At 44.1% G+C, this 67,474-nt stretch overlaps 2 protein-coding genes across 2 annotated transcripts in view; one reads left to right on the top strand and one right to left on the bottom strand.

The window, feature by feature from the left end:
* Positions 1 to 933, bottom strand: part of caly (calcyon neuron-specific vesicular protein) — a 6,384-nt gene extending 5,451 nt beyond the window's left edge. The window contains exon 1 of the mRNA XM_084162863.1: positions 845 to 933. The gene's annotated coding sequence lies outside the window, so the exon portion shown is untranslated. The remainder of the gene's footprint in view (positions 1 to 844) is intronic.
* Positions 934 to 27,011: 26,078 nt separating this feature from the next.
* LOC311130666 (C-X-C motif chemokine 11-like) lies at positions 27,012 to 28,720 on the top strand. The gene is made up of 4 exons (XM_084163452.1): positions 27,012 to 27,188; positions 27,504 to 27,621; positions 27,916 to 27,999; positions 28,325 to 28,720. Exons 1-4 carry the CDS (start codon positions 27,116 to 27,118, stop codon positions 28,377 to 28,379), a joined length of 330 nt encoding a protein of 109 aa, XP_084019578.1. The 5' UTR covers positions 27,012 to 27,115; the 3' UTR covers positions 28,380 to 28,720.
* Positions 28,721 to 67,474: the final 38,754 nt, after the last annotated feature.

Below are 67,474 nucleotides of genomic sequence, written 5' to 3'. Positions count from 1 at the left end.
AATATTTTTGGTCAATATTCTCTGAATATTCTGATTGGGAAGTACAATATGGAGGTGATGTGTATAAATGCTTTACAAATCTAAAAAAATATAATGATTCTATAAACTAATAGTATCTAGGCCTGTTAACTTTTTTCTTCAGGGTTCACTAATAATGCATCTGATCTCAACTTGCTGCATTGAAAAGAGTGCGTTTGCTGCGGCAGAGATTCTACTGATAAGAACAACCGCCAGGTAGCAAACATCCCGAAAACCAACAAGACAGAGAAATTACATGGACATGACTGGTGAAACTCATCTCACGTCACACGTCAGGTCGTAACATACGTTTCGATAAGCACCATACATAACCTATAACCTCATGTCATAGCACATACTGCTCGAGATGCTCTTTGCATAGGCTACAAGGGCAATGGATTTCAAGAAGAAATTGACATTCAAGAATTCGATATGAAAGCTAATTTGAACACCAATACATTGTCCCAAATGACAATGTAATCTTTGAAATTGTTTAGACCTTTATGAATTTTAGCTTACTCCTTTCACGCATTCGATTAATATCGAGGGGCTCTCAGCCGTATCAATAAGCTTGAAATATCCAGCCATTATTGATACTCAAATAGATACAAAGACATAAGCAACCAATGTCGTTTTTACATCTGGCAATGCATTTTTTTTGTGACAATCGAATCATGTCATTTGCAATGTAGACTATAGGCTACCGTAGACTACGGATATATTCACGCAAGCGCAAGCAGACATAAAGCCTTATCAATAAGATGCCCACATAAACGATAACAATATATTCCACATAGGCTATAACAAAGGGGGAAAAATTACTTACTGCGTGCGAGGATGATGATAGGTAGGTTTGCGTCGCGGATGTTTACGGGAAAAGCAGAGAATGGTGAATACCGTGCTGTTACCGTGGTGATGTCTGATTCACGGCAGGATTGCGCATGTAAATCCGTACTGGTTGCATCCTCCAGAGGAAATTGGAGCCTCTACACGATGCGCAACAGATTAAACGTGTCTGGGTGATGCTGGGAATAATAAAGCAAAGGGAATGAATATTTTACACATGAACTCTGATATGTTATTGTAAAGGTGAACGTTTTTAGATGGGTAGGCCTATAATACAAATAAAAGGGTAGGCAGTAGGGTCACCACATAACCTTGTCTATAGGCCTACTGTATGCCACACACAGTCAGATCAACAGTTTTACACATGTTGACGAAGTTTATTTACTTCTGACATGGGAAAAATGTATTAGCCTACTATATTGAATTCCACTAAATGTCTTAGCACATTTAGTAACTAAAAATATTGGATAGTGACTGTGAGACCGAAATGGTGTGGTATACCCTAAATCAGTTTGTGATATTCATATAGACATTTCATGAAATATTTGTTGAAAACCAATTACTAGGCCTACAGATGAAATAAAACCAGTAATCTGTATGCTTGGTTAAATCATTCAACCATTCAATCATTGGCAAAAATGTTTTAATGAAATGTTGAATGAAAATGAATAAGATATTTTAATCCAACCAAACACTACCTGCACCAAACTTGCTCATATTTAAATGACATAGCCCCTAGTTCCTCAAAGACTGACATAAATGAAAGTGACTTGTTGTGAACCACAATGGCCACAATGTGACATGCAGCAGCTGCTGCAGCTGATGGGCCCTGTCTATGGGATGGCTCTGTGATTCATCAGTGCCTCTAATTATGCCTTTCAATAGAGGTGAAGAGGTGATGCAGATGCCAAACAAGTGAAAGAGTGAAAACATGTTTTGTGTGTGTGTGTGCCAGTGTTTGTAAGAGAGAGAGTGAGAGAGAATGTGTGTGTATCCGAGAGTGTGTGTGTATCAGAGAGAGTGTGTGTGTATCAGAGAGAGTGTGTCTGTTGTGTGCATGTGTGTGTGTGTGTGTGTGTGAAAGAGAGAGCGAATTTGTGTGTGTTTGTGTCAGTGTGTGTGTTCTGTGTGTGAGTGTATACGTCTGTGTGTTTGTTTGTGTGTGTGTGTGTGTGTGTGTGTGAGAGAGAGAGAATGTCTGTGTGTTTGTGTCAGAGAGTGTGTGTGTGTGAGAGAGTATGTGTGTTCTGTGTGTGTGTGTGCGTTTGTGTGTGTGTGTGTGAGAGTGTGTCTCTGAGAGGTTAAGCGAGCAAAGGAGAAACAGACAGAGAGCGAGAGAAAGAAAGACTGATGGCCTACAAAAAGAGTAGGATGCAGGAGCCAGGCCTGTCTGCCGAGTAAAAAACCCTATTCTCTCCGCGAGGACCCCTGCTACTCCGTCTTTGGTTATGCCTGATTCTATGAATTCATCATGCCTTTAGTACACTGTGAGGGACTGCCCGACCAAAATACACCATTCGCCCCCCTTTTGGAGCCTTTTGTCCCCCCCTGCATACCCTTCAATTGGACCTACATTTATTATTTTGACCTTTGCTTTGCGGGGGTGTGACTTCAAAGCGGACCCTCTATTTCTGCCTCTTTAGGGGGAGGGTCATGTCAACCTCACAGTGTGAGAGGCAGACTGTTCTGTTCTGTCTCCTCTGGTTTTGTTGTTCGCTGGGAGACAGAGAGAGAGAGAGAGAGAGAGAGAGAGAGAGAGAGAGAGAGAGAGAGAGAGAGAGAGAGAGAGAGAGAGAGAGAGAGAGAGAGAGAGAGAGAGAGAGAGAGACCCTGGGAGAAGATAATGAAAATGAGAATCAATTAGGTTATGGTCTTTAGAGTTAGAAGGGAAGGAGGGAGAGGGGGAGTGTGTGTGTGTGTGTGTGTGTGTTTGTGTGAGATAGAACGCAAGAGTGAATGAGATTCAGTTTGTGTGTGTGTATAGAAGGGTGTTCTGCATTAAGAACTACACATGAAGTACAGACGGAGAGCATCACTAGGGAAGTACTGGTGGGAAAATATAGCATTGAAGTGGAATGGTGAATTCTACACATTCTATGGACGTTTACATTGTATCAGTATCAATAGAATACATCATGTGTTTAGTACTGCAATAAGAAACATGACAAATGTAAGAGATTCAGCTATTAGATTAAAATATCTTCTTGCATTCTACTTTAGGTGACCTTATGCATTAATGAAGCCTTTATAAAAGTGATACAACATAAGATGGCTAAGTACTCCATAAGCTTGTGTTATAACCTGTTATGTCGTTTTTATAATACATTCAAAAAGGTAACCTGATTAGTGTTACCTGTTAAGTGATTAGTGTTAGTGATTATTCAACAGTTATGTCACATAATGATGTCAAAAGCATTTTATTTGTATACTGTATATACCATTCTTAGACATGCAGTGTTTATATTGAATCAAGTCATGCTTTCTGATGGATGGACGTTGAATACTGACTTGTATCACGGGTGACCGACCTGCTTGGCTTTATTCTTGGTTGTGGTAACTGAATGGGTTATCCGAAATTACTGTTGATGAGAAATGATTAACAATACTGCCATCTAGTGACACATCTCTTCAAATCCCTTCAATAGTATTACAGTAGTGCACCAGTTACTGTACCTACTATAGCATATTATTACAAGGTGTATGCTGTAGCTCACTAAGCAATTTAAACATACTAGGTAAGAATGCACTTCTGTGAATGCGGTCTGTTTTATTAACTCAAAGAGCTTTCATGATGTTTGTTATTTACCAATCAAGTCTTGGAACCACTGAATTAACTTTGCTTCAGCATTGGAATAGAAATTACAATGCAAAAATGGCAATACAAAGCCCCTTTCTAATCTTGCACTGGAATCTCAATTAATCTAACGATTTGACTGCATTGAAATGACCGTGAAATATGACTAACTCTCTGATTTATCTAGACTCCCTTCACAATTCACAGTGTTATTATCCTGGTTACCAACAGATGGCAGCACAGTGACAGTCAGTGGATCCATGCTTCAATTCAGTTCTGTATGTTCACCAACTTAGAAATAATACATTAAATGGTGATTAACTATTCAATAGATCATGATGATAATGTCAAACAAATGTTATGTCCTGTATGAGCCTGTTTATTAGGAAACCTACCTTTAGCCTGGTCTCAGATCTGTGTGTGCCTAATTCACCTGCCACCTGACTTTAGATAGGCCTTCAACATGACTCGGTTAAATCACGTACACAGCATGATGACTTGGCTGGCATCAGTACATACTGTCCAGTACAGGGACCAGGTTTATAGAACTAGGCTACTTACCGGTGACTGTTTCTCTAGACTACAAGTGGAAGTCAGGAGGAACTCTGAGCACCACCCTCCCTCTCTCTGGGCAATTAGATTATTTCACTTCAGACTGTGTTATCCTGTCTTGCTATTACCTATGTGATCAACACCTAGCCTGTTAGCCTATATTAGCCATTAGGAGTCACTATTCCTGACCTGGCCTTAATCCACATGTCTATATCTGGCCCTGGTAATAAGGAAATGGGCCTTTAAAATAGGACCACAATAGGATGCTATTGCTAGTACACATGTTAAGTATAACCCTTTTTAGAGAGGGGTTACCAAAGTGTCACTGTCACCCTATGCTGTAAGGAGATTGATTGGAAAACATAAACAGTCTAGCAAAATGCAGCAAATTCAGGTACATGACAGATGCTAAATTACAATGCTACTTCTTCTTGTTTATAGTAGCCTAGCTAGTTACATTAGATTTCCTGTTAATTAATTAATTTTTAGGTTTAAAATATTTGTTTGATTCCAGAGGATAGCACATTATATGACCAATAAAAACACTTGTGGTCCTTGTCTTTAGGGCAGCATGTTACAATTGAGCTCTGAGGTTAGATTACGAGTGTGTTCAATGGGACAGAGTCATTTGATGAATTTAGATTAAGGCCACAGTCTGTTTTTTAATTCATTAATCTGTCTTGATCACCAGGAGCTCATTAGCCCTGTTAGTCAGTTAGGGAGCTGTCGTTGTAAACTGTGACAATGGGGGTGTTGAAGGGTTTGCAATTAAAGGGCAATTGAAGGGTGAACTGTAACAGTGTTTTCAATTGAATTATTACTATATAATGACTATAGGGTCATATGTTTTTCCTGACCACATGACCTGACCAGGAAAACCTCTAGGACTTTTTCTGGTCAGGAAAAAACTCCTGACCGTAATCATGGCATTCAACACGTGCATGGAGTTTGAAAATGAACACAAGAAGATGTCTAATGAATTGAGTACATTTGGGGGCGGTTTCCCAGACACAGATTAAGCCTAGTCCTGGACTAAAAAACTAGTTCAATGGAACATTTCTAAGGGCAAAAGAGGGTGCAACTCAATATTAGGAAGGTGTTACTAATGTTTTGTACACTCAGTCTATTTCAAATAAACAAACATTGCAGTAGAACAGAGTGCAATGCATCACTTTTAACCCTGCAAAATATTTTGTCCATGAGTCTTGATGATTCCCAGAATGTTATCCCAGTTTGCAGATTTGGTTCCTTGGAAGTTATGGGAACATACGTTTTTGGTTTTCCATTGGTTCTAAGAACGAAGCCATAAGTTTCCTGACTGGTAAAACGACATGTTTTTAAAATGTTCTGAGAATGGAAGTGAACATTTTGCCTGATCTGGGAACATTCATTTTTAGGTTGTAGGGAGGTTCTGAGAACATTTTACTATGGTTCAATGGGAGGTTTTATTAACGTTCTGAGAACATGTTTAGATAAGACTGCTAGCTTAGGTTAACTGTTTTGAACTCCAAGCACATATAGGACACATGGAAATTCATTTGGTTAGGCATTAATCATGCAAATACATTTATTTTGTTATTGTGGCACAGCATCAGGGAGATTCTAACCTATTAGTCCACTGCGCCACCAGGATGGAGCTAGCATGCCATGTTTTTTTTTTACTTATACAAAGCTGTTGTCATGACGTGACTTTCATTATTGTGATGACTATTATTTATTGAATAATTACCTACTATGTTTAATTGTTACTAGATTAAATTAATCATGTAACAATTAACTCATTAGGAATTTGGGGCACCACGGGAAAAGTTGTTTAACGAGTTACCGTTTCCCGAATTAACTCTAAAGATATCTAGATATCTCTTGTCATTTAACAGTCATTTATTAATAATTTACCTCATATCAGTCTCATTCTGAAAGTCGTAGACTCTTTAAGTCTGCATGAACCCGGGTCTTACTGATCATTCCGTACCACACAAATTGATTTAATTGTTTATTTACTAACTAATTAAAATGATAACACAAGATACAAACACGTACATGGTATAGGTAGGGATTAGACACTTACTACAATGAAAACGGGTCCCTAGCGGACGAACACAATATGACACTTGTTACAAAAGATGGCAAGATAAAGAGAGAGAAAGAGAGAAAACACTTGGATACACATGGGCCTACGCTCACAGTAATCCTAATACCTTGCCCTGAACTGCCGCCCGTTTGGTAAGAAGTAATGCATGTATTTACATGTTGGAGGTCTTTGTCGTGTATCTCTGTTGGACCCAGGCCTTCGTTGGAAGGGGTCGATTGGGCCTTCTCTTTCGGATGGCCTTTTATATGAAGGCCTGATTCACACAGTCTCCTCTGCACAGTTGATGTTGAGATGTGTCTGTTACTTGAACTCTGTGAAGCATTTATTTGGGCTGCAATCTGAGGTGCAGTTAACTCTAATGAACTTATCCTCTGCAGCAGGGGAAACTCTTGGTCTTCCTTTCCTGTGGCGGTCCTCATGAGAGCCAGTTTCATCATAGCGCCTGATGGTTTTTGCGACTGCACTTGAAGAAACGTTCAAAGATGTTGAAATGTTCCGTATTGACTGACCTTCATGTCTTAAAGTAATGATGGACTGTCGTTTCTCTTTGCTTATTTGAGCTGTTTTTGCCATAATATGGACTTGGTGTTTTACCAAATAGGGCTATCTTCTGTATACCCCCACTCCCTTGTCACAACACAACTGATAGGCTCAAATGCATTAAGAAGGAAAGAAATGCCACAACTTTTAACATGGGCAATGTAGAAAATATTAAAATAAAGAAAAACCCTGGAATGAGTTTGTGTGTCCAAACTTTTGACTGGTACTGTATATAGATAAAGATATCTCCTGATGTTGACCCTTTCGCCCAGTGAGGGGGAGGTTGACTTCCAGAAATGTTATTACAATGTGTTATGTGTTAAACCCTATACCCCAACCTGAGCACTCTGTTCTGCCGCATCTGGTCTCTTGGCCTTCTCAGACCGTCAGCTTGCACTCGCACTCGCACTCATCCCAGTCAAATCTTTTCTCTGTCCTGGCACCCCAATGGTCGGAACCAGCTTCCCCCTGTAGCTAGGACAGCAAAGCCCCTGCCCATCTTCCGAAAACGACTGAAATCCTACCTCTTCAAAGAGTATCTTAAATGAATCCTTTACTTATTGAGTGAAAATGAACTTGCTACGACTGTGATATGGGATTGTCTCACCCAGCTATCTTAAGATGAATGCACTAATTATAAGGCGCTCTGGATAAGAGCGTCTGCTAAATAACTAAAATGTAAATGTTACTAGAGTAATTACAGCGTTACTACACCGGTATTAGAGCAAAGTGTTACTGAAGTGTAAAGTGTTACCAAACAACACATATTGCAGATAGACTATTTTCACATGGGGACCTACAGGTTGTATACTGCAGTGTACTCAATAAAGCTCCCATTTGACCTTGAAGGCTATAAATAGAGCACTAGGAGATGGGCTAATACAATACATTACGATCAGGCAGGACGAGCCTAGAGCCTCCACCCCTAGGTCTGTTTCTACTGTCTATTAACAAAACGTAAGTCTGAAAAATTAAAAAGTGATACATCGTCAAAACTCCATAGAATCGCACATTGGCTCCTATCACAAAGTCACCTAAAATGGATAAATCTGCTGTTAAGTAACAGTGACCCTCAACTGAGGAGGATTTGAGCAATATACAGTAAAACAACATTGAGATAAGTTCACACTAAAACAAGGATGTTATTCACCACTTTCTGAGCCAGTTTCTGAGGAACAGTGCTACTGAAGTCAGACAGTTGCCTGAGTCAAGGTTTGCGGGAAGGACAGTAGCCTGGCCTTCCATTGCAGTGTGACCGCAGCACTCTCTGCATATTTCGGCTCACCCATCATCACCGGGTCTAGTAATTCAACACTTCTAAAGGAAGGTTAGTGTTGAGAGCTGTGTGTTGTGTGTAACAGCCTCTTTGGAGGTTAAAAGGAACACAGTGAACCAATTAAACTCAATTTGCTTCAACATTAAAGGCGTCAACGATGATTTTAGCTATAGTTTTTTCTTTAATCCGGCTGCTGATTAACTTCGATATTGTGGCTTGACTCATACTCTATAGCACCAAAGGAAGCTAAAATGATTAAAATAATTATTAATGTTATGATGAATGATATCACCCTGACTCCATCTTTACATGGGATATGTCATGTTTTCAGGCTTTGTCTTCTCTAGAGACACCATTCAAAGTGCAGTTTGGCAGACACAAACTTTCCACCCAAAATGTTGCCCTAAAAGTATTTTATACATACAGAATCAGCAGTAGTTTGTTTGTGATGTTCATGCATGACCATGAGCTCTGAAATGACCCAGTTCAGATGTACAGTAAGTTACATGTCACGAGTTATGAGTCACAGTTAAAGTAAAGATACATGGTCAGTCAATATTAGAGAAAGGCAGACATATCCGGTGGATCGGAACACAATGTATGGTTAGTCTCTCTCTCTCTGTGGGGTCGCTTTGCAGTTTTAATGGACGACTGTCATTATTTGTTGACAGTTGTTCATCATTTAGATGTTTTATTGTCCTCACTTAGTCTCCCTCCCCCCCTCTCGCTCTCTCTCTCTCTCTCTCTCTCTCTCTCTCTCTCTCTCTCTCTCTCTCTCTCTCTCTCTCTCTCTCTTTCAATTCAATGTCAATTTAAGGGCTTTATTGGCATGGGAAACATGCTTACATTGCCAAAGCAAGTGAAATAGATAATAAACAAAAGTGAATTAAACAATAAAAAATGAACAGTAAGCATTACACTCACTAAAGTTCCAAAAGAATAAAGACATTTCAAATGTCATATTCAAATAGAAAATAAATAAACATAAATATGGGTTTTATTTACAATGGTGTTTGTTCTTCACTGGTTGCCCTTTTCTTGTTGCAACAGGTCACAAATCTTGCTTCTGTGATGGCACACTTGTATTTCACCAAATAGATATCGGAGTTGATCAAAATTGTGTTTGTTTTCGAATTCTTTGTGGGTCTGTGTAATCTGAGGGAAATATGTGTCTCTAATATGGTCATACATTTGGCAGGAGGTTAGGAAGTGCAGCTCAGTTTCCACCTCATTTTGTGGACAGTGTGCACGAAGCCTGTCTTCTCTTGAGAGCCAGGTCTGCCCACGGCAGCCTTTCTCTATAGCAGGGCTATGCTCACTGAGTCTGTACATAGTCAAAGCTTTCCTTAAGTTTGGGTCAGTCACAGTGGTCAGTTATTCTGCCACTGTGTATTCTCTGTTTAGGGCCAAATAGCATTCTGGTTTGCTCAGTTTTTTTGTTGATTCTTTCCAATGTGTCAAGTAATTATCTTTTAGTTTTCTCATGATTTGGGTGGGTCTAATTGTGTTGCTCGCCTGGGGCTCTGTGGAGTCTGTTTGTGTTTGTGAACAGAGCCCCAGGACCAGCTTGCTTTGGGGACTCTTCTCCAGGTTAATCACTCTGTAGGTGATAGCTTTGTAATGTAATGTTTGGGAATCGCTTCCTTTTAGGTGATTGTGGAATTTAACGGCTCTTTTCTGGATTTTGATAATTAGCGGGTATCGGCCTGATTCTGCTCTGCATGCATTATTTGGTGTTTTACGTTGTACACTGAAGATATTTTTGCTCAATTTGGTGTTTGTCCCATTTTGTTAATTCTTGGTTGGTGAGCGGACCCCAGACCTCACAACCATAAAGGGCAATGGGTTCTATAACTGATTCAAGTATTTTTAGCCAGATCCTAATTGGTACGTCGAATTCTATGTTCCTTTTGATGGCATAGAAGGCCCTTATTGCCTTGTCTCTCAGATTGTTCACAGCTTTGTGGAAGTTACCTGTGGTGCTAATGTTTAAGCCGAGGTATGTAGCGTTTTTTTTGTGCTCTGGCAACTGGACCTTTTTTGGAACACCATTATTTTTGTCTGACTGAGATTTACTGTCAATTTTGATTTGTTTAACACTTTTTGGGTTACTACATGATTCCATATGTGCTATTTCATAGTTTTGATGTCTTCACTATTATTCAAGCCATGTAGAAAATAGTAAAAATAAAGAAAAACCCTTGAATGAGTAGGTGTGTCCAAACTTGTGACTGGTACTGTATATGTTTTGATCATGTATATGTCTCTCTCTTTCTCTCTCTCTCAATTCAATTCAAAGGGCTTTATTGGCATGGGAGACATGTTTACAAAGCAAATGAAATAGATAAACAAAAAATGGAGGAGGCAGGTGGACCTGGTCTGTTTGCCAAATATAAAGGATCAAAACTGTCGGAGGAACAAAAATAGCATAAATAGGGACGTATACCAGTTTCATTTGAGGACCAGGATGATTTTTTAAGTACCAATTCCATGGCACAGGGTGTATGAGTTGATATATAAAACGACTCAAGATTCAAGACTTCGTGCTTTTCAGCTAAAATTATTGTACAGAATGTTGAATATTTGGGGCGTACAATCATCGCAGCTCTGTAGATTTTTTTGCGAGGACACCGAATCAATAGACCATTTGTTCTGGTATTGCCCTCAGGTAGCCTGTTTCTGGTGTCAGGTTCAGGTATGGCTGAAAAAGCATAACATTCATGTAAAATTGACCCTAAAAATAGCATTGCTGGGAGATTAGGAGAGACCTGGTCAGTCAATTACTAATATAAAATCAAATCAAATGTTATTTGTCACATGCGCCGAACACAACAGGTGTAGACCTTACCGTGAAATGCTTACTTACAAGCTCTTAACCAACAATGCAGTTTTAAGAAAATAAGAGTTAAGAAAATATTTACTAAATAAACTAAAGTAAATATACTAATACTGATAAATATACTATACTAATAATATACCAATACTCTTAGTAAAAGTATTTACAGTATCTTCAACTTGCAATCTGTGTATTCTATTCGATTAGATAGATTCAAATGGTTATGTTAAACATCACCACATAGTTGAACGATTACGAAGATGGCATCGACGAAGATGGCGGCCTCGCGACTAGCTCTTAGGAAACTTTGCGGTATTTTGTTTTTCTATGTATTATTTTTGACATTATTAGCTCAGAAAGTGTTTTTGTATCATTACATACAGCTGGGAAAAACTATTGGATACCAGAGCGGCGGTAACTCACCAGCATAACGACCAGGAATATGACTTTCCCAAAGCAGATCCTTTGTTTGCTCTCCCCAGGGCAATTAAACTGATTCCAGCGGCTGACACAAAACATCGCCGGCGGAGGAGAGGCACTCGGAGTGGCCTGCTGGTTCGACTTAGGAGGCGCGTACACCACCCACCGCTTTCAAGTATACTACTCGCTAATGTTCAGTCTTTGGATAACAAAGTCGACGAGCTCAGGGCAAGGATTTATTTCCAGAGAGACATCAAGGCCTGTAACATACTTTGTTTCACGGAAACATGGCTCTCTGGGGATATTCTATCGAAATCAGTCCAGCCAGATGGGTTCTCAGTTCATCGCGCAGACAGAAATAAATATCTCTCCGGGAAGCAGAAGGGCGGAGGTGTGTGTTTCATGATTAACGACTCATGGTGTAATTGTAGTAACATACAGGAACTCAAGCCTTTTGCTCACCCGACCTAGAATACCTCACAATCAAATGCCGACCGTATTATCGCCCAAGAGAATTTTCTTTGGTTATAGTCACGGCCGTGTATATCCCCCTCAAGCCGATACCATGACGGCCCTCAAAGAACTTCACTGGACTTTATGCAAACTGGAAACCACATATCTTGAGGACTAGGCTGCCGAAGTTCAAACAACATATCGACTGTTGTACTCAGGCTGCTAAAATCCTCGACCATTGCTATTCGAACTTCCGGGATGGTTATAAGGCCCTCCCCCGCCCTCCTTTCGGCAAATCTGACCACGACTCCATTTTGCTCCTCCCTTCCTATAGGCAGAAACTCAGACAGGAAGTACCTGTGCTAAGGACTATTCAACGCTGGTCTGACCAATTGGAATCCACGTTTCAAGATTGTTTTGATCACACGGACTGGGAAATGTTCCGGGTAGCTTGCGAAAATAATTTTGACGAATACACTGAAACGGTGACTGAGTTTATCAGGAAGTGTATAGGTGATGTTGTGCCCACTGTGACAATTAAAACTTACCCTAACCAGAAACCGTGGATAGATGGCAGCATTCACACAAAACTGAAAGCGCGAACCACCGCATTCAACCATGGCAAGGTGACTGGGAATATGACAGAATACAAACAGTGTAGCTACTCACTCCGCAAGGCAATTAAACTGGCAAAACATCAGTACAGAGACAAAGTGGAGTCGCAATTTAATGGCTCAGACACGAGACGTATGTGGCAGGGTCTACAGACAATCACGGACTACAAAAGGAAAACCAGCCACGTTGCCGACACCGTCGCCAGACAAGTTAAACACCTTCTTCGACCGCTTTGAGGATAACCCAGTGCCACCGACGAGGCCCACTACCAAGGACTGTGGCCTCTCCTTCTCCATGGCCGACGTTAGTAAGACATTTAAGCATGTTAACCCCCGCAAGGCTGCCGGCCCAGACAGCATGCCTAGCCGCGTCCTCAGAGCATGCGCAGACCAGCTGGCTGGTGTGTTTACGGACATATTCAAGCTCTCCCTTTCCCAGTCCGCTGTCCCCACATGCTTCAAGATGGCCACCATTGTTCCTGTACCCAAGAAAGCAAAGGTAACTGAACTAAATGACTATCGCCCCGTAGCACTTACCTCTGTCATCATGAAGTGCTTTGAGAGACTAGTCAAGGATCATATCACCTCTACCTTACCTGTCACCCTAGACCCACTTCAATTTACTTACCGACCCAATAGATCCACAGACGATGCAATCACCATCACACTGCACACTGCCCTATCCCATCTGGACAAGAGGAATACCTATGTAAGAATGCTGTTCATTGACTATAGCTCAGCTTTCAACACCATAGTACACTCCAAGCTCATCATTAAGCTTGAGCTGGGTCTGAATCCTGCCCTGTGCAACTGGGTCCTGGACTTCCTGACGGGCTGTCCCCAGGTGGTGAAGGTAGTAAACAACATCTCCACTTTGCTGATCCTTAACACTGGGGCCCCACAAGGGTGCGTGCCAGGAAAATAACCTCTCACTCAATGTCAACAAAACAAAGGAGATGATCGTGGACTTCAGGAAACAGCAGAGGGTGCACCCCCCTATCCACATCGACGGGACTGCAGTGGAGAAGGTGGAAAGCTTCAAGTTCCTTGGCGTACACATCACTGACAAACTGAAATGGTCCACACACACAGACAGTGTGGTGAAGGAGACGCAACAGAGCCTCTTCAACCTCAGGATGCTGAAGAAATGTAAAACCCTCACAAACTTTTACAGATGCACAATTGAGAGCATCCTGTCGGGCTGTATCACCGCCTGGTACGGCAACTGCACCGCCCGCAACCGCAGGGCTCTCCAGAGGGTGGTGCGGTCTGCAGAACGCATTACTGGGGGTAAACTACCCGCCCTCCAAGACACCTACAGCATCCGATGTCACAGGAAGGCCAAAAAGATCATCAAGGACATCAACCACCCGAGCCACTACCTGTTCACCCCGCTATCATCCAGAAGGTGAGGTCAGTACAGGTGCATCAAAGCTGGGAACAAGAGAATGAAAAACAGCTTCTATCTCAAGGCCATCAGACTGTTAAATAGCCATCACTAACACATTAGAGGCTGCTGCTGCCTCTTTAAGAAATGGAACACTACATTTACATTTACATTTTGGTCAGTTAGCAGACGCTCTTATCCAGAGCGACTTACAGTTAGTGAGTGCATACATTTTCATACTTCTTTCATACTAGTCACTTTAATAATATTTACATATCTTGCACTACTCATCTCATATGTATATACTGTATTCTATAATATTCTACTGTATCTTAGTCCATGCCGCTCTGTCATTGGACTTAGTAGGAGATCTGTCAACGTGCCCTTGGACAGGGCGCTTGACCCTGGTTGCTCCTGTGGGTCGCTCTGGATGGGATTGTCCGCTAGATAACCGAATGTCATGTAACTGTTGAGCGGCTTCACTGCAGGTAAATTGTATTGTCGTGGAAATTCTACACAGGGACACTCAAAGTCAATCTTAAATGAATCATTGTTTATTATCAGCGTGCTGGAGAGCTTCCAACCAACTCAATGCGCCAAGTACACATGTCGATCAGGAGCTCTGTCGGGGCAGTCCCGTTAGATCTCTTATATACTGGATACGGACACGTTACATAGGCATAGTTCATAGGGTTGTGTCTGGCACCGTCTCCTATCTTAATTTATAGAACATATTCTGGGCATTCTGCCAAATGGTCCTAAGGAGGAGGTAATGTCCCCCCCCCCCCTCATTTCTTTACCAAGCACAGGCAGGAACCAAGGATTATTTATGACACAAAGACAAGATGAACATTTTCAAGGCTGTCTCTTCACAAGATAACATTTTCCATCACAGTATGTTTTGAGAAAAAATAAGAAACCCGCACACTGCTCTTGCTAGTATCACTGATCTTTATTAAGCTTTACGTATCGGCCTCAAGGCCTTCATCAGCGCTTTTGTGAGTGTTTATCATTTGCACCGTTATGTAGACATTGCTCCACCCACATCTGTTCAATGCAAGTGTTACCAAATAGAACAATGTGCATTTCATAAGTATTCTAATAAAGTGTGTACATAAAATGCATTAAACAAGTCTGTAAAACCACAATGAGGACATCGACCTATCAAGTACGTTTTCATAATTCATTGGGTACAGTGCAGGAAGAAACATCTGAGTAATAATATAATATTCCATTTAGCAGACACTTTTATCCAAAGTGACTTACAGTCATGTGTGCATACATTTTTACGTACGGGTGGTCCCGGGGATCGAACCCACTACCCTGGCGTTACAAGCACCATGCTCTACCAATTGAGCTACAGATGTGGTGGTGTTAATTCATGTTCACATTTACAACATAACATGCATTGGCATTTCATCATTAAGACCTTTTGGGAATAATTTCTGGAGGGTGAAAATTCTAAAACATTCTCTTTCGCTCAGAGTATTATTTTATATCACCTCCCCTGTCTGATATCTTGACTTTCTCTATGCCACAAAATCTAAAGGTAGAAATGTCATGTTTTTGGTCATTAAAATGTACTGCGACTGGATGATCCCTATTTTGTTTCTCCTGATTGAACTTTTATGTTAACTAATTCTCTGTTTAAGTGAAAGAGAGGTTTTACCTACATACCACAGCCCACATGGACATTTAATCATGTAGATGTGGTGGAGCACGTAATAATGTCATTTATTTGGAATCGTTTTCCTGGATGTGGGTGGCAGAAATATTCACACCATCATATTTTTGCACTGTGCGCAACCTCTGCATTTATAGCTACCATTCGGAAGAGGGTGTAAAAGAGCCTGGCTAATTTTCTTTTGTGGCTGGCAGTTGGCATGGACCAATTTGGGGGGGTCCCGGATGGTTGAGGGGCAGCTCTCGGTGAACTGTTGATGGTTGGTGGCCTGGCTGGTTGGGAGCTGGTTTTTGTCCCAGATTTGACTTTGTGGGAGATCTGTCGACGTGCCCTTGACTCGCTTGACCCTGGTTGCTCCTGTGGGTCGCTCTGGATGGGAGTGTCTGAATGTAATGTAAATGTTGAGCGGCTTCACTGCAGGTAAATTGTATGTTTTAAAATTCAATAAAAAAAAGTGAAATAAACAATCAGAAATTAATAGTAAACATTACACTCACAAAAGTTTCAAAGGAATAGAGACATTTCAAGTGTCATATTATGGCTATATACAGTGTTGTAATGATGTGCAAATAGTTGAAGTACAAAAGGGAAAATACATTTGGATTGTATTTACAATGGTGTTGGTTCTTCACTGGTTGCCCTTTTCTTATTGCAACAGGTCACAATTCTTGCTGCTGTGATGGCACACTGTGGTATTTAAACTAATAGATATGTGAGTTTATCAAAACTGGATTTGTTTCGCGCGCTCTCTCTCTCTCTCTCTCTCTCTCTCTCTCTCTCTCTCTCTCTCTCTCTCTCTCTCTCTCTCTCTCTGATCAGTAACCTAGTGAGCTACCTGGTGTCTGCTCTCTGCTCCCAGGTGTGATGAGCCTCCCATAAGGTTTAGCAACAAAAGGCCATGGGAACAGAACAGTATGTGTGTCTCATCTCTACTCCTTGTTCCTCTGATTATTTTACTCTAACCCCAATATGACAGAGAAATCATTTTTTATGACACAGCAACATTATGTTCTAAATCAGGGGTGTCAAACTCCTTTCCTTGAGGGCTGAGTGTGTAAACGCACATGCCCCCTGAGTTCTCACCCACACATTTCAACATTACACTTAGCCAAAACCCCACCTGACACTCATTGTTTACAAACAAGTCACACTCTGAGCCAAGTTACAGTAAACAACAGCACTTCTGTGCCCAGTGCTATCCTTAGCATGACCATTAGCTCTGAAATAACCCAATTCAGATGTACAATAACTTACGTCATGAGTTATCAGTCACAGTTCACACATGGTCAGTCAATATTAGAGACAATTATACATTAGGGATGCAATGTATGGTTAGTCTATCTCTCACTCTCACACTCACACTCACACTCACTCTCACACTCACACTCACACTCACACTCACACTCACACTCACACTCACACTCACACTCACACTCACACTCACACTCACACTCACACTCACACTCACACTCACACTCACACACACACACACACACAACAATAATAATCCAGAGTCTGTTTCATCTCTACTTCCTGTTCCTCTGATTACTATACTGTAACCCTGATAAGACAGAGAAAACAAGTTTATGTCATAGCAATATGTTCTGAACACACAGGCGGAGTTTCACATACTGTATCGTAGTTAATATACAGGTTGGGAGAAAATACTAACAGGTAAACTAAAATGTAACAGAGAAACTGTATGTTATATATTTGTTGTAGAAACTATGGCATTAAATTATGTCAACTACATAAAGTATGTTTTTCTACAATAAAGTAATTTATGCATATACCTAAAGATGTCCAGTTCATGCCCCATGAGTTCTCTTCTCACCCACACATATCAATATTACACCTAGCCGAAGACCCACCTGGCATTCACCTCTTTACACACACAGACACACTCTGAGCCAAGTTAGAGTGAACGACAGCACTTCCATGCCCATGGCTATAATGGGATAATGAGATATAAAAGCTCCACCTGATTCACTGATCCCAGTATAGCACTACAGACCTCAGACCTGCTAGTTACCTCTCTGTTAGCCATAGCACTGAGAGACAGTGGTATACAGGACACAGAGAGAGAGTTTGCGATACACAGAGGAATACCAACAAGAGAGGGATACAGTCTAGACAATACAGGTAAGACAATGTTAGTATTGTTTGGGGGTGGTGATGGTGGTGGCGGGGCTGGGGGGCTAAAACTCGTTGTAAGGATCCAGTATCTTTAAAAAAACAAATATTTCAGATTCTCTTTAAACCCTGTAGGATTGTTTGCTATTTTATGATGTTATGCTATTCTAAAGAATAAGGTATTTTCTACATGGTCCATAAGATAATGAGCAATATTCTTACAGTTAGTGGATATGTACTGTACATAAAAAATGAGCATAGCAATCAAATCATAGCTAGTGTATCAACAGGAAACACATCTCATTAGTTTGGATGGAAAATCTTCACATAAAAATATCATTTAAAAAATGGAAAATATTAAAACATTTTCTATGTATTTCCACGCTGTTTTTACAGGATGAAGCCCAGACGCCTGCTTTCCTCTGTGGAGCTGCTGCCCACCATCAGTGAGATGCAGGAAGGAGATCTGGAGGACGGGGAAGACGATTACCCCACTATGGAGGAGTATGTGGACTCCATCAAGGAACTCTCTCAGCCCGCCCCGTACCCCCTCCACAGCCTGCCCCGGGGGCACCGACGATGGATGACCAGCTCGGCCACCCAGCCCGTCGGAAGATGCCCCACTGTAGCCCAATTGGCGCCCTATAACAAATCCATGGCATATTCTCCTCGGATCCCCAGTGGTCTATCGGATGTGTCACTCATGGTCACCCACCCTTTGGACGGTGTAACCCGGGTATGTTCCGGCCGAGACCCCCTGGATTGGTTGTTTGCGCAGGCCCAGTTTTCCGGGTTGACGTGACTAAGAAAGTCCCAGGCTTCTGTTTGTGACGGTGCTCTGGAGATGGCTGCAGGGCTTTACGGAACTCTTTGATGAACAGGAAGCATAGTCTGGATTACATTACTGGATTAACCCAGCGTGGGATTTGAGGTCGAGGTAGTCAGGGATGATTTGTGAACGTTGTCTTAACTCTCCCATGTATTCTACAGTATGGACTGAGTCCCTCCAGGCATGACCAGAGTTGAAGGGTGTCCTAATATGGACAAAGTGAGTGGTGAACAAGGAGGGGGCAGAGGGATTCAGCCCAATTAATTTACACTTTAGCTGCTTTATCTCTCTGGATATCCTCGTAATGATAATATTTTTGTAAGGAACTCTTTCGTAAATACTGTACATGATTGTCTGTAAATCTCTTTGTTTGACCAACACAATTAAAACAACATGGTATTCAAAAACATTGTTATCACAGTCATTGACTCTGTCACTCACAATCAAAGCAATTATTTTCTCTTTTTCTTAAAGAACAGACATGTCTCTTTCTTTATGGGCTAGAAAATTGTATCTATTGTCTTTGTTAAGCACTGCTGTGTGCTCTGGTTCTGGTCTGTTAGGCTCCTTAAGTTTCTGTTTCTTCTAAATGTCGCACGCGTGTGGTGAGCCAAGACAGCTGGCCCTACAGTGCATGAGCAATAAAGCTACCTTGGCTGAGGTCCATCCCCCTATCATTGCAAAGACGAAGGGAGGAAACAGGGAGGCCTGCTCTTTCCAGTGATACATTTTCACTGAAATGTAAAGCAAAATTAATGTTTACAATACCCAGAATATAGCTGACTAATACTGTACGTATTCTACTGAAGCGTCATTAGGTCCTGTTCCAAAGAAACACTCCACTCATTTTAAGACGTTGAGTAACAATGTTTTTCAGTGGTCCATGCAATTACACTTTATGAGAAAGTATTTGCAAAAAAAACCAAGTTGTGAACTATGGCCTAGTTTGCATCAGTCATGATCTTGGACGGCTCATTAATTGGAAGCGGTAGTCAGAGTACAGTATTGGTCAAACAATGATAAATCGTGTATGGACCAAAAATTCAAATCAGGTCATTACCACTCAACTTGCTGAGCAAGGTCCCACTTGGTTAATTAATTTGAGCAGAATTGGTCAAATATCCTGCAACCACAGGAGGTTGGTTGCACCTTAATTGGGGAGGACGGGCTCTTGGTAATGGCTGGAGTGGAATAGGTGGAATGGTATCAAATACATAAAACACATGGTTTCCATGTGTTTGATGCTATTCTATTCGCTCTGTTCCAGACATTATTATGAGCCATCCTCCCCTCAGCAGCCTCCACTGCATACAACTAGATAATACACAAACATGAAAAAAATTACTTTGCAGATGTAGTGTAATTACAATTAAATACATGTTTTAGCATCACTTAAAACGGGATATCTAACGCCACAGAATAGGAGACATTTAGTACAACCGTCTTCCATATTTTCTTCAAGAAAGACATGGGGACAGAAGCCCAAAAACTAATCTCTGACAAGACACAACACACATGACTGAAAACTGGTAGTCCCGTGTAGCTCAGTTGTACAGTGAGAGAAAAAAGTATTTGATACCCTGCTGATTTTGTACGTTTGCCCACTGACAAAGACATGATCAGTCTATAATAATAAGACAGAATAACAACAAAAAAATCCAGAAAAACGCATGTCAAAAATTTTATAAATTGATTTGCATTTTAATGAGGGAAATAAGTATTTGACCCCTCTGAAAATCATGACTTAGAACTTGGTGGCAAAACCCTTGTTGGCAATCACAGAGGTCAGATGTTTCTTGTAGTTGGCCACCAGGTTTGCACACATCTCAGGAGGGATTTTGTCCCACTCCTCTTTGCAGATCTTCTCCAAGTCATTAAGGTTTCGGGGCTGACGTTTGGCAACTCGAACCTTCAGCTCCCTCCACAGATTTTCTATGGGATTAAGGTCTGGAGACTGGCTAGGCCACTCCAGGACCTTAATGTGCTTCTTCTTGAGCCACTCCTTTGTTGCCTTGGCCGTGTGTTTGGGTCATTGTCATGCTGGAATACCCATCCACGACCCATTTTCAATGCCCTGGCTGAGGGAAGGAGGTTCTCACCCAAGATTTGACGGTACATGGCCCCGTCCATCGTCCCTTTGATGCTGTGAAGTTGTCCTGTCTCCTTGGCAGAAACCCCCCCCCCCCCAAAGCATAATGTTTCCACCTCCATGTTTGACGGTGGGGATGGTGTTCTTGGGGTCATAGGCAGCATTCCTCCGCTTCCAAACACGGCGAGTTGAGTTGATGCCAAAGAGCTCGATTTTGGTCTCATCTGACCACAACACTTTCACCCAGTTCTCCTCTGAATCATTCAGATGTTCATTGGCAAAATTCAGATCAAATCAAATCAAATCAAATTTTATTGGCCACATGCGCCGAATACAACAGGTGCAGATATTACACTGATTCTAAGGAACAGCGCCGGAGAAGATGGCTGCCGTTTTACAGCCCTCTAACCAATTGTACTATTATGTGTGTTTTTCCGCGTTATTTGTAATTTATTTTGTACATAATGTTTCTGCCATCGTCTCTTATAACCAAAAAGAGCTTCTGGATATCAGGACAGCGATTACTCACCTCGTATTGGACGAAGATTTTTTCTTCAACGAGGCGGCCGCGAAGGATATCATACAGACACCCGAAAAGGCCCAAATCCCCGTCATTCGCGTGAGGAAGAGACGGAGATATCGTGGACGTAGATCGGGGTGCCTTGTAAGGATCCGACGGCGAGCGAGTAAACTGCCTCTTCCATCAATCCTATTAGCCAACGTTCAATCATTTGAAAATAAATTGGATGACTTAAGATTACGGTTATCCTACCAACGGGACATTAAAAACTGTAATATTTTATGTTTCACCGAGTCGTGGCTGAACGACGACATGGATATCATACAGCTAGCGTGCTATACGCTACATCGGCAGGATAGAACGGCTGACTCCGGTAAGACAAGGGGTGGCGGTCTGTGTATATTTGTAAACAACAGCTGGTGCACAAAATCAAATACTAAGGAAGTCTCAAGGTTTTGCTCGCCTGAGGTAGAGTATCTTATGATAAGCTGTAGAACACACTATTTACCAAGAGAGTTTTCATCTATATTTTTCATAGCTGTCTATTTACCACCACAAACCAATGCTGGCATTAAGATTGCACTGAATGAGTTGTACAAGGCCATAAATCAACAGGAAAACGCTCATCCAGATGCAGCGCTCCTAGTGGCCGGGGACTTTAATGCAGGGAAACTAAAATCGATTCTACCTAATTTCTACCAGCATGTTAAATGTGCAACCAGAGGAAAAAAAACTCTAGACCACCTTTACTCCACACACAGAGACGTATACAAAGCTCTCCCTCGCCCTCCATTTGGCAAATCTGACCATAACTCTATCCTCCTGATTCCCGCTTATAAGCAAAAACTAAAGCAGGAAGCACCAGTGACTTGGTTAATGAAAAAGTGGTCAGATGACGCAGATGCTAAGCTACAGGACTGTTTTGCTAGCACAGACTGGAACATGTTCCGGGATTCTTCAGACAGCATTGAGGAGTACACCACATCAGTCACTGGCTTCAACAATAAGTGCATCGATGATGTCGTCCCCACAGTGACCGTACGTACATACCCCAACCAGAAGCCATGGATTACAGGAAACATCCGCACTGAGCTAAAGGGTAGAGCTGCCGCTTTCAAGGAACGGGACTCTAACCCGGACGCTTATAAGAAATCCCGCTATGACCTCCGACGAACCATCAAACAGGCAAAGAGTCAATACAGGACTAAGATTGAATCGTACTACACTGGCTCTGACGCTCGTCGGATGTGGCAGGGCTTGAAAACTATTACAGACTACAAAGGGAAGCACAGCCGCGAGCTGCCCAGTGACACAAGCCTACCAGACAAGCTAAACCACTTCTATGCTCACTTCGAGGCAAGCAACACTGAAGCATGCAAGAGAGCACCAGCTGTTCCGGATGACTATGTGATCACGCTCTCCGTAGCCGATGTGAGTAAGACTTTTAAGCAGGTCAACATTCACAAGGATTACCAGGACGTGTACTCCGAGCATTTGCTGACCAACTGGCAAGTGTCTTCACTGACATTTTCAACATGTCCCTGACTGAGTCTGTAATACCAACATGTTTCAAGCAGACCACCATAGTCCCCGTGCCCAAGGACTCTAAGATAACCTGCCTAAATGACTACCGACCCGTAGCACTGACGTCTGTAGCCATGAAGTGCTTTGAAAGGCTGGTCATGGCTCACATCAACACCATTATCCCAGAAACCCTAGACCCACTCCAATTTGTATACCGCCCCAACAGATCCACAGATGATGCAATCTCTATTGCACTCCACACTGCCCTTTCCCACCTGGACAAGAGGAACACCTACGTGAGAATGCTATTCATTGACTACAGCTGAGCATTCAACACCATAGTGCCCTCTAAGCTCATCACTAAGCTAAGGATCATGGGACTAAACACCTCCCTCTGCAACTGGATCCTGGACTTCCTGACGGGCCGCCCCCAGGTGGTAAGGGTAGGTAACAACACATCTGCCACACTGATCCTCAACACGGGGGCCCCTCAGGGGTGCGTGCTCAGTCCCCTCCTGTACTCTCTGTTCACCCATGACTGCATGGCCAGGCACGACTCCAACACCATCATTAAGTTTGCCGACGACACAACAGTGTTAGGCCTGATCACAGACAACGATGAGACAGCCTATAGGGAGGAGGTCAGAGACCTGGCCGTGTGGTGCCAGGACAACAACCTCTCCCTCAACGTGACCAAGACAAAGGAGATGATTGTGGACTACAGGAAATAAAAGAGGACTGAGCACGCCCCCATTCTCATCGACAGGGCTGTAGTGGAACAGGTTGAGAGCTTCAAGTTCCTTGGTGTCCACATCACCAACGAACTATCATGGTCCAAACACACCAAGACAGTCGTGAAGAGGGCACGACAAAGCCTATTCCCCCTCAGGAGACTGAAAAGATTTGGCATGGGTCCTCAGATCCTCAAAAAATTCTACAGCTGCACCATCGAGAGCATCCTGACTGGTTGCATCACCGCCTGGTATGGCAACTGCTTGGCCTCCGACCGCAAGGCACTACAGAGGGTAGTGTGTACGGCCCAGTACATCACTGGGGCCAAGCTTCCTGCCATCCAGGACCTCTATACCAGGCGGTGTCAGAGGAAGGCCCTCAAAATTGTCAAAGACTCCAGCAACCCTAGTCATAGACTGTTCTCTCTGCTACCGCACGGCAAGCGGTACCGGAGTGCCAAGTCTAGGTCCAAAAGACTTCTCAACAGCTTCTACCCCCAAGCCATAAGACTCCTGAACAGCTAATCATGGCTACCCGGACTATTTGCACTGCCCCCCCACCCCATCCTTTTTACGCTGCTGCTACTCTGTTAATTATTTATGCATAGTCACTTTAACTCTACCCACATGTACATATTACCTCAACTACCTCAACTAGCCGGTGCCCCCGCACATTGACTCTGCAACGGTACCCCCCCTGTATATATAGCCTCCCTACTGTCACTTTATTTTACTTCTGCTCTTTTTTTTCTCAACACTTTTTCTGTTGTTGTTTTATTTTTAAGCTGTAAGTAAGCATTTCACTGTAATGTCTGCACCTGTTGTATTCGGCGCATGTGACCAATAAAATGTGATTTGATTTGATTTGATTTGAAATGCTTACTTACAGCCCTTAACCAACAGTGCATTTATTTTTTATAAAAAAGTAAAATAAAACAACAACAAAAAAGTGTTGAGAAAAAAAGAGCAGAAGTAAAATAAAATAACAGTAGGGAGGCTATATATACAGGGGGGTACTGGTGCAGAGTCAATGTGCGGGGGCACCAGCTAGTTGAGGTAATATGTACATGTGGGTAGAGTTAAAGTGACTATGCATAAATAATTAACAGAGTAGCAGCAGCGTAAAAAGATGGGGTGGGGGGGCAAAATGTTTGACCATGTAAATTGATGTTTATAACTCTCATTACAGCTCAATACGTTCAAGTTGCCAGGTGCAAATGCCCAGGAACCATCATGAACACTGCCGAAACGATTGTTGACTTTGAAATCATTGAAAACACACATTACTACGACACTACTGAAATCATGTAAGTACTATATTTATTTAAGCAGAAAGTGGTTTCTCTCTGTTTGTTAGTTTTTTTGTTTGTTTGTTTGTTTGTTTGTTTGTTTCTTTCTTTCTTTCTTTCTTTCTTTCTTTCTTTCTTTCTTTCTTTCTTTCTTTCTTTCTTTCTTTCTTTCTTTCTTTCTTTCTTTCTTTCTTTCTTTCTTTCTTTCTTTCTTTCTTTCTTTCTTTCTTTCTTTCTTTCTTTCTTTCTTTCTTTCTTTTCTTTCTTTCTTTCTTTCTTTCTTTCTTTCTTTCTGACATTAACTTATGACATGACAATCACCTCTATCAGCCTTATATCAGTTGTGTGACTATGCATAAATAATTAACAGAGTAGCAGCAGCGTAAAAAGATGGGGTGGGGGGGCAGTGCAAATAGTCCGGGTAGCCATGATTAGCTGTTCAGGAGTCTTATGGCTTGGGGGTAGAAGCTGTTGAGAAGTATTTTGGACCTAGACTTGGCACTCCGGTACCGCTTGCCGTGCGGTAGCAGAGAGAACAGTCTATGACTAGGGTGGCTGGAGTCTTTGACAATTTTGAGGGCCTTCCTCTGACACCGCCTGGTATAGAGGTCCTGGATGGCAGGAAGCTTGGCCCCAGTGGGCCTGTATATGTGCTTTCTTGAGCAGTGGGACCTTGCGGACGCTGCAGGATTTCAGTCCTTCACGGCGTAGTGTGTTACCAATTGTTTTCTTGGTGACTATGGTCCCAGCTGCCTTGAGATCATTGACAAGATCCTCCCGTGTAGTTCTGGGCTGATTCCTCACCGTTCTCATGATCATTGCAACTCCACGAGGTGAGATCTTGCATGGAGCCCCAGGCCGAGGGACATTGACATTTCTTTTGTGTTTCTTCCATTTGCGAATAATCGCACCAACTGTTGTCACCTTCTCACTAAACTGCTTGGCGATGGTCTTGTAGCCCATTCCAGCCTTGTGTAGGTCTACAATCTTGTCCCTGACATCCTTGGAGAGCTCTTTGGTCTTGGCCATGGTGGAGAGTTTGGAATCTGATTGATTGATTGCTTCTGTGGACAGGTGTCTTTTATACAGGTAACAAACGGAGATTAGGAGCACTCCCTTTAAGAGTGTGCTCCTAATCTCAGCTCGTTACCTGTATAAAAGACACCTGGGAGCCAGAAATCTTTCTGATTGAGAGGGGGTCAAATACTTATTTCCCTCATTAAAAAGAAAAATTAATTTGTAAAAAATTTTTGACATGCGTTTTTATGGATTTTTTTGTTGTTATTCTGTCTCTCACTGTTCAAATAAACCTACCATTAAAATTAGACTGATCATTTCTTTGTCAGTGGGCAAACGTACAAAATCAGCAGGGGGTCAAATACTTTTTTCCCTCACTGTATGTATGTATGCACTCACTAAACTGTAAGTTGCTCTGGATAAGAGCGTCTGCTAAATGACTAAAATGTAAATGTGGTTTTTAGTCCCGTGTAGCTCAGTTGGTTGAGCATGGCGCTCGCAACGCCAGGGTTGTGGGTTCGATTCCCATGGGGGACCAGTGTGAAAAAATGTATGCACTCACTAACTGTAAGTTGCTCTGGATAAGAGCGTCTGCTAAAATCTAATTCTCACCAGACACATCCTGGGTGTTAGGCCCAGTCATTATTCATCACCATGATAACCGTTCACTTCTGGTAAAACAGGTGTCGGTCTACAGACATGTTCTAGTGTTGATTAGTATGACATGGTAGATTTAGGTTGGGGGTTCACAGAATAGAGATGACTGGTCATTGCGTCATCATGATGTTGCTGTTGCTACTTGCCCCAAACAGCATATCTGATCTGGGCATGTAGGTGGAGAAGGGAAAAACATCAACATTATAAGCAGTTTATACACTTTTGTTATTTCTATCCAAGAAAGTTTGGGGTGAAATTTGTCTTAATACGAGACCCTCTTCCGAAGTACCCCCAGATCTGTGATGTCATAAAGAGCAGTTTTCAGAAGGAGGAAGTAATCGGAAGGAGACTTCGGATCTGTCCAACTAATGAAGACGAGACAGCCTAATCTACATTATTTAAAATAACAGGTTTGCAGACAGCTCTGCCTGCAAATAGGCCACTTCAACATTAATCACCGTGACTTGCAACGCTGACTCACCCTGGCATTCCCTCAATCACAGTTAGGAAGTTTGGAGTTAAGACTCCCGCGGCCGCCCCTGCATCTGCAGATGTCCAGCTTCCCTCCGCCCCTTCCATCCTCCCCTCTGTAGTACAACATTCCTTCATTTCTCCCTAGTGAGCTGGGAAATTCCAGGGAGAGGTCTGCTGTTTCTTGAACGTTTGCCGGGAAAGAACATGGGATGCCGGCAGCTTATAAAAAGGACAATGGATCCCACTAGTTCTTCACTTTTCACTTTCACTTCAAGTGGATCTTACTGTCTCTTGACTCCTCACCTCCCAATCTTCTCACCTCTCGCTACTTATATTCACGATGGCCTTCGCACCAAAAGCCTGCAGTCTTTTCCTGGTGGTTTTGCTGGGAGTTTGTATTCAGCTCTACGGAGGTAAGATTTCAAAGTAATTTCTAGCAATGTCAGCTACAATATATGGAATGTACAGTGCAGTATGCATGCTTTACTAGTTACCTGACTGACTAGGGATTTTGCAGTGACTATGCTACTGTATATATAGTGGCTGTCATATAGCGTCAAATGAGTATAGACTAGTATAGATATTGCAGTTATGTACAGTTTATTCTCAGAACAAGCATTGTGCAAAAATGCATTCATGTGAATTTTTATCCAAAATCCAATTTTAAAAACAACTTTTCCATCAAAATGTTTGACCATGTAAATTGATGTTTATAACTCTCATTACAGCTCAATACGTTCCAGGTGCCAGGTGCAAATGCCCAGGAACCATCATGAACACTCCGGAAACTATTGTTGACTTTGAAATAATTGAAAAGACACATTACTGCGACACTACTGAAATCATGTAAGTACTGTATTTATTTAAGCAGAAAGTGGTTTCTCTCTGTTTGTTTGTTTGTTTTTGTTTGTTTGTTTGTTTGTTTGTTTGTTTGTTTGTTTGTTTGTTTGTTTGTTTCTTTCTTTCTTTCTTTCTTTCTTTCTTTCTTTCTTTCTTTCTTTCTTTCTTTCTTTCTTTCTTTCTTTCTTTCTTTCTTTCTTTCTGACATTAACTTATGACATGACAATCACCTCTATCAGCCTTATATCAGTTGTGTGACACAAGCATTAATTGTGTGTATATGTGGTTTGTCCATTTCAGTGTTACACTGGCGGAAGATGGAGCCAGACGGTGCCTGAACCCTGTTGGAAAAAAGGCCATGCTTTTCGTCAAATGCTGGAACAAGTAAGATAGATCAAATCATTATACTCATCACCACCATAATAAAGTATTGGTAGAACTATACTGCAGTTATTAATGTGTAATAACTTATAGATCCACATTTATCACAATCTAATGACATATATATCTAATGTTAAAAAAGAAAAATGCCGTAATACTGTAATTATAGTTGTATCACACCATTAAGTAGCAGACATGAGGCTAAAGCATGTCAACGCAAAATACCTTAGCACATACTTTAGAAACATCCTACAGCACTTGATTTAATATAATCCATGTAACATTAGTCCTTTGTGAACCTAACACTCTTCTCCCTCCTTCCAAATAGAATAAACAAGGACGACAAGCAAAAGCTGAGGTGTCTGAAGAGAAAAGCAGAGTGAACATAATGGAGGAGGGAAGAAGGGCCATGGAAAACTCACCGGCTGGATTTTCCCAGAAGTCATGTGACCAAACTCACACAAGAAGAATGTTTGGGACTGACACTGCACTTTAGAGAGAGAGAGAGAGAGAGAGAGAGAGAGAGAGAGAGAGAGAGAGAGAGAGAGAGAGAGAGAGAGAGAGAGAGAGAGAGAGAGAGAGAGAGAGAGAGAGCGAAGAGGAGCTTTCTATTTCATGAGTTTCCTTTTTGATTTTGTGTCCATACTGTTACAGTACTACAAGAATACAACATTAATTGTGAGACATTTACAGATATCATAAATAAAACTCTTTATTTATTTTTCAATTTATTATTTAAATAAGTGTATATTTAATGAACAGATAAATATGATTTTGATACAACTGAAATCTGAAGTAAACATGTTTTTGAAACAACTTAAAGATTCAACGTTCTCTTCATCATAGCACTCCATTTGTTATGAATGCTTATACCAAGTCTTATAATGCAAAATGGGGTGACACAAGCATTATTACTGTCACAATTAATGCATAGGGCTTAATACTCATGGTTTATAGAGAGTGCCACGGGAACAGCTCCTTTAACATTTGGTTACAGAGTGTGATACACTCTGGAGGGAGAGAGGGTCCCATGTATGGCATCACTGAAATAAGGCCAATGATCATAACTTAAACACAGCTGGTCTCAACAAATGCAGGGGTTGGCTGAGAGACTTCCAGGTCAGGAACAAGATGTAGTGACGCCATGGCGACCTGGGGTGAACCTCGACGCACATGACGTTTCTCAACTACTGGAATACATGCAATGAACACACTAGGGTTAGATATATTACAGTCACTTGTAATAATCCTATATAAACTGATTTATTAACGCAAAAGAAATGATTTGCAGCCATTACAATACTGTCAATGTGCACCATCTACTGGAGGTCCTTAGTACCTAAACCCAGATAATCATTGACTTGTGTAATTACAGTGTTACCACACAAACATAAAGCAACTTCATGTAAAGGTATAAAATCAACTTAATGTAAACGTATAAGATCAACTGAATGTAAAGGTATAAGATCAACTTAATGTAAAGGTATAAGAGAAACTTAATGTAAAGGTATAAGATCAACTGAATGTAAAGGTATAAGATCAACTTAATGTAAAGGTATAAGAGAAACTTAATGTAAAAGTATAAGAGAAACTTAATGTAAAGTTTGACCTAATAGTCAACTCCACAGGTATAAGAGCAACTTAATGTCAAGTGTTACCAAGTAGTCAATGATAAAACTAGAAAATTATTTAGATGCCAATATTTACCTTCTAAATAAATCAAGATAACGTAGCTTTCTAAATGCGTCATTGAAAACAACAAAAGGCTCTAGGATAGGTCTTGAATATAGACATGTTTCTGTAACACTTACTGGTATACTGATTTGCTGCAGCGGCCGAGTTTCTTCCCTTTTAGAAACACCATGGATACATCCCAAATGGCACCCTATTCCCTATATGGTGCACTACTTTTGACCAGAGTGCCAGTTGGGACAGACATCCATTCTCCAGCATGATGAGCTCTAAGGCAGCATGTCTTGCGTTTTGACCATTACTTTGCTGTGGAGATAAACTTTGCTGGAGGATATCAGAACTGGCCTTCTCACTCGGGGGAAATCAAAGGGCTGCTGGTGGTCAGAGGGAGCCAAGGAGTGTGGGAGAGAATAGATCCTCCATAAACGTTCTCATTCCCAGACCAGAGTCCTGAGGCTGCTGCACTTCCTTTTGTGTGAGCGCGCGCGCACACACACACACACACACACACACACACACACACACACACACACACACACACACACACACACACACACACACACACACACACACACACACACACACACACACACACACACACACACACACACTATAATAAAATCTGCCGCATGAGCTCACAAACCAAAAACAAAGCCTAGAAACATAGCAGATGAAGGGGTGCTTAGTCATATCTGCCTGTGGCGTACCCTGCAGTATATACAGTATCTCCCTGAATTAAATCATCTGTTGAGACAGACAATATCTCAGTGAAGTTGTTGGGAGAAGACGAGGCTAATGTTACATTACTATGGCTACATCCCAAATGGCACCCTATTCCCTATTTAGTGCACTAGTTTTGACCAGGGCCTATTAGGCTCTTGTCAAAAGTAAGCACTATGTAGGGAATAGGGTGCCATTTGGGATGCTACCTATATGAACTGTTGTCAGCATACTATTTGGAACACAAGATGGAAATGGACGTTTACTAAAATGATCATTGATTGATCATTGATCATCCCCACCTGAGGACCGTTCAACATGGTTAGGTAAGTGTGTGTGTGTCCCATATCCTCGGTGCTGAGTGGAAAACACTGTACTTGATGTTAGAAAGGCATCCAATCTGGTTGCATGCTGTTTCATTTGTTGCCTGTTGTTCCTCTCTCTAGCTGTCAAAACAGCAGAACCTCAGCATAAGAGAACCTTTCCTTAAGAAACTAAATCAACAAATACATCATCAATTAATCATCTGCATGTTATCAACAAAGCAGTTGGATTTTTAATGGGTGACGTTTCATGTTTCAGCAAAATTGCTACTAATAATTTGTCTGGCACTTTTGCAGAAGCCTCCCACCGATGCGTGTGTTTAATTTTTAAACATTCTGCGGCAAAGGCACAAATCCTGAGAGAAATATTTTTCATTTTATTTCCATGATATGTGTTGTTCCCGCCTGCTTTAAAGCTTATGTATAGCTTTTTAAAAAGGACTGGGCTGTCTCCCACAGTGTAATACTTTCTCGTTTAGATGAACAGCAGCAGCTGTTAAAATCAGAGATGTGTGAGAGCTGCCACTGCCTGGCTTCTGTTGGAATCCAAGAAACCCATGCTGTTCGTCAGATGTAGGAGAGAAAAAACTTTTTCAAAAAACAAAAATGGCAACCCAATATTTTATTTATACATGTGAACCATGCCCAATCGCTTGTTGATGTAGCTGTCAGACAAAGGGAAGATTGTAAATTGCCCCTATCCCCATGCAATATTCATACAGCTACTGCTATAACAAGGCTTTCATACGCTCTCATTGTTGCTCTACCGGCCGTGAAGAGAGTGGGCATCAATTATATGAAAATAGTCAAGAGGGAATGCTGTGTAGAACGGAACGGCACACGAACAAATAAACAACTGTGCCAAACGACTGTAGAAAAGCCCTGCTTTGGCTATGTTGGCTATGGGTCTCTTCAAAGAGTGTGTGTGTGTGTGTCTGTGTGTGTGTGTATGGATACACTGTGTACATCCATATGTGTGTGCACTGGCAAGTGCGTGTGTGTGTGTGTGGATACATTGTATACATCCATGTGTGTGTGTGTGTTTTATGCGTCACCATGGGTATATGACTGTCTTGTCAATCACCCAGCTTCAACCCATAAATAAAGAATGACACATGCACCCAGCTGCTCTCTCTCATTGTCTAGTGGGCCTGACTGCCTACCCAAGTCCCACTGCTCCCCAGATGCAGAGATGCAGACCACATGTCATTTTAAGTGTAGAGAGAGGTTACTATACAGGCAGTCAGGGAGAGAGGACACATCACAGAGTAACTTGCATAAAAAGAACAGGAGACCCACCAGGAGGTAACGTGGAAGGCAGCACACACCACAGGGAAACTCCATCTTAAATAAATCAAGCTGTTGTCCCATCAATCTAAACACTGAACTCTATGTGAAATCTAGATTAATCGAGGTGAATGACGTGCACATGGCATGGTATGAAATGTCACCTGATACTTCGCCTTTGTTAGGCTTGAATAGGTGATTTGAGGAAAATACGTCAATACATGACTTTTCTCTAGCTGGTTTGGACAGAAATTAATTTGAACTATTGTTTTATTCATCGTGGTAATGGATCTTGGTAATGGATCGTGGTTATGGATCTTTGATTGAGATATTGCACAATAATAGCTCAATCAAATAAATGGGATTTTCTTCCACCTGCTAACATTGAAGTCCAAAGCGAATGGTAGGGTCATTTGCAGGGGAGAGGGAGAGACAAGCACACGGAAAACAGAAATACAAAGCCTGTTTGGGGGATTGTTTCTGGACACTGGTTCAGGTCTCTGACTACTGAACTCCTCTGTCTGTCAAGAGTTGAGATGCAATGTCAGGAGCTTATACACACACAAACATGGACACACACACACACACACCTCTCTTACAGAGGGTAAGGCCGCTTGCAAATTTGCATGTGCTGCTCACTGACAAGATTACAGGAGGCTGAGAATGGAGTGTGATGTGATCTCACCACACAATACTGTAGTATATTCACACTTTGTTTGTATGTTAATCTTCTTCATATGGCCATAGAGCTGGGGTTGCACTGTGCCATCTAATTATCACAAAGTCACTGGAACATGCAGCCGAGAGACACTCTGCAAGGAATGAGACAAACATCATATTGAAATGTATTCAGGCCCATAGCTCCAACGGTAGTTGTAATAGGTAAATCCACATTTCCATGAGACACAGCAGTTAGAATCAATCAGGCAAGTTTAATTCCCATGTCACAACAAGGGAACAAGCAATCAGCTGAAAAGAGCTCCAACCTCCACCAATACCTTAAAAGGAACACAGACGTTGCTTAGTCTGTTTTGCTTGTTTCTTGGAAATAAAGTAGATGGTTGTAGTTACAAATCTAAGCCTACAGGGGGCAGCATATACACTCTGTTCTACTAGTCCCCCTTATCAGCATGTTGGAACAATCTTCTGTACCAACTGACTCCTGTTGTGCCTACTGTTAAGGAGGAGACAGGTCTTACAACAGTATTGAATTCATTAACCTTTTCTCCACTCTGGTCCAAAATGGGAGCAGGACCGCAATTGTTGGAAATAACCCCCTCAGCACTTTAAACTGTTTATTGTAAGGGTCACGGATGGAAGAAGAGGGGCTGAAGAGGGGGCTCGCCCCTATTTGTTACTTATCCGAAAAGTGTCATCTTGCATCAGGCGGTTAGTTATTCAGAAACTCACCGTGCGATAATAGGCGTGACTACGTCGCCCATTACCGTCCCCTTAACCTGCGCTTGACGTGCTACTTTCGGACAAGTGACAAATTTGAACGAAAACTTGGTGATTGTCTCACTGGAGACTGTCTGATGGGGAGCTGGAGTTGAGAGGGAGCGTTCAGCTAGCGTCTGTGTCAGGTTAGTCAGTGTAGCGTGGCATCATAAGGAGTAAGAGGCTTCGGCTCGGAGAGAGACATGTCTTTTATGTCCTAAAAGCAAACTGCTTCAACACTTGGTTCATCTCACTCGAGTTTGGGCGATTGCTATTGGCAGTATCACTTTGGCATGGTGACTTCTAAACAACAGGATGTTGTTGAACCATGATGCGGCATGAAGTCTTTGAAGAGCATTATATTTGTATAAGATCATTAGATTGTATGTCATATTCTGTCATCACTGACAGTTTCATACTGCATGTGAAAAAGCTCAGAGTATCATATTCAAGGTAGTTCCTCAGTAATTCCCTACTAAGGGAAAGAAAGATGGAGTTAGAGATCGCTTCATCTTTAAATTGAGTAGAAAATCATAGAATCTGAATCTTTTAAATATTATGTGAATTGTAAATTAAAGGTTTCCAAAAGTTAAAGCAAGGAGGCGTTAACTTTTTTTGGCTACCAATAACGAGTGCCAACACGGCAGGAGAACAACACGGCTGGAGACTATAATTTATGCAATATCTGATCAACATTTTCAAGATAACGCTGACATCTTCCAGTTCCAAATGCCAAATGTGATGTTCAACGGCACAAAGCAGACCACTTCGGTTGCCTGAGGGACATCTAAACACTTGTAGAGCTCGGCGCTCTGATGAGCAAGGAAGAGCACAGTGGCACAACTATTACATTACAAGAGCCAAAAAAGCCAACTATGTTTAGTTTCTACAGTGAACTGTGGTAACCAAGTCAAAATGACCCCAGACATTTCAACCAGTGGCGGTTGGTACTGTTTAAGATGAGGGAGGATGATTTTTGTTTTTATGAACATGGCCTTATTTCTATTACAGCATATTGGATGACTGTCATTCATATTCCATTCATCCAGCTCAATATAACATCAATAGGTTTAGGCTACTATATGATACTCACATTTTCCCTTTACCCATCATGAGGTTGCTACAACCTAGCCAACGTAGGTGCACAGGTCGAGAGAATTTTGAGTAATCAAGGTGACAGACAGTGACACATTCAATACCGCCTTGCACACTCTTGCCTGCATCTAGCTGATCTAGAGTGTAATCTCCTGAGTGGCGCAGTGGTCTAAGGCACTGCATCGCAGTGCTAACTGTGTCACTAGAGATCCTGGTTCGAATCCAGGCTCTGCCGCGACCGGGAGACTCATGGGCGGCGCACAATTCGTCCAGGGTAGGGGAGGGAATGGCCGGCCGGGATGTAGCTCAGTTGATAGAGCATGGCGTTTGCAACGCCAGGGTTGTGGGTTCGATTCCCATGGGGGGCCAGTATAAAAAAAGATGTATTCACTAACTGTAAGTCGCTCTGGATAAGAGCGTCTGCTAAATGACTAAAATGTAAATGTAAATGTAATCATTAGTCCAACAGTTGCAAACAGGAGTTTCTATTGGAGAAATTCAGGTATGTCTATCCTCGTTTTGTTCTGCTTGCTTCCGTTTATTTCTTTTTTCTCCAACAAAATCGGTGCAATGAATACACCCCTGATCACATCGCAAACACAGTTCACTTTCATAGCAGCCACATACAAACAGCTCGTTGTATATATATCATTCCTTCTCACATCTATCTACGTGCTCTTCTCCTCTCACCTTTTCCCTTCGCTTGTGGACTTCAGTGCACAACACATCAGCTGTCTGTGACCATGCAAAAAAATATTTCCAAGCCAAACCTTCTTATCATGACCGTTAACCGCTACACACAGCCTACATTGTTGTCAGGTCATAGTCAACATAGCTACGAGAACTAACGCGTTAGTAAACCCTCTACAATCATGCAGTACAGTGTACAGTCAGCAGCAAGCAGTTTAGCAGTTACACCTGCAGTAAATTAATAAAACCAAAAGCTTACCTTGACTTGGAAGAGTTCCAGTGTTGGCTAGTCATAGCCAGCTAGCTAACATAGCATCCCTCTCTGTTTGAGCCGGGTGTTTGAGTAGGCTAAACTAGCTAGCTGCATTCGATGCTAGCTAAGTAAGTGAAAGTGAAAAGAAATATACTACGAAATATAGCTAGCTCTCTCTCTCTCTCTCTCTCTCTCTCTCTCTCTTCTCCTTTATTCTGGAATACATTAATTTGTTCAAAACTGTTCAGCTATTGTCTTTCTCTCTCTTTGAGTCAACTACTCACCACATTTTATGAACTGCAGTGCTAGATAGCTTATGCTTTCTGGTCTAGATTCATTCTCTGATCCTTTAACTGGGTGGATAGTATGTCAGTTCATGCTGCAAGAGCTCTGATAGGTTGGAGGACATCATTACTGTGTTAGTCTATGGAAAGGGGTGAGAACCACGAGCCTCCTAGGTTTTGTATTGAAGTCAATGTAGCCAGAGTAGGACAGAAGCTAGCTGTCCTCCGGCTACACCATGGTGCTCCCTACAGAGTGCTGCTGAGGCTACTGTAGACCATTGCAAAACAGTGTGTTTCAATCAATTATTTGGTGGCATGTGACTATATTTAGTATAGTTTTATCTAAAAAGGTTATATTTTTTAAAGTTTCACTATTTTTATTTTTATGAAATTCACTGAGGAGGACGGTCCTTCCCTTCCTCCTCTGAGGAGCCTCCACTGATTTCAACGCCCATCACAGAGTGACAGAGAGAGGGAAAGCATGGGAGATCAAGAAGAATTACAACCAGAGCGGAGGAGGAGAGGAACCTCTGGTGAATGAGGGACATGGAGAAGAGAGTAGGAAGAGGGGGATCAAAAATGGAGTGCTGAGAGAATGAGAACAGAGTAGAAGAGAGAGATGAACTGAAGTTACAGAGGCCAGCTCCAGAGTTAATAGGTAGGAACCTGTGAGAGAGAAAATGATTTAATGAGCGAGGAGGAGGAGAGGAGTGAGAGATCAAGGAGGAGAAGACTCTAGGAAGCACCAGAATAGAAACTGTCCCTTGTAAAGTGAAACTTTTGATTGGAATCGAGGGACTACTGTAGCTCAGGTGTGGCAGATAGTCAACCAGATAGTTATATTCTATTATTATACTCAACTGTTAACAAACTTAACTTCACAAAAGAGTCTTCATAAAACAATCAAAGCCAATCTCAAAGGGAAAATATTGATTGGCTACCTGACTGCGTTGCAGCCCTGCCCTCTAAATGAGTCTTCACTGAGTTGCTGGTGAGCAACAGACAGGCTAAATATAGCAACGCTTGTTGACTGACAGGTAAACCACACCCATAATTGGTTTGGAGCCCCTCTGTGCCCAATTTACCACCCGCGGCTCCCTGAGCTGACTATAGCTACTGTTACAGACTGTAGCATCAGGCCAAGGACCAAGCATTGTTGGAGAGCTACACCTACCATCTGTCTTCTAAACCAGTTATTTGTATTGTACTATAGTACTTAAGACTCTGTAAGTAACTTCTAGAACAAAAACAAGTCAGAGCTTGGATAGTGGCCTGCTTGATGAAGTTGAATGTATGAACTGAGTGCTATACTATAGCTTGTGGCCGAACTTCAGATATGTGTGTGTAACCCCATTTCATTTCGATCTCCCATTGACATCAATGCATTATTTGATTTATTGTACAGTATCCTATAATAGGATTCGGTCCTTAGAGTATCTGTGAATATAATAAGCATTCAGAGCCAGACGAACAAACAGTGCAGTATATCTTCAACACAAACAAAGTTGTTAAAAGGACGCTGGCGAAGCTGAACAAGAGGCCTTACTCCTTTACAACTGCAACAAGGAATGTGTCCCAAATGGCACCCTATTCCCTACATAGAGCACTACTTTTGACCAGGGCACAAAGGGCTCTGGTCAAAAGTAGTGCACTACATAAGGAATAGGGTACCATTTGGGATGCAGCCAAGCATTACCACTGTGCCGTGCAATTACAATATAACATACTTTTACAAGATGGCTATCAGCAATGAGAATTTGATTAATGCTATGGCCTCTGGACTCAAGTACTGCGGCAGGCGAGGGCTGTGGAACACCCATTCTGAAGACGCTAGCTATACCAGTCACTAATCACCACCAGCAGTGTGATGGTAGTAATGGTGTGTGTGTGTGTGTGTGAGGGAGTGAGTGTGTGTGTGTGTGTGTGTGTGAGGGAATGAGTGTGTATGCCTGAGTGTGCGTGTGGTTGTGCCTGTATGTCTCCATCTGTATGAGTGTGTGTGTGTGTGAGGGAGTGAGTGTGTATGCCTGAGTGTGTGTGTGGTTGTGCCTGTATGTCTCCATCTGTGTGAGTGTGTGTGTGCGTGTGTAAGGGAGTGAGTGTGTATGCCTGAGTGTGTGTGTGGTTGTGCCTGTATGTCTCCATCTGTGTGAGTGTGTGTGTGTGTGAGGGAGTGAGTGAGTGTGTATGCCTGAGTGTGCGTGTGGTTGTGCCTGTATGTCTCCATCTGTGTGAGTGTGTGTGTGTGTGTGGCAGCAGTGAGCAGACATTCAGACATCACACACACATTGTGTGCTGGGGAGAGAAGAGAGAGTTAGCAGCGCCACGGGCTAGCAGACTTAAAGCACAATTAATGTAATGCGATGGAGCGGCTCAGCCCACGTTCTGTTTTCTCTCAATCAGCGAACAGACACTTTATCTGTCCCACGTTGTCACGGTTTCGGCCGAGGCTGCCTCTCTTCCTTGCTCGGGCAGGCTTCGGCGGTCGTCGTCTCCGGAGTACTAGCTGCCACCGTTGTATGTTTCGATGTTCGTTTGGTTTTGTCTTGATGTTGTACACCTGTTATCGTTTAGCGTTCATTATTGTCCTATAAGTTCTCGTTGTGTTTGTCAGGTGTTGTGTGTGATTGCGCTACTGTTGGTTGTTTGTGCTTCGTTGTTTCCTCCTCTGTTTGGAGAGGGTTCTCGCACATGTTAGTGCGCATTTTGTTTTACGCCTGTGTGCGTATTTACTCGCCTCCGGGCTTTTTGGCTCGTGTTCTAAGTGATTGTTCACTAAAGTCTTTTGGACTAAGTTTCTGCGTCCTGCGCCTGATTCCTGCACCACACCCACCTACAGCACCCACTGACACACGTTTGGTAATCTAATCAACACAATGAATTGCTCTCTGTCTCTGTCTCTCTGCTGTATAGCTTCAGTGAGGGATAGTTTTTAAAAAAGCTGCAAATCTTGAACTAAAGACAGAAAGCAACATAGTGATTACAGTGAAGTTCTGACCAAATGTATGATGTGCCATGATGGTATTTATTTATTTGAAATTTTGCAGGATGAAATCTCTTGAGATCTCGTTTTCAAGAGTGTCCAAATTAAAAAACAAACTAAAATTATTAACAAGAATAATATTACTGTCTAATAATAAAACAATGCAATAATAATCATAATACAAATTAAAAATAAACTTACATTAACAGCATAAAAAAGTAGTTGTACAAGTATTAATATGACTACAACTAATAAAAACTACTGCTACAACTACTAATACAACTAATGCAACTACTGCTACAACTACTAATACAACTAATAAAACTACTGCTACAACTACTAATACAACTAATACAACTACTGCTACAACTACCAATACAACTAATACAAACTACTGTTACAACTACTAATCCAACTAATAAAACTAAGTACCTATAATATACACTACCATTCAAAAGTTTGGACACACCTACTCCTTAAAGGGTTTTTCTTTATTTGTACTATTTTTTACATTGTAGAATAATAGTGAAGACATCAAAACTATGAAATAACACATATGGAATCATGTAGTAATGCCAAGAGTGTGCAAAGCTGTCATAAAGGCAAAGGGTGGCTATTTGAAGAATCTCAAATATACAATATATTTTGATTTGTTTAACACTGTTTTGGTTACTACATGATTCCATATGTGTTATTTCATAGTTTTGATGTCTTCACTATTATTCTACAATGTAGAAAATAGTACAAATAAAGAAAAACCCTTGAATGAGTAGGTGTGTCTAAACTTTTGACTGGTACTGTATACATACATATTTACAAATATATTCACATGGTGATGTTTCTATTAGGCAGAAACACAAACAGTTTGTTCTTAACATTTGAAAAGGGATTTCTTAAATTTACTGTGTGATTTTAATGTTCTGATTTCTATAGGTGTCACGAACCGGCTCAAGTTCGTAACAAAAGGGAGACACGTGGAGACAAGGAATACCCAAAATATATATTTATTAGCTAAAGTAAACTAAATCAAATAACAATGGTGTGTGTAATCAGTAATCAGTAGTGTAAGTGAGTGTTTGCAGGCATAAATGTAATAATGCAAAGTGTTGAAAGGTGCCAAAGCAAACAACCAAAAAGGCCACAAAAATATCACAACCAAAGTCAAAGTATCTGCCTGGAGAGAGTATCTTCAATGAATGTGGAAGAGGTCCATTTATGCTGGGACACACCCGGCCCAGGTGTTTCCCATGTAGCTGACGACCCTCCCAACTCCGCCCACCGGCATCCTAATAAGGAAACAAGAGCAAAGAGAGAATACGGCAGACAGAGTGGGAGGGTCGTCACATAGGTAAATTATTCCAGTCAGTTGGGCCTTTGTATCTGAAAGATCTTAATCCAACCTCATGATGTACCCTTGGAATATATTTGCTGCTGTTGTCGAAATGAGTAATGTGAGTCTTGTAAAGTTAGGTGTTTGTCACGATCGTCGTAGGAGTGAGTAGACCAATACGCAGCGTGTTGCACGAACATGGTGATCTTTATTATCGACAGCGATAAAAAGCACACTAAACAAAACAAATACACGACTCGTGAAGTCCACGGTGACACTGACCGAACACGGAACAAAAACCCACAAACACAAAGTGAAACACAGACAGTTAAATATGGCTCCCAATCAGAGACAACCAGCACACAGCTGACACTCGTTGCCTCTGATTGGGAGTCACTCAGTCAAACATAGAAACAGACTAACTAGAACCCCCAACATAGACATACCCACATAGAACAAACACACTCTGGCTCAACAAATAGAGTCCATTAGCCAGGGTGTGACAGTACCCCCCCCTAAAGGCGCGGACTGCGACCGCGCCTCAAAAACGCAAAACAGGGGAGGGCTGGGTGGGCATACCTCCTCGGCGGCGGTTCTGGCTCCGGGCTTGCCCACCACCCTCCAATAAACCCCCCATAGCGCCCCTGGTCCGGTCTGGTCCCGCTGGCTGGAGCTGACCTGGACGTAGCAGGAGCGGCTAGCTTCAGCTCCGTTGTGGAGCCGTTGACCGGTACCTGATTAGGCACCGGTGACCCAGACACGGGTTGTGCCGGACAGACGATGCGCACCCCTGGCCTGGTGCGTGGAGCAGCCACGGGCCGGACCGGGCTGACGACTCGCACCCCTGGCTTTGTGCGTGGAGCCGGAACGGGCCTCACCGGACTGACGACTCGCACCCCTGGCTTGGTGCGTGGAGCCGGAACGGGCCTCACCGGACTGACGACTCGCACCCCTGGCTTGGTGCGAGTAGCAGGAATGTTCTGGACCAGGCTGACGACTCGCACCCCTGGCTTGGTGCGAGTGGCAGGAACAGGCTGGACCAGGCTGACGACTCGCACCGTAGGTTTGGTGCGTGGAGCAGGAACAGGCCGGGCGACGCACACCGTAGGCTTGGTGCGTGGAGCAGGAACAGGCCGGGCTGGGCTGGCGACGCACCCCGTAGGTTTGGTGCAGGGAGCAGGAACAGGCCGGGCCGGGCTGGCGACGCGCACCATAGGCTCGGTGCGGGAAGCAGGAACAGGCCGGGCCGGGCTGACGACACGCACCACAGGCTCGATGCGAGGAACAGGAACAGGCCGGACCGTACTGGGGACACACACCACTGGCCCTACGCAGGGATCAGGAACGGGCCGGACCGGACTGGTAACACACCCCAGTACCTCTCGCCGTGCCTCCACACTTTCCCTCTCCTCTGTGACCAGTGGCCCCCTTAACCTGGCGGCCTCCTCTGCACACCCGCTGGACCGCTCCATCGCGGCCTCCTGCTGCCCCGTCGTCCACGTCGTGAGCCCCCCCCTAAAAATTTTCTGGGGTTCTCTCCTCCCCGTGGACCAGGCCTCCCTAGTTCTCGCCAGACTCTCACCCCACTGCTTCCAAGTCCAACCTCTCTGCTCTTCACTTGGCTTGGCCCAGTCGAGACTTTTAATCCACTGCTCCATAGACCAGCCCCTCTTCTCTTCACTTAGCGGGGCCCAGTCGAAACTCCTACTCCACTGATCCCAGGTCCTTCCTCTCTCCTCTTCACACTGCTTGGTCCCGTTTTGGTGGGTTTTTCTGTCACGATCGTCGTAGGAGTGAGTAGACCAATACGCAGCGTGTTGCACGAACATGGTGATCTTTATTATCGACAGCGATAAAAAGCACACTAAACAAAACAAATACACGACTCGTGAAGTCCACGGTGACACTGACCGAACACGGAACAAAAACCCACAAACACAAAGTGAAACACAGACAGTTAAATATGGCTCCCAATCAGAGACAACCAGCACACAGCTGACACTCGTTGCCTCTGATTGGGAGTCACTCAGTCAAACATAGAAACAGACTAACTAGAACCCCCAACATAGACATACCCACATAGAACAAACACACTCTGGCTCAACAAATAGAGTCCATTAGCCAGGGTGTGACAGTGTTCCTTAATATATACAGGTACATTTAAGATGGTACATTTAAAACTGGTACCAATGCAGTTGTCTTCTGTTTGGGAGTGACAGCCAATTTAGTGTCTTATAATGGCATCCAAGAATGAATCTGCAAAGATTGTTATAAATTACATCTAATTTGCAAAGTAAGGTCTTGGTTGTGTTTTGATAGATGATGTCACAATAGTCTAGGATAAGAAGCAGCAGTTGGGTTACTAAGGTCTTTCTAATGGATACAGTAAAACAGTTCTCAGATCTGTATAGTAACTCAAGCTTATAGTATTTTTTTTCTAATAAAATCAATATGCTTTCCAAAAGATAAGTCAGAATATATCCTCAAACACAGATATTTCAAACAATCAACACTTTCAAGCATTGTTCCATCACTTGCATGAATTCTGAAATTGCCAGCTGTGGAATTTATTCTTTGACATGTACCAAACAGCATGATATAGGACTTTGTTTGATTGAAAACCAAATTATGTGCTAGAAACCGCATACAGCACTGTATCATCAGCGTGTAAGTGAACATGTGTATTCTGACAAATTAGAGGATTAAATTCATTTATGAATATAGAGAAAAGACTGAGCCTTGAGGTACACCTCTACTGAGTCCAAGAAGTTGTGATTTGTGTCCTATTGCAATTACATTGTTTTCTATTGCTAAGATATGCATGGAACCAGATTGGTGATCTGTTAGTGAAACCTAGTAAGATAAAATGATCAACTAAATCAAATGCTTTTGATAAATCAATAAAGACGGCACCAGTTAGTTTGCCTTGGTCAGATGAAGAATTTATATAATTAGTAAGTTTCTCTAATGCTGTAGTGGTAGATTAGTTGGGTATAACGCCACATTTAAAGGGTGAAATGAAATTAATCTAGGTCCTGATACATTTGGGAATGTATTTTTGCTATTGAACAGATTATAGACATAGTTCTATAGTTATTTGGGTCTAAGGAGTTTCCACCTTTATGAAGGCACAATTCCATACAAAAGGTATTTCACCAGTCGATAAATATCTGCTAGAGGATACATTACAACATTAGAATTTGGGTTCCAGTCCATCGAGGCCAGCCCCTTTGTAGATACAGTATTTATTTCATTGAGGAGAGGCAGTATATCAGTTGGTTTAATCTTTCTAAAGTTAAATGTCTGATTTGAGGTGTTGGTCTCCTGGTTCCATGAAATACCTAGCATTGATGGAATTGTGGGTGAAATTATTATCAGATAGGTAACAGATGAGCTAATTGAAGATAAATGCTGATTAAAACATCAGCTATGCTGGCTCTTGAATGACACGGTCATTTAGGATTATTTGCTGAATAAGTTGATTATTTAACCTACTATATTTAAAAGGTAAATTGCATATTTCCAGAACTGCTGTGGATTAAAAAAAAAATACATATTTGTAAGACTATCCATATAGAAGTAGGCTTTTGCATTTCTAGTTGTAGATTTACTGGCGTTTTTTAATTTTCTATAGGACTCCAATCAGTTGGATCTTTGGTTCTACGATACATAGCCAGGCTTTATCCCTTTCTCTGAACAGATGTATTAAGGCAGAGCTAACCCAGGGCAGGTGGCGGCCCTTAACTTTCACTGTTCTCTGTGGTATGATGGTATATACAGTGGGGAGAACAAGCCAATTTTGCAGGTTTTCCTACTTACAAAGCATGTAGAGGTCTGTAATTTTCAGAAAATCAAAAATCCAGAAAATCAAAAATCCAGAAAATCACATTGTATGATTTTTAAGTAATTAATTTGCATTTTATTGCATGACATAAGTATTTGATACATCAGAAAAGCAGAACTTAATATTTGGTACAGAAACCTTTGTTTGCAATTACAGAGATCATACGTTTCCTGTAGGTCTTGACCAGGTTTGCACACACTGCAGCAGGGATTTTGGCCCACTCCTACATGCAGACCTTCTCCAGATCCTTCAGGTTTCGGGGCTGTCGCTGGGCAATACGGACTTTCAGCTCCCTCCAAATATTTTCTATTGGGTTCAGGTCTGGAGACTGGCTAGGCCACTCCAGGACCTTGAGATGCTTCTTACGGAGCCACTCCTTAGTTGCCCTGGCTGTGTGTTTCGGGTCGTTGTCATGCTGGAAGACCCAGCCACGACCCATCTTCAATGCTCTTACTGAGGGAAGGAGGTTGTTGGCCAAGATCTCGCGATGCATGGCCCCATCCATCCTCCCCTCAATACGGTGCAGTCGTCCTGTCCCCTTTGCAGAAAAGCATCCCCAAAGAATGATGTTTCCACCTCCATGCTTCACGGTTGGGATGGTGTTCTTGGGGTTGTACTCATCCTTCTTCTTCCTCCAAACACGGCGAGTGGAGTTGAGACAAAAATTTAGATTTTGGTCTAATCAGACCACATGACCTTCTCCCTTTCCTCCTCTGGATCATCCAGATGGTAATTGACAAACTTCAGACGGGCCTGGACATGCGCTGGCTTGAGCAGGGGGACCTTGCGTGTGCTGCAGGATTTTAATCCATGACGGTGTAGTGTGTTACTAATGGTTTTCTTTGAGACTGTGGTCCCAGCTCTCTTCAGGTCATTGACCAGGTCCTGCCGTGTAGTTCTGGGCTGATCCCTCACCTTCCTCATGATCATTGATGCCCCACGAGGTGAGATCTTGCATGGAGCCCCAGACCGAGGGTGATTGACCGTCATCTTGAACTTCTTCCATTTTCTAATAATTGCGCCAACAGTTGTTGCCTTCTCACCAAGCTGCTTGCCTATTGTCCTGTAGCCCATCCCAGCCTTGTGCAGGTCTACAATTTTATCCCTGATGTCCATACACAGCTCTCTAGTCTTGGCCATTGTGGAGAGGTTGGAGTCTGTTTGATTGAGTGTGTGGACAGGTGTCTTTTATACAGGTAATGAGTTCAAACAGGTGCAGTTAATACAGGTAATGAGTGGAGAACAGGAGGGCTTCTTAAAGAAAAATTAACAGCTCTGTGAGAGCCGGAATTCTTACTGGTTGGTAGGTGATCAAATACGTATGTCATGCAATAAAATGCAAATTAATTACTTAAAAATCATACAATGTGATTTTCTGGATTTTTGTTTTAGATTCCGTCTCTCACAGTTGAAGTGTACCTATGATAAGAATTACAGACCTCTACATGCTTTGTAAGTAGGAAAACCTGCAAAATCGGCAGTGTATCAAATACTTGTTCTCCCCACTGTAGGTAAATGTGGTCCTCTGTAGCTCAGCTGGTAGAGCACGGCGCTTGTAACGCCAAGGTAGTGGGTTCGATCCCCGGGACCACCCATACACAAAAAAAAAATGTATGCACTCATGACTGTAAGTCGCTTTGGATAAAAGCGTCTGCTAAATGGCTTATTATTATTATTATTAAATACTGTGCACCTCACATTTAAAAATGTTAACATTTATACCTGTATGTCTTCTCTTTACAATACATGATCTAAAAAAGCACAATTTACAGTCCATAGGCTTTTAGTGGCTTCGAACCATTTGCTTTGAAAATATGGCTGATAAATAGAGAGATAGAGCTCCTTCGGTCTGGTCTTAACCAAGAATGGGATATTTCACAGGCAATTAGCGGTGTAGCCACTGGACTGGACGCTCTCAAATCTTATGCTGCGAGTCAAGTAGTCGAGAGACCTCGTTTAGCTATGTACAAATTAAATTATCTTGTAGCCATGCGACTGTAAAATGTATAGTAAAAAGATTCCCATCAGAAAGTCTATCAAAACCTCAAACAGCACGACTTGAAATGGATCGCTGAAATGAGTGGATATTGTGTTAATATTGGGGCCCCATGCTTGGAAGGGTGGAGCCCTGCTGCTTTGTCTGTTTGCGATATCGCAATTTACCGACAACCACACGATATGATGTGTGTGCAAAGGAGTCAGCATCTTTTTATATACAGTGGGGGAAAAAAGTATTTAGTCAGCCACCAATTGTGCATGTTCTCCCACTTAAAAAGATGAGAGAGGCCTGTAATTTTCATCATAGGTACACGTCAACTATGACAGACAAAATGAGAAAAAAAATCCAGAAAATCACATTGTAGGATTTTTAATGAATTTATTTGCAAATTATGGTGGAAAATAAGTATTTGGTCAATAACAAAAGTTTCTCAATAATTTGTTATATACCCTTTGTTGGCAATGACACAGGTCAAACGTTTTCTGTAAGTCTTCACAAGGTTTTCACACACTGTTGCTGGTATTTTGGCCCATTCCTCCATGCAGATCTCCTCTGGAGCAGTGATGTTTTGGGACTGTCGCTGGGCAACACGGACTTTCAACTCCCTCCAAAGATTTTCTATGGGGTTGAGATCTGGAGACTGGCTAGGCCACTCCAGGACCTTGAAATGCTTCTTACGAAGCCACTCCTTCGTTGCCCGGGCGGTGTGTTTGGGATCATTGTCATGCTGAAAGACCCAGCCACGTTTCATCTTCAATGCCCTTGCTGATGGAAGGAGGTTTTCACTCAAAATCTCACGATACATGGCCCCATTCATTCTTTCCTTTACACGGATCAGTCGTCCTGGTCCCTTTGCAGAAAAACAGCCCCAAAGCATGATGTTTCCACCCCCATGCTTCACAGTAGGTATGGTGTTCTTTGGATGCAACTCAGCATTCTTTGTCCTCCAAACACGACGAGTTGAGTTTTTACCAAAAAGTTCTATTTTGGTTTCATCTGACCATATGACATTCTCCCAATCCTCTTCTGGATCATCCAAATGCACTCTAGCAAACTTCAGACGGACCTGGACATGTACTGGCTTAAGCAGGGGGACACGTCTGGCCCTGCAGGATTTGAGTCCTTGGCGGCGTAGTGTGTTACTGATGGTAGGCTTTGTTACTTTAGTCCCAGCTCTCTGCAGGTCATTCACTAAGTCCCCCTGTGTGGTTCTGGGATTTTTGCTCACCGTTCTTGTGATCATTTTGACCCCACGGGGTGAGATCTTGCGTGGAGCCCCAGATCGAGGGAGATTATCAGTGGTCTTGTATGTCTTCCATTTCCTAATAATTGCTCCCACAGTTGATTTCTTCAAACCAAGCTGCTTACCTATTGCAGATTCAGTCTTCCCAGCCTGGTGCAGGTCTACAATTTTGTTTCTGGTGTCCTTTGACAGCTCTTTGGTCTTGGCCATAGTGGAGTTTGGAGTGTGACTGTTTGAGGTTGTGGACAGGTGTCTTTTATACTGATAACAAGTTCAAACAGGTGCCATTAATACAGGTAACGAGTGGAGGACAGAGGAGCCTCTTAAAGAAGAAGTTACAGGTCTGTGAGAGCCAGAAATCTTGCTTGTTTGTAGGTGACCAAATACTTATTTTCCACCATAATTTGCAAATAAATTCATAAAAAATCCTACAATGTGATTTTCTGGATTTTTTTTCTAAATATTTCTCTCATAGTTGACGTGTACCTATGATGAAAATTACAGGCCTCTCTCATCTTTTTAAGTGGGAGAACTTGCACAATTGGTGGCTGACTAAATACTTTTTTCCCCCACTGTATGTCATCGTTGGCGTTAACAACTATCCTCTTCATTATTCATATTTGTTGCCTCAACGAAATGCCAACAGCTTTACGTTTTGTTGTCTAAGCATGCTCATGTGTGAGAGTTTATTTTATTCATAGACTACCAGAAAGTGTGTTATGCTCCGTTCCATTCCCTGCCTCACTTTTAAAAATGCCTAGGACCCATTCATTAACATTTTAAATCTTGTTCTCATGGAGGATTTACCCACTGTTTTCAGATCAGCCCCTTCACATTGTTTGGGGAGAAAGGGAGGGAGAGAGGGAGGAAGGGAGGAAGGGTAGAGAGGATTGGAAGGTTTCTTGAGGTTGGGTTTCGAATCACAGTCGCATGCCATTTTAAAGATGCTGTACTTGATTTATTTATTTATTGGACGGGGAAGTTTTATTTGGATCTTATGGGACTGCCAGGTGTAGGGAATGGAGGTTGGGTTGGAGTGAAATGACTAACACTATAGAGTTTTAGAAGGTGTGTAAAGATGAATAACTTCCAAGCAGTTTACATTTGGTGCTTGTCAGCTGACCTTCTCTGGGTTTGAATACTGACTCAGAGTTACAAGAATCTTAGGTAGGCCTACTTTCAGCAGCCTTATTCAAATTACTTCTTAGATTGCTTAGAACTCACTACTTGCTACTTAAGGTCCTGGTAAAGAATGTTCTGAGATGCAGTATCTAATGACTATCTTCTTATATATAATGCAAAACAAAAAAATCACCCAGAGATCATACATTTTGGACATAAAAGTTCCTGGGTGTCTTGGAAGGGAGAATGCCAGATGAGATAGTTTAGTATGCCTGCAGCACCCTGACATTTAAATGATTAAAGTCAAACTGAAATCACAGCAAAAGTTTTTCGAAGGACTACTTTACAATGGCGATTCACTTGAGATGTGTCACGCCCTGACCTACAGAACTCTAGTTAGTTTGGTCAGGGTGTGCATGTTGAGTTCTATGTGGTGGTAGATCTATGTTTAGATCTAGGTTTTGTATGTCTATGTTTGGCCGGGTGTGATTCCCAATCAGAGGCAGCTGTCGCTCGTTGTCTTTGATTGGGGATCATACTTAGGCAGCCTGTTTTCCTGCCTGGGTTGTGGGATCTTGTTTGTGTTCGGTGAGTTTTGGCTTGTTAGTGTATAGCCTTCAACGTCACGCTTCGTTGCCTTTTGTTGTTTTGTATGTTTATTCAGTTTAATAAACATGTATGCATTTCACGCAGCGCCTTGGTCCTTCCTTCAACGACCGTGACACTATGGTTTATAAATTGAAAGTTAAAGATGAGGATGTCTGATGTCTCTCAGCCTGTTGAGGTCATGTCAGTTCCCATTGTGGTATATTTGTTGGACTTTTTTGTGCTTGCAGGTAGCCTTGAAATGCTATTTTAGAGAAATCCTTGTCTTGATATTTTCCCTTTGGCAAATCTGACTATAAAGCTATCCTCTTGATTCCTGCTTACAAGCAAAAATTCAAACAGGAAGTACCAGTGACACGCTCAATACAGAAGTGGTCCGATGAAGCGGATGCTAAGCTACAGGACTGTTTTGCTAGCACAGACTGAAATATGTTTCGGGATTCATCCAATAACATTGAGGAGTTTACCACATCAGTCACTGGCTTCATTAATAAGGGCATCGATAACGTCCCCCCTCAGTGAGATACGTACATATCCCAACCAGAAGCCATATATTACAGGCAACATCCGCACTGATCTAAAGGCTAGAGCTGCCACGGACACAAATCCCGTTATGACCTCCGACAAGCCATCAAACACGCAAAGCATCAACACAGTTTCAAGTTCCTCATTGTCCATATCACTAAGGAATGAACAGGGTCCACTCACACCAACACAGTCATGAAAAAGGCACGACAACGCCTTTTCCCCCTCAGGATGCTGAAAAGTTTTGGCATGGACCCTCAGATCCTCAAAAGGTTATACAGCTGCACCATTGAGAGCATCTTGACTGGCTGCATCACCACTTGGTATGGCAACTGCTTGGCATCTGACCGCAAGGCACTACAGAGGCTAGTGTGTATGGCCCATTACATCACTGGCGCCGAGCTCCCTGCCATCCAGGACCTCTATACCAGGCGGTGTTAGAGGAAGGCCCTAAAAATTGTCAAAGACTCCAGCCACCCAAGTCATAGGCCATCTGTAATCAACAGGGCCCTGAACATCTTCTACCCCCAAGCCATGAGACTGCTAAATAGTTAACCAAATAGCTACCCGGAATATCTGCATTGACCCCCTTTTGCACTAACTCTTTTGACTCATCACATACGCTGCTGCTACTGCTTATTATCTATCCTGTTGCCTAATCACTTTACCCCTACATATATGTACATATCTACCTCAATTACCTCATACCCCTGCACATCGACTCGGTACTGGTACCCCGTGTATACAGCCAAGTTATCGTTAATTGTCTATTTATTCCTTGTGTTATTATTTTTCTATTTTTCTCTGCATTGTTGGGAAGAGCCTGACTGTTAGTCTACACCTGTTGTTTATGAAGCATGTGACAAATACAATTTGATTTGATTTGATTTCTCACTTTAGTGTGAACTGTGAGGGTACTGCATGCTAATTTATTGAAAACTAATATCTCATAGAATAGTACTTCATACAAAGATCACAATATCGATGAACACTTTCAACGCACTTTTTGAAACTGTTCACAGTAAGTGAGTGCTAATTGTCTTTGGTAATTACAATGGTCACATAGCAGATTACTTGTTGGCATGCAAATCGATAAACTTGACCACAAAGTGTGACCAGAATTTAGAACGCCAGATGTAAATCTGAGTATGTACGTTTAAGGAATTATAATGTGAGATCAATTGATTCTACTTGACACCGCCGGAATGCAGATTAGGAAAAGGAGAAGCTTGAGAATTTCTCAGACACACTACGGTAACTACGGCAAAAGATTGAGACATGGAATAGAAACAAGTCGTTACGGCATAGAAGGACATTTGGCATATCTGAGATTCAGTTAAAGTCTGCATTTTGCAACGTAGAAATCAAGATAATAGCAATGCATATATCTGCATAAAAGGTGGAAATTAAATTGTTTCATATTGCCAGATATTTCCCTTGGCACATCGAAAAGTTGCATATTAGTCGACATCCAAGATGACTAAACGAATCCACCACATAGCCTAATCAAACTACATTTACTCCCACAATTAACAGTTTACACATCGATCTGTGTGTGTGCGTATGTGTTGCTAGGCTGCAAGGCAGGACTGGCCTTCTCTTAATAATAGCATGCTGCAGAAAACTCCTGACCATGTTGTCTCCACACCAGAGGAGGCTGGTAGAAGGAGGTATAGGAAGACAGGCTCATTGTAATGGCTGGAATGGAATAAAATAAAAGGAGTCAAACGTGGTTTCATATGTTTGATACCGTACCATTTATTCCATTCCAGACATTACGATGAGCCCATCCTCCTATAGCTCCTCCCATCTGCCTCCACTTCTCCACACAATTTGCTGGTGTGACACCCAAGGCTATAAAGAGTGGAGAACAGGTCAGTGGGCTGAATCATTACATCTTACTGCATATACCGGGCCAGGTGTCACGGTTTCGGCCGAGGCTGCCTCTCCTCCTTGTTCGGGCAGGCTTCGGCGCTCGTCGTCTCCGGAATTCTAGCTGCCACCGATAGATGTTTCATGTTCGTTTGCTTTTGTCTGTTTGTGTCACACCTGTTTCTGTTTTACGTAATTAGTGTCCTATAAGTTTCTCGTTGTGTTTGTCATGTGTTGTGTATGATTGTTTTTCGTCAGTGTTGTGTTTTGCTCGGTTGAGCATATTTTCTCCACTGCGCTGGAGCACAGTTGCACTTGTTCGTGCACCACTTCGTTTGTCGCACCTGTTTGTGCGCATTTGCCTTTTCGCCTTGTGCGTAGTTTAGCTGTTGGGCTTAGTTGTCCTGTTGCCTGTGTTGGGCCAGAAATACAGCATTTGGAACCTACCGTCGGCGTCCTGCATTTGATTTCCTACACTACACCTACACACGCCCTGACAGAATCATACACCAGTCATGGAATCAGCAGGAGCCGAAGCAGCCCAGACAAGACTGGAAGCCCAGGTTCGGGACCAGCAAGATCAACTCCTGCAGATGGGGAACGCCCTGCAGGAGGTGATTACCACACTCCGAGGCTGGGGTTCGCCTCCACCACCGCCCGCCCTGCCAGCACCATCGGCCAGCCCGCCCATTCCAGCGCCGGAACCTCGAGGAGTCCGACTATCTCTCCCGAGGGCTTACGACGGGACAGCGGCTGGGTGTCAGGGATTCCTGCTCCAGGTAGAGCTATACCTGGCCACCGTGCACCCGGCACCTTCAGGGCATGAGAGCGTGTCCGCCCTGATCTCCTGCCTGGCCGGAAAAGCGTTGGAGTGGGCCAACGCGGAGTGGAGGAAGATCGACGCCACGACCATCACGTACACCGAGTTCTCCCGCCGCTTCAGGGCGGTGTTTGACCATCCCCCGGAGGGGAAAGCGGCGGGGGAGCGTCTGGTCTTCCTCCGACAGGGGAGGAGAAGTGCCCAGGAATTTGCGCTCGAATTCCGTACTCTGGCGGCAGATGCAGGGTGGAATGATCGGGCCCTCATCGATCTATACCGATGCAGCCTACGTGAGGACGTCCGTCGGGAGCTGGCGTGCAGGGACACCAGCCTCACTTTCGACCAGCTGGTGGATATGTCCATCAGGCTGGATACCCTGCTGGCTACCCGCGGACGTCTTGCGGAGGGTCCGTCCATTCCACCCTCCAGCGCCTCCGAGCCTTGTCCCATGGAGCTCGGGGGCGCTGGCGCTAGAGAGAGGAGGAGTCGGCAGGCTAGGGGGTCCATCCACTGCACCAACTGTGGTCGGGGAGGACACACCGCGGCTAGGTGCTGGGGATGGCCTCCTAGGGGAGATGACGACAGGCCCCGCACTGGGGATTCCTTCCAGGTGAGTAGGCGCCCCACTCACCCAGAGCTCTCTGTTGCCCATTTTTGTATGCCTGTATGTTTTCCACAGGTAGCACCTCATGCCCAGCATAAGGCGCTGGTAGATTCAGGCGCAGCTGGGAATTTTATTGATAAAAAGTTTTGTTTAGCGTTAGGGATTCCCCTCATTCCTGTTGATGTTCCTTTTCCCGTTCACGCCCTAGATAGTCGTCCGTTGGGTACGGGCTTGATCAGGGAGGTCACGGCGCCACTTAGGATGTGTGCGCAGGGGGATCATCAGGAGATGATTCAGCTGTTCCTGATTGACTCTCCTGCGTATCCGGTGGTGCTGGGCATGCCCTGGTTGAGTACCCATAACCCAGTGATTTCGTGGCAGGAGAGGGCTCTGATGGAGTGGTCTGCTCAGTGTGTGGGTAGATGTTTGGGCGTTTCCGTAGGGGCTACCTCGGTGGAGAGTCCAAACCAGGTGCCCGCATTGCACATTCCACCTGAGTATGGGGATTTGGCTATTGCGTTTAGTAAGGCGAGGGCGACGCGGTTGCCACCCCATAGGCAGGGGGATTGTGCGATAAACCTCCAGGCAGGAGCTGCGCTCCCACGGAGCCATGTGTATCCTCTGTCTCAGGAGGAGAAGAAAGCTATGGAGATTTACATAGACGAATCACTGAGACAAGGATACATACGGCCGTCCACTTCCCCCGCGTCCTCGAGTTTCTTTTTCGTGAAGAAAAAGGATGGTGGTTTGCGCCCATGCATCGATTACCGTGGTCTCAATCAGATTACGGTGAAGTATAGTTATCCACTCCCGCTGATTGCGACCATGACTGAGTCGTTGCATGGGGCGCGTTTCTTCACGAAACTAGATCTCAGGAGCGCCTACAACTTGGTGCGCATCAGGGAGAACGATGAATGGAAAACAGCCTTTAGTACCACCTCGGGCCATTACGAGTATCTGGCGCGCCACCTAAACTCCGCCCCTGTGCTTTTTACTCTAAGAAGCTCAGTCCGGCGGAGCGGAACTATGACGTAGGGGACAGGGAGCTGTTAGCCGTGGTACAGGCTCTAAAGGTGTGGAGGCACTGGCTTGAGGGGGCTCAACACCCTTTCCTCATTTTGACGGACCACCGTAACCTGGAGTACATCCGGGCGGCGAGGAGGCTGAACCCTCGCCAGGCAAGATGGAGTATGTTCTTGACCAGGTTTACGTTTAAGATCACGTACATCCCTGGGTCACAGAATGGCAAGGCAGATGCGCTGTCTCGGCGGTATGACGCGGAGGAGAGGTCCGTGGAGCCCACTCCCATACTGCCTGCGTCGTGTCTGGTGGCGCCGGTAGTGTGGGAGGTCGATGCTGAACTCGAGCGGGCGTTACGCACCGACCCTAGTCCATCACAGTGCCCGGAGGGTCGGAAGTACGTTCCGCTCGAGGTTCGGGATCGATTGATCTATTGGGCTCACACGTCACCCTCCTCTGGACATCCGGGTATCGGCCGGACAGTGCACTGTCTTAGTGCCAAGTACTGGTGGCCCACGTTGGCTAGGGATGTGAGGGTTTATGTTTCCTCCTGCTCGGTGTGCGCCCAGTGTAAGGCGCCTAGACATTTACCTAGGGGTAAGTTGCTACCCCTGCCCGTTCCACAACGGCCATGGTCCCACCTCTCAGTGGACTTTATAACAGACCTTCCCCTCTCCCAAGGGAATACCACCATCCTGGTCGTTGTGGACCGGTTCTCTAAGGCCTGTCGTTTGCTCCCCATGCCGGGTCTTCCTACGGCCCTGCAAACTGCCGAGGCACTGTTTACCCATGTGTTCCGGCACTACGGGGTGCCCGAGGACATTGTGGCTGATCGGGGTCCCCAATTCACCTCCAGGGTCTGGAGAGCGTTTATGGAGCGGTTGGGGGTCTCGGTGAGCCTCACCTCGGGCTACCACCCGGAGAGCAATGGGCAGGTGGAACGCGTAAACCAGGATGTGGGTAGGTTTCTCAGAACATACTGCCAGGACCGGCCGGAGGAGTGGTCAAGGTACGTTCCCTGGGCCGAGATGGCCCAGAATTCCCTACGCCATTCCTCCACGAACCTAACCCCATTTCAATGTGTGTTAGGTTACCAGCCGGTTCTGGCACCCTGGCAGCAGAGCCAGATCGAGGCTCCTGCGGTGGATGAGTGGGCGCGGCGCTCGGAGGAGACTTGGAACGCTGCACACGTCCACCTGCAGCGGGCCCTCCGACGTCAGAAGGCGAGCGCTGATCTCCACCGCAGTGAGGCACCGGTGTACGCACCTGGTGATCGAGTCTGGCTCTCTACCAGAAACCTGCCCCTCCGCCTGCCCTGTCGGAAACTGGGTCGGCGGTTTGTAGGGCCATTTAAAGTCCTGAGGAGGTTGAACGAGGTTTGTTATAGATTACAGCTTCCTGTGGAGTATAAGTGTATTAACCCCTCGTTCCATGTGTCCCTTCTCAGGCCGGTGGTAGCGGGCCCACTCCAAGAAGATGAGATCTTGGAGACTCCTCCGCCCCCGTTGGACATCGAGGGGGCACCGGCGTACTCCGTGAGATCCATCTTGGATTCGAGACGTCGGATGGGGGGTCTCCAGTATCTAGTGGAGTGGGAGGGGTACGGTCCGGAGGAGCGGTGCTGGGTGCCGAGGAGAGACGTGTTGGACCCGTCGCTCCTGACGGAGTTCCATCGGAGGCATCCGACGCGCCCTGCGCCGCGTCCCCCGGGCCGTCCCCGAGGCCGGAGTCGGCGCGCGTCTGGAGCCGCGCGTCAAGGGGGGGGGTACTGTCACGGTTTCGGCCGAGGCTGCCTCTCCTCCTTGTTCGGGCAGGCTTCGGCGCTCGTCGTCTCCGGAATTCTAGCTGCCACCGATAGATGTTTCATGTTCGTTTGCTTTTGTCTGTTTGTGTCACACCTGTTTCTGTTTTACGTAATTAGTGTCCTATAAGTTTCTCGTTGTGTTTGTCATGTGTTGTGTATGATTGTTTTTCGTCAGTGTTGTGTTTTGCTCGGTTGAGCATATTTTCTCCACTGCGCTGGAGCACAGTTGCACTTGTTCGTGCACCACTTCGTTTGTCGCACCTGTTTGTGCGCATTTGCCTTTTCGCCTTGTGCGTAGTTTAGCTGTTGGGCTTAGTTGTCCTGTTGCCTGTGTTGGGCCAGAAATACAGCATTTGGAACCTACCGTCGGCGTCCTGCATTTGATTTCCTACACTACACCTACACACGCCCTGACACCAGGGGTGTCAGCAGGCAGGTATGCACACGCGTGTGTGTTGTATGTGCGTACAGTGCATTCGGAAAGTATTCAGACCTTTTTACTTTTTCCATACTTTGTTACGTTACAGCCTTCTTCTACAATGGATTAAATTGTTTTTTCCTCATCAATCTACACACAATACCCCATAATGACAAAGCAAAAACAAGTTTTCAGATTTTTTTGTAAATGTATTAAAAATAAAAAACGGAAATATCACATTTACATTATTCAGACCCTTTACTCAGTACTTTGTTGAAGCACCTTTGGCAGCGATTACAGCCTCAAGTCTTCTTGGGTATGACGCTTCAAGCTTGGCACACCTGTATTTGGGGAGTTTTTCCCATTCTTCTCTGCAGATCTTCTCAAGCTCTGTCAGGTTGAATGGGGACCGTCGCTGCACAGCTATTTTCAGGTCTCTCCAGAGATGTTCGATCTGGTTCAAGTCCGGGCTCTGACTGGGCCACTCAAGGACATTCAGAGACTTGTCTGAAGCCACTCCTGCATTGTCTTGGCTGTGTGCTTAGGGTTGTTGTCCTGTTGCAAGGTGAACCTTCGCCCCAGTCTGAGGTCCTGAGCACTCTGGAGCAGGTTTTCATCAAGGATCTCGCTGTACTTTGCTCCGTTCATCTTTCCCTCGATCCTGACTAGTCTCCCAGTCCCTGCCGCTGAAAAACATCCCCACAGCATGATGTTGCCACCACCATGCTTTACCGTAGGGATGGTGCCAGGTTTCCTCCAGACGTGATGCTTGTCATTCAGGTCAAAGAGTTCAATCTTGGTTTCATCAGACTAGAGAATCTTGTTTCTCATGGTCAGAGTCATTTAGGTGCCTTTTGGCAAACTCCAAGCGAGCTGTCATGTAGCTCTTACTGAGTAGTGGCTTCCGTCTGGCCACTCTACCATAAAGGCCTGATTGGTGGAGTGCTGCAGAGATGGTTGTCCTTCTCGAAGGTTCTCCCATCTCCACAGAGGAACTCTGGAGCTCTATCAGAGTGACCATTCGGTTCTTGGTCACCTCCCTGACTAAGGCCCTTCTCCCCCGATTGCTCAGTTTGGCAGGGCGGCCAGCTCTAGGAAGAGTCTTGGTGATTCCAAACTTATTCCATTTAAGAATGATTGAGGCCACTGTGTTCTTGGGGACCTTCAATGCTGCAGACATTTTTTGGTACCCTTCCCCAGATCTGTGCCTCGGTGCAATCCTGTCTCTGAGCTCTACGAACAATTTCTTCGACCTCATGGCTTGGTTTTGGCTCTGACATGAACTGTCAACTGTGGGACCTTATATAGACAGGTGTGTGCCTTTCCAAATCATGTCCAATCAATTGAATTTACCACAGGTGGACTCCAATGAAGTTGTAGAAACATCTCAAGGATGATCAGTGGAAACAGGATGTACCTGAGCTCAATTTTGAGTCTCATAGCAAAGGGACTGAATGCTTATGTAAATAAGGTATTTCTGTTTCTTCTTATTATTTTTGGTGCAAGAAATGCACTGTATGTGTGTCTCTGTGTGTAAGGGATGAGGGAGTATCAGCGTAAAAAAAATAAAAATACATTGTAGAATAATAATGAAGACATCAAAACTATGAAATAACACATATTGGAATCATGTAGTAACCAAAAAAGTGTTAAACAAATCAACGTATATTTTATATTTGAGATTCTTCAAATAGCCACCCTTTGCCTTGATGACAGCTTTGCACACTCTTGGCATTTACTCAACAATCTTCACCTGGAATGCTTTTCCAACAGTCTTGAAGGAGTTCCCACATATGATGAACACTTGTTGGTTGATTTTCCTTCACTCTGCCGTCCAACTCATCCCAAACCAACTCAATTGGGTTGAGGTTGGGGGATTGTGGAGGCCAGGTCATCTGATGCAGCACTCCATCACTCTCCTTCTTGGTAAAATAGCCCTTACACAGCCTGGATGTGTGTTGGGTCATTGTCCTCTTGAAAAGCAAATGATAGTCCCACTAAGCCCAAATCAGATGGGATGGCGTATCGCTGCAGAATGCTGTGGTAGCCATGCTGGTTAAGTGTGCCTTGAATTCTAAATAAATCACAGACAGTGTCACCAGCAAAGCACCCCCACACCATAACACCTCCTCCTCCGTGCTTTACGGTGGGAACTACACATGCGGAGATCATCCGTTCATCCACACCGCGTCTCACAAAGACACAGCGGTTTGAACCAAAAATCTCAAATTTGGACTCCAGACCAAAGGACAAATTTCCATCAGTCTAATGTCCATTGCTCGTGTTTCTTGGCCCAAGCTAGTCTCTTCTTCTTGTTGGTGTCCTTTAGTAGTGGTTTATTTGCAGCAATTCGACCATGAAGTCCTGATTCACACAGTCCCCTCTGAACAGTTGATGTTGAGATATGTCTGTGACTTGAACTCTGTGAAGCTTTCATTTGGGCTGCAATTTCTGAGGCTGGTAACTCTAATGAACCTATCATCTGCAGTAGAGGTAACTCTGGGTCTTCCATTCCTCTGGCGGTCCTCATGAGAGCCAGTTTCATCATAGCGCTTGATGGTTTTTGCAACTACGCTTGAAGAAACGTTCAAAGTTCTTTAAATGTTCCGTATTGACTGACCTTCATGTCTTAAAGTAATGATGGACTGTCGTTTCTCTTTGCTTATTTTAGCTGTTCTTGCCATAATATGGACTTGGTGTGTAAAGAGAGTGTGCAAAGCTGTCATCAAGGTAAAGGGTGGCTATTTGAAGAATCTCAAATATATAACATCTATTTTGATTTGTTTAACACTTTTTTGGTTACTACATGAGTCCATATGTGTTATTTCATAGTTTTGTGTCTTCACTATTATTCTACAATGTAAAAAATACTAAAATAAAGAACAACCCTTGAATGAGTAGGTGTGTCCAAACGTTTGTCTGGTAGTGTATATATATATTTTAGGGGGTAGATCAGCTTTAATATTGCAGATTGTGGCTTCTGTCAATATATAATTGTCTGCATCATTTCCAATCCCCCATATATTTTTTTTTGGGTAAATATATATATTATTTTCCCTTAATAAATGTTGCAATTTTTCAGCCATTCCTGAACCTGTGACCAAAAACAAGCTACATATGGGCAGTACCAAAACAAGTGATCTAATGATTCTGTCTCTTCGCAGCAAAATCTGCAGAGCTATGATGGTTGTATCCCCCATACATGTAACATTATATTGGTTGCAAGAATTGTGTATAATAATTGAAAGTGAAAAACTCGACATTTCCATATATTTTTGTTAACCGCATGTGTGACATAACTCCACCAGTCCTATTTATGATATAATTTACAAAGATTATTCTGTTTATAAACATTTTTTACAAAATAATGTTTTTTTAATCTATTAGTATATTTGAGTTTAACCATAATATTTGTTATAATATTTGTGTGTGTGTGTGTGTGTGTGTGTGTGTTTGTTTGTTTGTTTGTTTGTTTGTGTGTGTGTGTTTGTTTGTGTGTGTGGTGTGGTATCAGAAGGCGGGTGGCTGCTCAGTGTCATAAAGAATAATAATCAAAAGATGGCAAGGTTCTACTTGGTTTATAATTCAGACTGTGAGTGTGAAGCTGACAGCGTCTCAATCCCCCTGTAGGTGGTTAGGTCCCTCCCAACAGAGACAAACTTTCCTCCAACGTGAAGCCAAACAAAAGAGTTGAGGGAAAAAGTCAGCGGCAGTGGCGCCGTCACTTTTCTGTGCGCAAACAAACTTGAATGAAATATGACAAATGACAGCTTTTTGGATAAAGTCGTCATATATTTTCGAAGATTGGATCTGTCTTTTTTTTGTGGTCTTGATTTGGCCTGGGAAGCCGTGGGTGTTGTGTGTTTTTTCTTTTGGCAAATAAGAAATCAATTCTCAATTCTCTGCTTCATTTGTAGCTGCCGGGCGAGCTCCCTCCTGCCGAGCCTTGAAATCCTGTTTAATAATCAAGCATGAAAAACATGTTGAAACCATGGATAATAGACTATTATGAGACATGATTACAAAAGAGGAGATAAGCTCATGCTGTAATTGAAATATCACTCACATCACACATACAGTGTGTACAAAACATTAGGAACACCTTCCTATTATTGAGTTGCACCCCCTTTTGCCCAAAGAACAGTCTCAATTCGTCAAGGCATGGACTCTACAAGGTGTCGAAAGCATTCCACAGGGATGCTGGTCCATGTTGACTCCAGTGCTTCCCACAGTTGTGTCAATTTGCTGGATGTCCTTTGGGTGGTGGACCATTCTTGATACACATGGGCAACTGTTGAGCGTGAAGAAAACAGCAGCGTTGCAATTATTGACACACAAACCGGTGCTCCTGGCACCTACTACCATACCCCATTCAAACCTACTACAACCTGCTACCACCCTCTGAATGGCACACATCTCAAGGCTTAAAAATCCTTCTTTAACCTTGTCTCCTCCCCATCATCTACACTGATGACATATGTAAGGGATCATAGCTTTCACCTGGATTCACCTGGAATGGAAAAAGCAGGTATTCCTAATGTTTTGTACATTCAGTGTACGTCGGAACAGCTCTGTGTAGATCTGGAGTTGCACACTGGGCATTCACTGGTTAAAATCAATGTTGTTTCCATGCCATTTCAATAAAATGACGTGGAACCAACGCGGAATAGACGTTGAATTGACGTCTGTGCCCAGTGGGTAGTCTGAGAGATTATTATTTCATTATCGTTGACCATGTTTTTATGAATATACATGGAAATGACTTGCCATTCTACTGTAAAAAAAACCTTGTTCTATTTAAAAACGATTAATTATAGAGCCTTATAATCCATGCTGTATAGTGTAACAAGATACGTATTTTCTTCGGTTCATTTCAAATTAACACGGATTTGAAGACTATTAACCACTCTACAGTATGAGCTCTGAGGGACACATCCACATTTCTAGCATACAAACTTCCATCTGTCTAAAGAGCTCCCTCTGTTCATCTCTGGCGTCACAGCAAACTGATTATTTTCACAAAATCCTTCAAAATGGTAACTACATCCAACCTCGATTTCTTGTTTAATCCAAGGCCAAGTTTTTAGTGAACATTCCAGTAACCGTTACCTCCAGGAGACCTGAGAGAGAGAAATATAGAAAGAGAAAAAGAGAGAGAAAAAGAGAGATAGACAAACAGAGAGAGGCAGAGAGAGAGACATACAGCGAGAGAGAGAGAGAAAGAGAGAGGGAGATAGAGAGAGAGAAAGAGAGAGGGAGAGATACAGATCCCTCTGATGATCCCTGAACTCTCCCTCTCTCAGCAGGTCTGACTGCCTTTGAAGAGATAGATCACCCAAGTGTGAGGCTTGGGTAAGTGAAGTAACTGGGGGGAAGACAGTGAAGCCTGAAAATGTTCTCTCCCCTTCTAGATCAATCATCCCCACACAAGCAGGATGGTAAGGCCCTGTCAATATGGCCCATCAATATCACTCTGCTCCGAGTGAGGTAAGTAATGGCAACAGCTTTTAATGGGCTAGCTATACTCCTGGTCTGCATCCCAAATGGCACCATATTCCTTATTTAGTGCACTACTTTTGTAGTACTGTTTTAACTCGGTTGAACTCTGTTCAAGAACTGGTTAGAAGAAATGGAGGTTATGGTACTTCCGTAGGTGGGCACAATCCACAGTGTACGTTGGCTTCCAGTGAGGAGATAAAGATGGAAAACGGATTTAAGTGAGCCATCTAAACTTACTTCATTTCCTTACAGAAAGTAACAACAATGGGAGTGATTCCCGAGCAAGCCGAAACTGTGAAGAGTACTGAGTATACGAAGAGGCAGGACGCAGGAATTAACAAGGTCAAGGTTTACTTAACAATGATAAAGAGAAATAACAAAGATAGAGTAAACGACACGAAGCTAAACAATCACACACAACATCATCCAGAAAAGTCCAGGGATAAATAGGGGTGGTGATGAGATGAGGTGAAGGTGCGCTGGAGGTGATTAGGGTGTGTTATGTTTCCATTCCGGTGTTGCCGAGGCGGTGCGCTCTGACTGGCGGCTCAGTAGACCGGCGAATCAGAGTGCCGGAGGGGAGCAACGGGAGGAGAGGTAACAGTACCCCCCCTGGACGTATGGCTCCAGCCGCTGGACGTTGCCGGCCAGGAGGACAACCCCGAGGATGAGGAGCGGGCCGGTCAGGGCGGCGACAGTGAAAGTCCCGAATTAGGTTGGGGTCCAGAACGTCCTCTCCTCAGGACCATACCCCTCCCAGTCCACCAGGTAATGGAGCCGTCCTCCACGGAACCTGGAGTCCAGCAGGTACCTCACCGCATACGCTGGACTCCCGTCAATGTCCAGGGGCGGAGGAGGCATACCCTGTGGGACGGCATCTGCCAGAGGACCAGGAACCACCGGCCTGAGGAGAGACACATGAAAAGTGGGTGAGACGCGGTAGTGAGGGGGAAGGAGCAGCCGGTATGATACCTCATTTATCCGCCAGAGGACCTTAAACGGCCCCACAAACCAGGGGCTCAGTTTCTTGCAGGGCAGGCGGAGAGGGAGGTTTTTTGTGGACAGCCAGACACGATCCCCAGGCTGGAATACAGGGGCCTCACTGCGGTGGCGGTCGGCTTGGTCCTTCTGCCGACAAATTGCCCTCTGGAGATGGACATGGGCGGCATCCCAGACCTGTCCGGCCCTGTGGAACCACTCATCCACAGCGGGCGCATCGGTCTGGCTGGGTGTCCAAGGGGCCAAGGCCAGCTGGTACACCAGGATGCCCTGGAAGGGAGTGAGCCCCATGGAGGACTGAACGAGGGAGTTCTGGGCATACTCTGCCCATGGAAGAAACCTCACCCACTCACCCTGCCAGTCCTGACAGTGGCAACAAAGAAACCTCCCCAGCTCCTGGTTCATGCGCTCCACCTGCCCATTCGACTGAGGCCTATACCCGGAAGTGAGGCTAACCGTGGCCCCGATCATCTCCAGGAAAGCCTTCCACACTCGGGAGGTGAATTGGGGGCCAAGGTCCGAGACGATGTCCTCCGGAAGTCCATAATGCCGGAAGACCTGTTGGAACAGGACCTCAGTGACCTGGAGAGCAGAAGGAAGACCAGTTAGTGGCAAAAAACGGCATGATTAGGAGAACCGATCTACGACCACCATGACTGTGGTGAAGCCGTCAGAACGTGGAAGGTCGGTGACAAAGTCTATGGACAGGTGTGACCAAGGTCGTTGAGGCACTGGGAGAGGAACTAGTTTGCCTGCCGGGGCGTTCCGAAGTGTCTTTGTTTGGACACGGAACAGGAGTTGACGTAGCGGGAGACATCAGAAGCCAAGGTGGGCCACCAGTATTTTTGGGCTAGAGAATGCAGGGTGCGCGTAATACCAGAGTGCCCTGCCTTAAGGGTGGTGTGCGCCCAGATCAGCAGGTGGTCCTGGACACTGGTGGGTACATACACACGCCCCGGAGGGGCATTGACAGGCGCTGGGTCCTCCTGAGATGCCAGGTGGATGTCTTTGTCCACATCCCAAACGACAGGAGCAATGATGAAAGATCCTTCCTTTCTCCGGTATGGTGCATCCTGGAAAGTGTGTCGGCCTTCACATTCTGGGATCCTGGGCGGTAGGACAGAATGAATTGGAAGCGAGTGAGTAATTGGGCCCACCTGGCTTGATGAGAGTTCATCTGTTTCGCTGCCCGTATGTGCTCCAAATTCCGGTGGTCAGTAAGAATCTGGAATGGATGGACTGCGCTCTCCAGCCAGTGTCTCCATTCCTCCAGAGCGAGGACCACCGCCAACAGCTCCCTGTCTCCAACTCCATAGTTACTCTCTGCGGGGGTAAGCCTTTTAGAGAAAAAGGCACAGGGATACTTTTTCTCTGGCTTACCGTGCCGCTGGGAGAGGACCACACCCACGCCCCCCTCCGATGCGTCCACCTCCAGGATGAAAGGACGAGATGGATCTGGGTGTTTTAGGATGGGTGCTGTGGTGAATCTCTCCTTCAGCCTCTTGAAAGCAGCGTCAGCCTCAGGGTTCCAGGCCAGCTTCTGAGGCCCACCCTTAAGGAGAGAGAGGTGAGCGGGGCGGCTATGGAGCTGAAGGACCTGATGAAACGCTGGTAGAAATTAACGAAGCCCAGGAAGCTCTGTAGGCCCTTGATGGTGGTGGGAACTGACCATGACCTGATGGCGTCCATCTTCACTCCTTCCATGAACACCCCCTGTGGACTGATCCGGTATCCCAGGAAGGAGATGGCCTGTTGGTGGAATTCACATTTCTCCCTCTTCACCAACAGGCTGTGTTCCCGGAGGCGGAGTAGGACAGCTCGGACGTCCCTGACGTGCTCCTCGAACGTAGCCGAGTAGATCAGGATATCGTCGATGTACACCACCACCTGTCTACTCAGTATGTTCCGGAACACGTCATTGACGAAGTGTGTTGGCAAGGCCGTAGGGCATGACGCAGTATTAATAGGGGCATGAGGTAGTGCTGAATGCCGTCTTCCACTCTTCTCCTTCCCGGATTCAGATCAGGTTGTAGGCACTCCTCAGGTCCAACTTGGTAAAGTACCGGGCCCCTCGTAGCTGTTCGATGGCCAACAGAACCAGAGGGAGGGGGTACCGGTACTTGGTGGTGACTGCGTTCAGCCCCCTGTAGTCAATGCATGGTCTCAGTCCTCCGTCTTTTTTGGCCACGAAGAAGAAGCTGGCGGAGGCAGGAGAGGTAGAGCATCTGATGAACCCCTGTTTCAGGGTCTCCGCCACATACTTCTCCATGGCCTCAGTCTCCGCCATGGAAAGGGGGTATGGTCCTTCCGCCGACTCGTCGGGGGTATTGTCCTTCCAGCAGGTCAATGACACAGTCCCAGGGCCTGTGAGGAGGGAGACACGTAGCCTTTAATGAAGAGAAGACATCGAGGAGATCTGCGTACTCACGTGGAATGTTGGGCTGGACGGTGGACTCCGGACTCTCCACTGACGTGGAACAACAAACCACCGGCAGGCAGGTCTTCCGGCATGAGGACCAGGCTGTGATCCTCTTGGTGCTCCAATTGATGGTGGGGTTGTGTAGTCAGAGCCAGGGCAATACCAAGACAATCCGGTGAAGGGGTGATGTGACGATGTGGAATGACAGCTCCTCGTGGTGCTCCGGTAGTGTGGGAATGGTGATGGTGATGGTGATGGGGAGAGTGATGTGCATAATGGTGCCTGATCCAAGGGGTTTATTGTCCAGTGATGTGATGTGTAGCGGAGATGGCAGTGGCACGGTGGGCAACCCCCATTCAGAGACCAGCTCCCTATCTATAAGGTTCCCCGCTGATCTGGAATCTATCATTGCGGTAGAAATGGAAGAGAAGGAATAACCAGTCACCGTTATGGGAACTAAAAACAATGGTTTTGTGATAGGAGCTGACGTAACACTCACGGAGCGGCGACGTGAGTCATACCGCCTAGATAGGGAGCCGCCAGGAGATCTGTTGTCCGTGGTGGTGTAGGCGGTGCTGCCCACCTCCATGGGTGAGGACTCGGAAGTAGGGCGGCTTCCATAGCTCTAATGGGGTGAGCGTCGAGGCTCCGGGAGGTGTTGGGAACGCCGTCTCTCTCTCAACATGTCGTCAAGACGGATGGACGTGGTGATGAGGGTATCAAGGTCCATCTCGTCGTCCCGACATGCGAGTTCCGTCTTGATGTCCTCCCGTAAGCCTCTCCTGAAGGCCGTGCGCAGAGCACGCTCATTCCAGCCGGAAGACGCCCTACCGTGCGAAAGCTCAGAGCATACTCGGACGCGGGCCCCTCTCTCTATTGTAGATGGAGGAGACGCTCACCCCCGTCCTTTCCCTCGTGGGATGATCAAACACCGCCCTGAACCTAGCGAGGAAGGTGGGGTAGGGAAGTGCCACTGCCTCCTCTCCTTCCCAGCCTGCCCTGGCCCAATCCAGCGCCTTTCCTTTAAGAAGTGAAATCACCAGCGCTATCCTGGCTTGGTCAGATGGATATGCCCCAGGCTGACACGCCAGATAAAGGGAAACTTGTAGCAGGAAGCCGTTACATTTAGTAGTTTTACCGTCATAGGGTGAGGGTTTTTGAAGGAGTGGGTGATAACACGGGAACAGCTGGATTCGGGGCACTCATCGCTCCCTGAGGTGGAACCGGAGCGCTGGGCAGATTATGCAGAGTTTGGAGCACTTCCTGCATGGCGGCTTTCAACTGGGCAAGCTGCTGCTGGTGCTGGTCGAGGCACTGGGAAACTCCTGCTACATCTATTTTCGTTTGGTGTGTGATTCTGTGACGAGTACTGAGTATACGAAGAGGCAGGATGCAGACGCAGGAATTAACAAGGTCAATGTTTACTTAACAATGATAAAGAGAAATAACAAAGATAGAGTAAACGACACGAAGCTAAACAATCACACACAACATCATCCAGAAAAGTCCAGGGCTAAATAGGGGTGGTGATGAGATGATGAGGTGCAGGTGCGCTGGAGGTAATTAAGGTGCGTTGGGTTTCCATTCCGGTGTTACCGAGGTGATGCGCTCAGACTGGTGGCTCAGTAGACCGGCGAATCAGAGCGCCGGAGGGGAGCAACGGGAGGAGACGTGACAGAAACAAATTGGGTCCAAAGACATTTGTTTTTGAAGACACTTGAGTCCAACAAGTCTCCACTGGGCACAGACGTCAGTTCAACGTCTAATTTTGATTTACATTTGGTTGAGTTGTCAACTAACATGAATTAAATGTGAAATCAACAAAAAAATGCACCATGTCATTGGATTTAGGTTAAAAGTTGGGTGAAAAAGAGACGGAATGTCCTTACGTTCATGACTTTTTGCAAATCCAATCAGTTTTCCACGTTGATTCAATGTCATCACATTGATTCTTTGTTGTTGAAATGTGGAAACAACGCTGATTCAGCCAGTTTTGCACACTGGGTCTGCTCATCCGCTTCAACTTGATATTTTTTAGGTCAGACTTGTTCTAACAGTAAAATCTCGTAAAATACAAATCTTTAAAACAATGTCAAGCATAAGAAGCTTGTTTTTGCTGTTGTTTGAATCTTTCCTGGCAAGTCTTGTGGGCTTTGATGGTGAAGTCAGATAAATAAGCAAGATATCTATGCTTGTGTTTGGTTACGGCTAGAAATATATAACTAAGTGGATAGATGAAGAAGCATAGCAGGTTTTCTTATTCACATTGAGTGGGTTGGCATGGAGAGAGAAAGAGAGCGAGCGAGAGAGAAATGCTTTGTTGTAAGAATTTAGATTTTTAAGCATTGGAACTGTTTTCATGTTGTGTCATAAGCTATTCTCTCTCCAGTGCAGAGGCGCATGCTGCATGCCACACGTGAGTAAAGGTAATAGCAAATAAATGCATTGCAACCATCCAGTATAAAAATCTAAGGGAAATACATTGAAATTAGATGTCCTTTGTAGTTATACACAACCTCAATGTTATATTAGTTATATGTTTACTTTCGGTGACATATTACTTATATAATATAATATAATATAATATAAT

Source organism: Coregonus lavaretus (genome assembly GCF_964263955.1).
Source record: "Coregonus lavaretus genome assembly, chromosome: 6".
NCBI classification, from domain to species: domain Eukaryota; kingdom Metazoa; phylum Chordata; class Actinopteri; order Salmoniformes; family Salmonidae; genus Coregonus; species Coregonus lavaretus.
The sequence above is the reverse complement of the archived record's forward strand: the minus strand, read 5'-3'. Positions and strand labels throughout refer to the sequence as shown.

Bases quoted from the DNA above. Each gene is read 5' to 3' on its own strand.
- LOC311130666 (XM_084163452.1), top strand. From the start codon at position 27,116: ATGGCCTTCGCACCAAAAGCCTGCAGTCTTTTCCTGGTGGTTTTGCTG. The intron at 27,189-27,503 runs GTAAGATTTCAA...CTCTCATTACAG, and splicing joins TTGTATTCAGCTCTACGGAG to CTCAATACGTTCCAGGTGCC. The intron at 27,622-27,915 runs GTAAGTACTGTA...TGTCCATTTCAG, and splicing joins TGCGACACTACTGAAATCAT to TGTTACACTGGCGGAAGATG.